General features: G+C 46.3%; 1 protein-coding gene across 1 annotated transcript; it reads left to right on the forward strand.

Annotated features, from left to right (window-relative positions):
* Positions 1–29,299: 29,299 nt before the first annotated feature.
* On the forward strand, positions 29,300–57,969 carry LOC126439768 (ankyrin-2-like). The gene is made up of 3 exons (XM_050090592.1): positions 29,300–29,862; positions 33,733–33,879; positions 57,594–57,969. The coding sequence occupies exons 1-3, from the start codon at positions 29,300–29,302 to the stop codon at positions 57,967–57,969; spliced, it is 1,086 nt and encodes a 361-aa protein (XP_049946549.1).
* The last annotated feature ends 14,120 nt before the right edge of the window (positions 57,970–72,089 follow it).

The raw sequence follows: 72,089 nt of genomic DNA on the forward strand, positions 1-72,089 counted from the left end.
ATCTAGAAATAAACTTTCCTGCAGACAAAAGGGGACAGGGCTACACAAGCTGGGCGGAACAAAGCCAAACGGGTGAATGCCAATCGCTGTTTATATGGTTGACTATGATTGCGAATGGTCAGCGTTGTTATAATTACTAGCGAAATCCATAGGCTGAGACTACCAGAGCGGAAATAAACGAGTAACAGGAATAAGAGGTAAGAAAGATTACTTATTATCATGTCGGTGTATCCATGAAATTCTGACAGGAAAGTTTTGGCCAGACCGTTACACTAGTAAGGGCCAGTCGTACAGTCCCCGGATAGCAGCCGTTAAAGCTGTATTCTGGTAGTGGCGCGGAAAACGCGTTGTACGAACACGTAATAACGCCTGACCGGAGAATAAACTTGGGATAACTAAACCGGTGATTGCGGTAGTGTTAGTGGAGTTAACCGGAGAATAATTTTTGACACTGGCAGGAATAGTTACAAAATGAGTGATAACATCGTTGTTTGTTCGGATGAGGAAGGAGAAGAAACGGGGACATTACACATATTACGGAAAAATATGACGATTCCAAATTTATATCAAGTTTCGTACTACTACTACTTTCCGATGTCATGCTTGAGAAGCTAGAGAGTGTGATTGAAATGTGTAACTGTTTCCTAACACAAAAACGTTTTGCTTGTAGGTGGCCGAATAACGAATTTGATATTGGCACTTTGTGAATTATATTATGTGGTGTTATAAAAAAAATGCCAAAACATCTTGTTTATTTGGTGTGTGTAAAAACTGCTGCAATATTATGCAGGCCTACTTCGTCTAGCAGACAGTGACAAAATACGCGTAATCAGATCGAGAAACCACACCAGTCTTGGTTACTATTTGTATTAACAGCTTTTTCAGTACTAGACAGCGATATGCCGTTTTCTCATGTAGCAAAACGTTTGACGAACTTTGATGAGGTAATAGATTCTTTCCCAGAAAAGAAAGCACGCTATGTAAAGCTGTAGCAGGAGTAGGGAGAAAAATGCTAAGATTTACGGATTGAAGAAATGTGTACTGTCTTGATTGTCTTTTGTCTTTACTGGTTTTATGTATCCTATATATAATTTTATGTCACAAAACAGAAAGTTGTTGGCTAATAAACAATAAAGAGTGCAAATTTTGTAAAGAGTTCTTGTTCTTCAGGTTACAAGAGTTTTTTTAGGAGGGGCAGGTGGGACAGCGCAGGACATTTTAATTTCCACCGTCTTGAATATAGTTTGATGGCTTCCATTACACAATATTCCACGTTTGAATTTCACAGAGCGAAACACTGTGACGAGCGATAGAAAAATGCTGTGTGAAGAGGCGTGGCATTGCACTTTGGCACACTTCTGACCAAATAACATGTCTCACATTTCCTCGAACACGTGTGTTTTATGGATCAGACCCTTCAGAAAGATGTGCGCTACAAAATGAATATATTTTTTGAAAATATGAAAAAAACACTCCTTTATTACGCCGGCTCGGAAATACCGTAGATACGGGGGCTATGCACAGAGCAGTCTTGAGTTGTGGTGGAGAGGTGGGTAGTCTCCACGTGGCTCATGTTTACGTTTTAGTGACTTTGCTGTTCGCTCTTCGTCTATTGCTCTCTCGTCAAATGAAAACAAAACGGATTTTCTCTGTGCCCGGGAGCTATCAAGTGAAATAAAATATTCACATAATTACGGAAGGTTAAAATTTGTTATTACTTTCAGACTATTTTGTTTTCACCTTTCTGACAGTCAACCATTAATCGCCTTGCAGAACAATGAAGTTACTTTTGTCGGTTTGCTAAAGAAATTTGGGTTTATTAACCTTTTTCGCAGAGAGAGTTAACTTATTTAAAACGAAGTGTTTATTTCCACATTATTAGCTAGTTTAAACTGTTCACTGAATTTCAAGTGCACATTTTCATCTTCTAGCACGTTTGTCATTGTGCCATAATAAAGAACCAAACATGAGATAATACAGTACCAGTACTCCAAAAAATTTTCATCCGAATCAGGACATGCAAATGTGCACTTTAAGCCGAATTATGCATTTCAGTATGGTACACGAAATTCCCATACTCTTGGAGTATTCTCTGATGCCTTTTTTTTCTTTTATGACATAGTAACATCTTTCAATGTTTTACACATACGAACATTCGGGCTTCCTGCGTCATCGTAGCTGCGCAAGCGCGGTGACGCCTCTTACCTGTCGCTCTCTGGCAACTGCTGAAACGATCCTATATCTAACAGGCCGTGGGAAAATAATGCGAATGATTGTTTGAAAAGCGTTACTTCATAGTAAATTTCCTTTTACGCAAGATGGTATATGTGCGAGATGTACGATGGATTTCTTAAATCACGGAGTATTTGATCTCATTTAAAAATCAACCCTTTCAGGACGACCATTCAGAATAATTTCGAGCTCAGAAGATCAGACATTTATGTCGTTACAAATTTTACTGGCCCGTTTGTCTACTGCATCTGAAAAGTGACATGCGCTAAAGAAAGAAAAAAAAGAAAAGAAAATAAACATTATATGTAAAAGTTTAACTTCTCTTGCAGTTTATTAATCTTAAAGACAGTAATAGGTGAAAGCTTTCCTTTTCTTGTAGCAACACTATGTATGTTAATATAAACCATGAACGTTCGTGTTTGTGTGTTCACGCTACTTGACGGTAATGTTCCTGTTGGCTGCCTACATCATGTCCTGTGCTCTGAATATCCACTACATCGACTGGCGAGATCACGTGACATGAGCTATGACAGGCCTTGAAAAGTGCATTGGAATCTCAATTTCAATGCTTCAGAAAGTAACATGCCGTGTTTGGTGGCATTCGAATTGATACTTTTGTAACACGAAAATATACAGTGTACGTGTTGCTGCGCATCAGCTATCTTTCCAATACGTGTTTTTTTCCCTGAATTTAGTTTCCTAAAGTGCCAGGAAATTCTACGCCGGTGTATAAAACCACAACCATTCAAAGGATTGATAAGTTTTGTAGTTTTGAGGAATAGTATGTCACTTAACACGGAAAAAGTGTATTTTCACCTGGGAGAAAGTTTATTTTTTACCGGAAAATCCGGGAATTCTTTTTCGTTGAGCACGTATACACCCTGTAATAATCTTCATCATTTGCTGACAGTCGCCATAAGAAAACTGCGTTAGTCATAACTTTTCCCTAACCTAAGGCTGTTTGCAGAAACTAATAGAGATATATACACCAATACATCACAAGTATATGTGCTAGAGGCTACATTAAACAAATATTATGGCAATTAAAACGCAACTGACCTACGTAATGAAAAGTGATGTTATTTGCTGTTGGGCTTCATTAATAAGAAAAACAATTCGTCTGTGTGTTGATAGTGTTCCACAGTAGTCTAGCCTCTGCAGGCCTCTTCATCGCCACGTAATTACTTCATCCTACATCCATTCTAATCTGCTTACCATTGGCAAGCCTCAGTCCTTCCCTACAATTAAGCCTGCATTACCAAATGGACGGTTCCTTTATGCTTCATAATGTGCTCTGTCAACCAACTCCTCTTGTAGACAACTTGTACCATAATTTCCTCTTCCTCTAATTCAGTAACTCTTCTTTAGTTACACGATCTTTGTATCTAATCTTCAGCATTCTTATTTATTATCACGTTTAGAAAGCGTCCATTGTCTTCTTGACAGAACTGTTAATCGTCCATGTTTCATTTACATAGCTGAAAGAGGCGACGCTCCACACAAATACCATTATGAAATACCACTCGGCCATTAAAATTTATTCGATGTGGACAAATGTTCTTTTTCAGAAACGCTTTCCTTGCTACTGACAGTGTGCATTTTGTATCCTCTCTACTCCTGCTTTCTCAATAACTGCTTCCTTTCAAAGTCATTGGAGTTTGGTTTCTTTACAAGCTGTAGATAATCTTGCGTCCCTGTTTTTTACCACTGATACCTCCGGAGCTTCAAAGAGTGTCTTTCAGTTAATTTTGTCAAAACCTGTCCCTAAACATGCAAATGCTATAAACACAGGTTTGCCTTTCTTCAGTCTGTCTAATTAGCTGAGTGGTAGGATCGGTATTGTCTCTCATGTTCAGACATTCTACAGGAATCTAACATTGCGTTCATATCAGTTCGTATAGCCCCTCCCCCTCTCCTCTCTATATACTCCTTCCGCCATATATCCTTCTCTTATTTGCTTAGTTCTGGGTACCCAAATGAGCTTTCGGCAGTTGCTTCTCCTTTGAGCAAAGTTTTTTTCTTATTTAATATCGGCTCCCAAGTTCTCAAAGTGCAAAATCGCTTTTGCGATTTTCGACTCTGTCAGCGTATTTTTAGACATCTCTGTTCCCCATGGTCTACTTTATTTGCTACGTTTTTATATTTTTTTGTCTATTAAATTAAACATTCGTGTTTCATCCAAAGATTTAAACTGTACCTTTTTCCGATTGACATTCTCTGCTGCATTCACCACTTATTCTCCCAATGAAGATATCTATTCGTATTGTAATCGATTCCTTTCTCTGTTTCAATCAGCCGTTGCCTGTAACATTAACGAAAAACTCTGCGCCTTAACTTATTCAGGTTCCACGTCCTTAATCTGTTTCCGTTTACTATCACTTTGCGTAGTTGTAAACTGCTGTCTGTAACCAATAAATTATCGTCTGTGTGCGTCTGTACCAGGAAATGGCTTACAGTTTAAAATCTGGTTCGAAAACTGTTCCATGGCCGGCCGCGGTTGCCAAGCGGTTCTAGGCACTTCATTCCGGAACCGCGCGACTGCTACGGTCGCAGGTTCGAATCCTGCCTAGGGCATGGAACCTCAGATGTTAAGTCCCATAGTGCTCAGAGCCATTTAAACCATTTTTTTCTGTTCCAAGTATGTATTATTCTTTCATGGTTATCGAGCAAAGTGTTTGCGATCATTACATTATGGGCTGTGCAGAATTCTATCAGATTGATTCCTCTTTCATCCCTTCCCCCTAAGTCTATATTTTCTTACTATTTTCTCTTTTTATACCTGCTACCGTATTCCAGTCTCCCACATTTTAAATTTTTGTCCCGCTTAACTGGGTAATCTCTTTTAACGTACATTGTTTCAGTCTGTTCGTTGCCTGTGGTGTGAGTGATAGCGTTATGTCTATCTTGGTAATGATATCAACGTTAATGGCAATTTGGAGACGGAGCTGAATGTTGTGGTTCTCTTCATTGGTAGTTGCAACAGCCAACACACGCTACTGTCAAGTAGTAAATGTGAGGGCAATCGTAGCATGCTTTCGATTGCGATAGTAAACGCAAATTACGAGTGTATCATTGTAGACTTCGGAACCAATTGCCGGATATCTGGTGGTGGTGCTGTTACAGCGGAACACCGAAATCTGGAGAATGTCGACTTTCACCGGTGAATGTCAACATTCACGTAGTCGCTTAGTGTATGTCCGAAATATTTGCTAAATACCCTTATTTCTGACTTAAACCGGTAAATGTTCACATTCACCATGCACTAATGTTCAACTTTCACCATGTTGGAGATTCATATTTTCTTCTCCGTAATTCAGTCGCTATAAAACGTCACAAGTGTGACGTAACTTTTTCGCCTCTTTATGAAAGGAATGACCAAGAACTTATAATACACAGTACATCCTACATAAGAAAAGAAAATAAGTTATAAAAAATTACTTAATTATATGATTCAAATCTTATTTATTGCAACCACTTGAACTGTTACGACACTTGGAATTGCACAAGAGCCGCTTGCTTTTACAACTGCATTTGTTTGTGGAACTCTTCCTTTTGCAACGACGCCTTGTATAGCCTTGTCCCCCGCTTCTAGAATTAGCTGCAGCTGCTTCGCCCAGCGACATCTCTTGAAAAGAAATCTCATCTATGGAAAGTAACTTTTGTTTACAAATTACGAACTGATTACGTGTGTAAAGCTGCATGAAGGTACCATTTTTATTTGCCAGTTTATAGAAGTGGGAGTCTTCTATTCCCACAACAACCGCTAACACATTTCGGCTATATGTACGACCACGGTCGACATCAGGGACTCGCATTCGTACATTATCAGCAATTTGAACAGGAGGAAATTGTTTTTGTGAGGTTCGTAACATCTTTGTTGCTTACAGTAGATTTTCTCTCGCGGCCTCTCTTTTTGTAGAGATCAACTCGTGTTTTTCAGACAGAATTTGATGTGAAGTTGTAGGTTGTAGGTCCTTTTCAATATTTTTTCTTTGGAATGTGGTTTTCGGTATGACCACAGCTCAATTTTTTTTATATAAGCATTAACAGCTTCTTCAAGCTATCTTTCTGTTTCAGAAGTATTGGCAATTTCTTAGAGTTCTTCAGTTTCAATATTTGCTATGTGTTCGCCAGGCAAAAAAGACGACGCTATACCTCTTCTTGTTTTAACGCCAAACCTTCATAAGGACTTTGGTGTATTCCTTCGTGGTATGTAGTGTTCTTAGCAAATTGAACAAAGGATAAACCATCTGACCATTTATTTGTGTCGTTACCGTTCATCTATGCAGTTAGCATATTCTGTATATTCTGAATGGCACTTTCAACTGAGTCTTGTGTTTGACTGTGACGAGGCTTTCCATGACCAATTTTAACATCTTTCCACATAGCGCATATTTCTGATATGACTTGATTACTAAACTCTCTACCATTATGACTGCAATATTGCTGGTGCACCAAATGTTAAAAATATTCAAAGAACGTGATGCGCTACTTCTTCAGCTCCTTTATTTTTCAAAGGTCGTAGCTGGACAAACAATTATAAATTCTCAACTATCGATATTTTATGAGACAGTTAACAAATTAGGAAAACATAATTTAATTACTCAGTGCAAAAATGAAAAGCTAAATACTCCTTATTTGTACGGTGTCCGTTGTTCTATACCAAAGATGTGTGTCGTAGGAACATGAATAACAATCATTTTCACAACATCGCGCACAGCATACAAATGCTGCATCTCTTACTGTACCATTACAATATGAACCCAACAGAACTGACCTGGAGACGAGTGAAGTTATTTGGCCCGAGAAATGAAAACTGTTAAGCTCCCAGACGTACTGGAACTAACGCACGCAGCTTTTTCACCGGATCGGCCCGCGCAGAGCCAGCGTGAAATTGTGCCGACTTTGAACTGTAATACCTCGGGCAATCGTTTTCGTAAAGAAATAAAATTTGGCCGGCTATCTTGTACAACTTTATGCGTTCTCCTAAGAAACATATTCAGCCAGAAAATTGTACGTAAATCGGGCAAAAAATTAGGCACCCGAAAAAATTTGTTTGGCTTCTTGCATCTCCTGAACTAATGCTATGACGAACGTGAAACTTGGCATGTAGGAACATAACAATAAAAGGTTCTTAAATACAAAGTTACATTTCCAAAGCACTTTCCAGTACTGAATGAATTAAGCACAGAATTGAAGATATCGTAAAAACTTCAAAAATGCGGTATTTTCATTCCGATTTTGCGAAAAAAAACTGTGCTCCATAGAACATACCAAGCTGTACAACTGGAATGAAAGTTGGGCGCGAAAATCAGGCCCGAAAACAATGTAAACTTCGGCTTAGCATGTCTAGTAGTGTGAACGCATGATGAAAATGAAATTTAGAGTGCAATAGATTGACTGCACAACGATAAGGAATAAAAATTTTAATTCCCATACTATTTTCCAATAATCCACAAATTAGTCGAAAGTACGTTGATTTTCATGAGAAGATGAAAGCAGGGTGTATTAGACACTCCTTTTTCAAATACCGTTTTCTATTAATGATTCAAAGCCATTCTCATTCAAACAACAAATTTTAAGCCCCCCATCCTCCCCAGAACAAAGAGTTTAATTTTCAGTATTGACCGACAACAGAGGCAAAGTAGCAAGAAAAATCGCACTGAGAAAAGAGTTTTGACTTTGGCGTGTTGTTTCTCGTTGATCGAAGCTGTTTAAATCAGTTATGGAAAACATGTTTTGTACAAGTCGACCGAGTGTGATATACATTTGTACTGTTAAGGATGGAAGAACATGTGTCCATGTTACGTGTTAATAATTTAAATGTACCGTATGCAGATTAATGTAGGGTTTTGTTATACTGGCGCAATGTACTCGGCGTAATTACATTTCCCACAGTACAGATATTGCGCCATCTCAATCACTAAGTCCGTTCATTTGCCAGTAAACTGCTACATATGAAGAAGTCAAGCTTCGTTTAAATAATTTTACACCTGTTGCATCTACAGGGCTTAGGCGAAGTAAAAATAGGTTTATATTTTTTACATTTTTGCCTTTTTTTAAATGATTCATTCAGAAGTGTGAATAAATTTTCTGGGATTTAGTTCCCAATGATGAGTAATGCTTCTTTGTATGATTAGTCTCAAACCAGAGTGCAACGCGTAATGGAGCGTCGCAAGTTTTGCGTCGGTATCCACTTTCCGGCGCACTTACTGTTTCGTGCAAACCACGCTTCTGCGCGTTAGCGTACTTTCCTGCGAATGTTCACTCACAACAGCCGGGAAATGTCTCCGTGCGAACCGCAGAAGATTCTCGTCATCGCAGTACCTTCCCCTACCAGCTTTCCTCCGTTCTGTAGCATATTTTTCTACAATCTCCCTTACGAGAGAAAGGTGAAACTCTGCGGGTGCCAGTTTTCCCCCCGTCGCCACCGGTGGAGAGCATGAACATTTAGAATGCACAAATCCAGAATGTGAAAAAATACTTCTTACACCATTTCAGTCTTACGCGCTGACCCCACTGTGCTCAGTTACATGTCACAACGGTCAACTGCCCCCCTGCGGGTCCGGGGATTAGAATAGGCCCGCGGTATTCCTGCCTGTCGTAAGAGGCGACTAAAAGGAGTCTCAAATGTTTTGGCCTTAATGTGATGGTCCCCCTTGGGGTTTGACCTCCATTTTTCAAAATTCTACAGAAGTACGAGCCTTTTGGGGAAGGACACCTTACATGGTGTACCACTGGTCCTAAGTGCACTAAGACCTTGGCACTCAGCATTGCACCGGCGTTGTCACCATACCCATTATTCCTTAAATTGGGCCTAAACGCCTGATGGGTTGTCCACGTTACGCCCATAGTGCCTCTCCATCTGCACCAGCGATCATGATGGACTTTCCATGGCACCAGAAATCCAGCACTGTAGCCAGCCCGTTGTGGTGGGGTCGTCATGTACCCTCTAGGTTGTAGCCCCCAGACAACACAGGGATCGTACTGCCGATACCTGAGCTGCACCCTCCCCACGTTGGCCAAGGAGTAGATGCCCGTCTCCTTGGGGCATCAGGACTCCCGGCAATGGTCATCCTGCCAGGTGGCCCTTGCTGTGGCTGGGTGGCGCCCGTGGGGAGAGCCCCTGGTCGGAGTGGGTGGTATCGGGGCGGACGTTTCGCACATGAAACGTCAACATGTATCAGGTCGCTCTGCGGCCGAGTCTTCCAAAAGAAAAGGTACCGTTTCTAGTTCTGGTTCTCCTGCCCTTTCCCCCTTGGCCACTCCATGGGAGGAGGGACAGGCCCGCCGGCTTGGGGCGAAGTACTTCCCCCGCTATTTGGTCTGTTCTCGAACAGATGGGGGGACGTTCGCCACCTCCAAGCCCATGTTCTTTGTTCAACACATTGAGGACGTCTTCGGGGAAATCGAGGCTCTCAGCAAGATGAGATCGGGGTCCGTTCTTATCAAGACCACCTCTGCCACACAATCGGCGGCACTCCAGGCGTGCGACCGCCTAGGGGACATCCCAGTCTCCATTGTCCCACATCTGGCACTCAATAGGACGCAGGGGGTCATTTTTCATCGTGACCTCCTGCTACAATCTGATGAGGAGCTCAGGGCCAACCTGGAGCGCCGCGGCGTGCATTTCGTCCGGCGAGTCCAGCGCGGCCCCAAGGACCGTCGCATCGACACCGGGGCCTTTATCCTCGCCTTCGAGGGGGACGTTCTCCCGGAGAAGGTAAAGGTGATGTGCTACCGGTGCGACGTTCGACCTTACGTCCCGCCTCCTATGCGCTGTTTTAGGTGTTTGCGCTTTGGGCACATGTCGTCCTGGTGTGAGGCTGAGCCCCTTTGCGGCGACTGTGGACGTCCTCTTCGTGAGGAACATACTTGCACCCCACCACCTCGGTGCCCTAATTGTCCTGGCGTCCACTCGCCTAGGTCCCCGGACTGCCCCGCCTATCAGAAGGAGAAAAAGATACAGGAACTCAGAACTTTGGATCGGCTCTCTTATTCTGAGGCCAGGAAGAAGTATGACCGCCTGCATCCCGTGTCACTGGCCACTTCGTTTGCCTCAGTTGTGTCCACTCCTTCCGCTGTATCCTCACCTCTATCCTGTCCCCCCTCCGCCTCCTCTGCCCGTCAGGGGGCTCTGCCTCCGCCTCCCAAATCCCTCCCTTCCAAATCCTCCTCCCCCGTGGCCCCCACCCCCCCTGCCCCAGGGGCCACCCTTCCTCCTCCTCCTCCCCCTCCCCCCACGCCACCTGAGAAGCGATCCTCTTCTCAGGCGTCCATCGGGGAAACGTTCTGGACCCCAGCTTCCGAGGTCCGGCGTTCCAAAACGGACCCCGCGCGTGAGGACCTTCTTCGGGTCCAGCCCACCATCCCTGTGCCTCCTCGGCCTTCTAAGAAGGCCTCCAAGAAGAAATCTCTATCCCCCTCTCCACCCCGGCGCGTTTCATCTGACGCTTCATCCGTGAGTCGCTGCTCCCGGCCGTCCTCAGTTTCGCCGGGACGCTCTGCTGCCAGGCGTTCCGCCGGCCTTTTGTCGGCAAATGATGCGGCCCCTCCTACACAATCAGGGACAGCGGCCGCAGCTGGCGACGAGTCGATGGAACCGGATCCGCCTGCCGTCAGTTGTAGCGTTGTTGCCTCGCAACCTGGCCCTCCGCGGCCATCGAGGTGACCAGCTCTTCCCCGTCTCGTTCCCCCAACTTTTTGACTAGCAATGGCGTTGTTTCATTGGAACATAAGGGGTATTCGATCTAATCGGGAGGAATTACAACTGCTCCTCTGCCTGCACTGTCCGCTCGTCCTTGGTCTCCAGGAAACCAAGTTGCGCCCGACTGACCGTATTGCCTTTTCCCACTATACCTCGGAGCGGTATTACCTCGCCCCTGTGGACGGTATCCCAGCTCATGGTGGGGTCATGTTGCTCGTTCGGGACGATGTATATTACCATCCCATCCCATTGACCACCCCACTCCAAGCAATAGCTATCCGCATTACTCTTTCTGCTTTTACTTTTTCCGTTTGTACCGTCTACACTCCACCGTCATCTGCTGTTAGTCGGGCTGACATGATGCACCTGATCGATCAGCTTCCCCCGCCGTTCTTATTGTTTGGCGACTTCAATGCCCATCATCCCCTTTGGGGCTCTCCTGCATCCTGTCAAAGAGGCTCACTCTTGGCGGATGTCTTCAACCATCTCAATCTTGTCTGCCTCAATACCGGCGCCCCGACTTTCCTCTCGGACTCTACTCATACCTACTCCCACTTGGACCTCTCGATCTGTTCTACCACTCTTGCCCGTCGGTTCGAGTGGTATGTCCTTTCTGACACCTATTCGAGCGACCACTTCCCCTGTGTCGTTCGTCTCCTGCACCACACCCCATCCCCACGTCCTTCGCGCTGGAACATACTGAAAGCTGACTGGGGACTTTACTCCTCCCTGGCGACCTTTCCGGACCGCGATTTTTCCAGTTGTGACAGTCAGGTCGAATACCTCACGGCTGTTATTATCAATGCTGCCGAACGTTCCATACCTCGTACTACTTCTTCTTCACGTCGCGTTTCCGTCCCCTGGTGGAACGAGGCTTGTAGGGACGCTATCCGTGCTCGACGACGTGCTTTACGCACCTTTCGCCGCCATCCTACGTTGGCGAATTGTATTGAATACAAACGACTCCGAGCGCAATGCCATAGAGTCATCAAAGACAGCAAAAAAGCTTGCTGGGCCTCTTTCACGAGCTCCTTTACCAGTTTTACTCCCTCTTCCGTTGTTTGGGGTAGCCTGCGCCGGCTGTCTGGCATTAAGGCCCACTCCTCAGTACCTGGCCTGACCTCAGGTAATGAGGTCCTTGTTCATCCTGTGGCTGTCTCCAACGCCTTTGGCCGCTTTTTCGCGGAGGTTTCAAGCTCCGCCCATTACCATCCTGCCTTCCTTCCCAGGAAAGAGGCAGACGAGGCTCGGCGACCTTCCTTCCACTCGCTGAATCTGGAGACTTACAATGCCCCCTTTACTATGCGGGAACTCGAACGTGCGCTTGCACTGTCCCGGTCCTCTGCTCCGGGGCCAGATGCCATTCACGTTCAGATGCTGGCACACCTTTCTCCGGCGGGCAAAAGCTTCCTTCTTCGTACCTACAATCGCGTCTGGACCGAAGGTCAGGTCCCCATGTGTTGGCGTGACGCCGTTGTTGTTCCTATACCCAAACCCGGGAAGGATAGACACCTTCCTTCTAGTTACCGCCCCATTTCTCTTACAAGCTGTGTCTGTAAGGTGATGGAGCGCATGGTTAATGCTCGGTTAGTTTGGATTCTTGAATCTCGACGACTACTTACTAATGTCCAATGCGGCTTTCGTCGCCGCCGCTCCGCTGTTGACCACCTTGTGACCTTGTCGACATTCATCATGAACAACTTTTTGCGAAGGCGCCAAACGGTAGCCGTGTTCTTCGACTTGGAGAAGGCTTATGATACCTGTTGGAGAGGAGGTATCCTCCGCACTATGCACAAGTGGGGCCTACGCGGTCGTCTGCCCCTTTTTATTGATTCCTTTTTAACGGATCGAAAGTTTAGGGTACGTGTGGGTTCTGTATTGTCCGACGTCTTCCTCCAGGAGAACGGAGTGCCTCAGGGCTCCGTTTTGAGCGTAGCCCTTTTTGCCATCGCGATCAATCCCATTATGGATTGCATTCCACCTAATGTCTCAGGCTCTCTCTTTGTCGATGACTTCGCGATCTACTGCAGTGCCCAGAGAACATGCCTCCTGGAGCGCTGCCTCCAGCGTTGTCTAGACAGCCTCTACTCATGGAGCGTGGCAAATGGCTTCCGGTTCTCTGAAGAGAAGACGGTTTGTATCAACTTTTGGAGATATAAAGCGTTCCTTCCGCCATCCTTACATCTCGGTCCCGTTGTTCTCCCATTCGTGGACACAACTCAGTTTCTAGGGCTCACGTTGGACCGGAAACTGTGTTGGTCTCCACATGTCTCTTATTTGGCGGCCCGTTGTACACGTTCCCTTAATGTCCTCAGAGTTCTTAGCGGTTCATCTTGGGGAGCGGATCGCACTGTCCTGCTTCGCTTGTATCGGTCCATAGTCCGATCGAAGCTGGATTATGGGAGCTTCGTCTACTCGTCCGCTCGGCCATCCGTCTTATGCCGGCTCAACTCCATCCACCATCGGGGGATACGTCTTGCGACCGGAGCCTTCTACACTAGTCCTGTCGAGAGTCTTTATGCTGAAGCTGCCGAGTTACCGTTGACCTACCGGCGCGACATACTGCTGTGTCGGTATGCCTGCCGGCTGTTGTCTATGCCCGACCACACCTCTTACAAGTCCTTCTTCGCTGATTCTCTCGACCGTCAGTACGGGTTATATGTGTCTGCCCTGCTGCCCCCCGGAGTCCGCTTCCGTCGCCTGCTTCGACAATTGGATCTTGCCCTCCCTACCACCTTCAGAGAGGGTGAGAGCCCGACACCACCTTGGCTCCAGGCTCCGGTTCGTATTTATCTCGACCTCAGCGCACTCCCGAAGGAGGGTACTCCGGCTGCAGTGTATTGCTCACGGTTTGTCGAACTTCGTGCTCGACTTGCTGGTCACACCTTTATTTACACCGATGGCTCCAAAACTGACGATGGTGTCGGCTGTGCCTTTGTCGTCGGGACCGCCACCTTTAAATACCGGCTCCTTGACCAATGTTCCAGCTTTACGGCCGAGCTTTTTGCTCTCCATCAGGCCATTCAGTATGCCCGCCGCCACCGCCATTCATCGTATGTCCTCTGCACTGACTCACTCAGTGCTCTTCAGAGCCTTGGGGCTCCCTATCCGGTCCATCCCTTGATTCAACGAATACAGCAGTCCCTCCATTGTTTCGCTGATAATGGCGGTTCTGTCAGCTTTCTGTGGGTCCCCGGACATGTGGGAGTGCCTGGGAATGAGGCTGCGGATGCTGCAGCCAAGGCTGCAGTCCTCCAGCCTCGGCCAGCCTCCCATTGTGTCCCGTCATCTGACGTTTGTGGGGATGTATGTAAGAGGCTTGTGTCCTTGTGGTGGGATGCTTGGTCATCCCTCCAAGGAAACAAGCTCCGGGCAGTAAAACCGCTCCCAACTGCTTGGACAACTTCCTCCCGACCATCTCGGCGCGAGGAGGTCCTTCTGACCAGGTTGCGGATTGGGCATTGCCGGTTTAGCCACCGCTACCTGCTCTCTGGTGACCCAGCCCCGAAGTGCCCTTGTGGTCAGGCATTAACGGTGCGCCATGTTTTATTGTCGTGTCCCCGTTTTAGTCAATTTCGTGTTGTCCTGTCCCTACCATCTACCTTACCGGATGTTTTAGCTGATGACGCTCGAGCAGCTGCTCGTCTTCTGCGTTTTATAACTTTAACTGGCTTGACCAAAGACATTTAACCTTTTACTTATTTCATCTGCATCTTTGTCAGGTCCTTTTGATGTCCCCCCATCCCCTTGAGTTTTAGCAGGTTCCTTGTGCTCTAACACCAGTGACTGGGCGCTAATGACCTCAGCAGTTGAGCGCCCTTAAACCCTACCAAAAAAAAAAAAAAAAAAACCAACGGTCAACTGCACCCATACTCGAATTGTTCTCTACAATACACTGCGGTTTCTCTATCTTTTCGTCAGTATTTGTCAGTCTTCTGTGTTTCAACCATTCGTGTTGTGCGACTTGTGGTCAACACGTACCCGTCTTACGTATCGCACCACTTGACAGCAAGGACCTTGTCAGTGGACCTAAACTCAGTTTCTCCTCGTTTTAATTTCGTCTGCAGTTTTGGCACGTTACGCCTGTTCTCACGAACAGTGCCACACGCGGCTGTTCCATGATGATGTGAAGCCAGAGGAACAGGCCCGGCTGCAGTACCAGCCAGTCACTGACATACAGAATATGACCCTGTTACAGATATGGTCCCATAAGAGTTGCGACTTCGTAGCAAATTGTAGAACTGAATTTCTGTTGGTGCGTCTGTATACACAATAAAATTTAAAATACGCCCACTGTGACAGTTACACAGTCCGAATGTCTTTATTCCGAATCTACTTCGCTTGGTTGGAATAACTTGCTTAGAAGATAATCGTCATTCGAACAGCAAGAGACTTTCATCTATACAAATCTTGTGATGTGGGCGACATGAATTACGAAATGTCTTACGAACTTTGCCAACACTATCCCTAATTTTAAATAGACTGTCGCTTCCAGTACTCGCAGAGTTATCACTGAAGTGTAAGATTCTCAGAAGTAGACAAAAACGGTCTCGGGACATAATTTCGCTGAAAACTGGTGAGTTCAAAAGTGTATCTCTGGACCAATAAGCAGTTAATTTTAACTTAACTTGCGCCACCAAAAGGCAAACAGCAACAAAACGATACATTTCCATTTTGACAGTCGAGAATTCACAAAAAAAATTGTTCAAATGGCTCTGAGCACTATGGGACGGTCACGCGGTTCCAGACTGAAGCGCCTAGAAGCGCACGGCCACAACGGCCGGCCCAGGAGAATTCAGATTCTCTGGTGTAAACGTAAAAACGAATTTGTTTCGTCTGCAATAAATTGAAAGTTCTTGAGACATAAATATCACAAAAAATGAAAGAATGTTTGGGTCAGTATCTGGTATTTGTGTCCTGAACTTGTCATCGAAGTAATGTTTTAATGGCTGGAAATCGGTTTCTTTCCAGTCAAATGTGTCACGTAAGTGCGCATTTTTCTGAACCTTTCACTGTCGCTTTCTGATTCCTCGGATTCAGAGGAATTGCTGTAATTCTCGCTCTCCCCTCTGACGTAAATGGCTGAGGACTACAGCTTAGAGATTCTGTTGAAGACGCAACGTCAGATAATTCACACTCACTGTCGCTCTTAGTGCGCATACCCAGGATTTCTTTATCTGTGCAACCACGGCGACGTGGCATGTCTCACGTAGAAAACAAGAAAACAGACGAAATTACAGGAATGTAAGTCGGATTCTGCAGAGAGCGAACACAGCAACATGCACTCTCGAACTACAGTCAGACCACAGAACAGCTACGAGAAGAACAGGGCGGTAAGACAGCTGTGCGTGTACGCATGTCCGTAGCGCCCAGGAAGCTGTGAATCGGCGCGCCTCAACTCTGCCGGTGGCGCGGGCCGCGTCAGCACTGCCCGTGGCGCCGCAGGGAAGAGGCGAGGCCGCGCGTGTCCAGGGGAGGCGTGAAGAGTTAACGAGGCTGCCGCCGATGCACACCGTCTCCACACTGACCGAAGTTTGTAACGCGGAATGTAATCACTGAACGCAATTGACGACGTTTACCCCCTCATGTGGAAATTAAAATGGGATTTTTAATGGTTTGTTCACAGTTACTCTTCCCCATGTCCTCACAAATGTTTCAACGTTGTTTCATTGCCCTGCCATGGTTCACTTTTCATGGGAACTCTCTCGTGCGGTAGTTTAGCGGTTCCCAGAACTCCTGAAGATAAACGTTCACTGTGGATATCCTATCACAGACACAGTCCCTTTGACTGTTCAGAGACGTCACCGAACCCACCCAGAAATGTAAACAACGATGCATGGGCAGCGTCTATTAGACGGAGTGGATCCGACAGCGAATCAGTTCCAGCCATTCCACCTGGAAGGAGGTACACGGCTCGTGTTGTATGTAGTTTCCCTTTGTGCTGGAAGGGCTCTCCACAGGGGAAGTGTCCAGGCGTCTCGGAGTGAACCAAAGCGACGTTGTTCGGACATAGAGAGAGAGAGAGAGAGAGAGAGAGAGAGAGAGAGAGAGAGAGAGAGACACAGGAACTGGCTATGACATGCCTCGCTCAGGCCGCAGTGGATGACCGCTGCCTACGGATTATGCGTCGGAATGACTCTGACAGCAACGCCACCATGTTGAATAATGCTTTTCGTGCAGCCACAGGACGTAGTGTTACGACTCAAACTGTGCGCAATAGGCTGCATGACGCGCAACTTCACTCCCGACGTCCATGCCGAGGTCTATCTTGGCAACCACGAGACCGTGCAGCGTGGAACATATGGGCCCGACAACATGCCGAATGGACCACTCAGCATTGGCATCACCTTCTCTTCACCGATGAGTGTCGCATATGTCTTCAAATGGCTCTGAGCACTATGCGACTTAACTTCTGAGGTCATCAGTCGCCTAGAACTTAGAACTAATTAAACCTAACTAACCTAGGGACATCACACACATCCATGCCCGAGGCAGGATTCGAACCTGCGACCGTAGCGGTCACGCGGTTCCAGACTGAAGCGCCTTTAACCGCACGGCCACACCGGCCGGCGCATATGCCTTTAACCAGACAATTGCCCGAGACGTGTTTGGAGTCAACCCGGTCAGTCTGAACGCCTTAGGCACACTGTCCAGCGAGTGCAGCAAGGTGGAGGTTCGCTGCTGTTACGGGGTGGCATTATGTGGTGGGCCGACCGACGTACGCCGCGGGTGGTCCCGGAAGGCACCGTAACTGCTGTAAGACACCTGAATTCCATCCTCCGACCGATAGTGCAACCATATCGGTAGCATATTGGCGAGGCATTCGTCTTGATGGACGGCAATTCGCGCCCCCATCGTGCAGATATTGTGAATGACTTCCATCAGGATAACGACATCGCTCGACTAGTGGCGAGCACGTTCTCCAGTCATGAACCCTACCAAACTTGCCTGGGACAGATTTAAAGGGGCTGTTTATGGACGACATGACCCCCTAACCACTCCGACGGAGCTAAGCCGAATCGCCATAGAGGAGTGGGACAATCTGGGCCAACAGTGCCTTGATGAACTTGTGGATAGTACGCCACGACGAATACAGGCATGCATCAATGCAAGAGGACGTGCTACTGGGTATTAGAGGTATTAAAATTTGGACCACCACCTCTGAAGGTCTCGCTGTGTGGTGGTACAACACGCAATGTGTGGCTTTCATGAGCAATAAAAAGGGCGGACATGAGGTTCATGTTGCTGTCTACTCCATTTTTCTGTACAGGTTCCGGAACTCGCGGAACCCAGGTGAGACAAGACTACTTTTGGTGCGTGTGTGTGTGTGTGTGTGTGTGTGTGTGTGTGTGTGTGTGTGTGTGTGTGTGTGTGTGTGTGTGCACACTTTAAATAACTGACATCGGCAGTTGAAAAAAGATTATTTCGTGAGATTAACGATTCTTCCCTTCGGCTTTGATTGAAGTTAGAATTTTGCCTCGTGTAGGTTTTTCAGAGGCATTTATTATACAGAGAAACTTACGAGACAAAAAGTCTGTGGCAAAAAAGTCAGTAGAATGGGAAAGCAGTCGAAGTAGCAAATTTTTACATTTTATTTACTAGATGACCAATTACGGACCGAGACCCATTTTCAAATCATAGCATTTACGAACATGTCAAAAATGCTCGTAGTACATTTTTGAAACGTTCGGAAATCCCATTTCCGATTATGTTAAGACGATTTCAAAATTGGTCTCGGCTCGAAACTGGTCATCAAATGAATAAAAAGTAAAAATTTGCAACTTGCGCTGTTTTTTTTATGCTAGTGATAGTAGCTGTTGCCCTAAGGTACTGCAACATGCTGGAAGTTCGCAAAAGAAAATGTGTTTGTAAGGTGCAGTAGCTGCTGTTAATTTTTTCCAGAGGAAATGTTTCTCACATGTATAACACTCCAGAATGATTGCAGCTTGCCGTACTTCAGACATTTGGTGGGTGATTTGGTAAATGTAATAGATACCTCTTGACTAGCTTTTTCCACTCAACTGGTTAGTCATTCGACGGCTCTTCACTGATAAGGGATCTGACTTTGAGCCACGAACAGGTTTTAAGCAGTCCTTTAAGGACTGCATGGTTTTCGGAGGTTGGTGGTTTGAGTGGGGAAGCAGAGCCACTTTGCCGGAGGACAGGAGAATCTCGCGCGTGTCTTTTTCGGCAGGAAGGCCGTCCTGGTTTTTAGACGGGCGACGTGTCTCATATGTTACCTACAATGCAATAGTGTTGCACAATCGCAGTTCCCCGACTAAGTGCATAATGAAACTCATCGTATGTGTCAGTATGGGCACTGACTCTGTTGTGAGTAATTCTGCCCATTGATCACTTTCCGATGTCTGCATACAGGAAAAAAAAAACCAAATGACGAAAACTGACGTTTGATAGACACACAGCCGTCCATTTATGTAGCCTCACACTTGCATTTGTGTGCGCTGGTGACGTGATGACGTTCAGAGGGAGCACATGGTCGTAATAAGGACTGAAAAAGCCACACACTATGTATTTCTTCCAGTATTTAACGACCGTTAAGTTCTAAATGTTCCTTTCAGCTCTGCAGGAAGTTTCAGTACAGTAATGCAAAGTCTATAGTTCCCGCAGATGGATGATGTATTGCTCATAATTACGGACTCGTTATGTATTACCCGAGTTGTTTACGTGTGAGGTCAGCAAGGCCCTTGTATTTACTGGATAAACCAATCGGTTACAGTCTTTTAAAAGGTAGTGTGATTCTTCCTCCTCCCAAACTGAGTCTCACTTACCTACACCCTTGAAATGACTGAAGTGCATGGCAGTGGGTACATCCATCGTATCACTTACTAGGAGTTTCTCATGGTCCATTCACGTCCAGGGGTGTGTGAAGAATCATTAAAGTGCCTCTGTGTGTGTGTGTGCGGTAATCAGTCTAAACTTGTCTTCGTGATCTGTGCGAGAGCCATACGAATGGAGTTAAAGATGTATTCGCACAGTCGGGATTTGACGTTGGCTCTACAGACTTTATAAATGTGATTTTATGGAATATTGTCTCCTCCAGAAATCACCTGCACTCAGTGCAGTCCTTAGCTCTTAGAAAAGCATGCAGAATGGCAATTTTTTTGGGCTGATGTAACAATTGCGGCATTCCAATAAACCTTGAAAACAAAAGTCAGTGAAATCACTCACCCAGACTCAGTATAGAAACATTCCTATAATGCATATCATGTCTCGTAATCTGCACGAAACACGCCGCGCAATGTTGGTGTACGAAATAAAATGTTCACATGCGAATATCTCCTAAAATAAATCACTCACAAATCTCAAGCTTTCACAAAATATTCAGTACTGTAGTCGCTCTGTGTCAACGTCAAGAGAAGCAATAAAACGCGCAAATTTCTTTATTTTGGAATAAATTTGATCAGCGCGATTTAACACAGGCGTTTACCGGAAGATGGCTCCCGAACGACTTCATCGGCTCCTAGATCGGAGGCACAATGCCATATTCGTACGCACGGGATATGCTTAATTCCTATGGGCTAATATGTCAAACAGCCAATCAGATCATTTCGAGCACTTGTGTACTTCAGGTATTTTTAATAACAGCCAGTCAGATTACTGCAGGTAATTTAGACGAGAAATCGCGTAATTCCGAAACAAAATAAAATTTAATGAAGACAAAATTAGATTCCATTCCGCAACATAAATTACTTACAAGTTTAATACTCAACTCCCCTTCTGGATGCCTTTTACAAAACCAAACTAAGTCGGGCATACGCCACAAATTCCACTATTGTACAAGAAACGTTCTCACACATACATTTACTTAATTTCCATAAAATTTCAACGTATCTCCTCAGACCCTGCGAAACACGTGCGTAGCCGAAACACGTGCGTAGCCGAAACACGTTCAGATAATAATTTTCCAAAGTACTTTTTATTTAGTCAGAAATCTGTGGTAATGAAACTAAAGAAAATTCCGGACAATTAGATTTTATGGACCTGTACTTCTGGTTGTAGTTGCAATTGATACTATAGATGAATCCATCAGTCGTCCCTTAGGTAAAAATTTATATCTCCGAAAGTACTGAAGTTATTCACATGAAATCCGCTGGGCCAGCGTGAGAACCAAAATTCTGCTCTCCTCCCAGCTCCGTGGTAAGCTACGCTTTCGATGTAAGATGACAATTCGTAATAATTAGCTACATTGCAAACCCAGAGAGTGATTGAAAAAGTTTTCATATTTTCATATAGCTGACATGGCCAGTTTAATCTGGTAGTTCCATTAAACTGATAGTGAATAAACAGTTGATCAGCCACTCACGTCTTGCTGCATCAGTGACCTGCCAGTCATCCGTGTAGTGCTTGCCGTGGAGTGCATCCTTCGTTGGACCAAACAGACGGAAGTCGGAAGGTGCGAGATGCGGGTTGTTCAGCTCTGAGTGATCCACCGGTCACCCTGAATGAGAGCACGTCCCCACATCGCAGCAGTCACAGCCGTCTGCAGCTGACCGACACGCGGAGGTCGGCCAGATGTGCACAACCTTGCTGAGACGATGACGCTGCTAGGCCAGGCGTTGATCACCAGTAAGCTCTTGACGCTGACACACCTCGCACTTCGACTCACGGTGCTTCTGTTCACTGTTAAATCTCCTCAGACATTCTGCAAGCGGATATGAAGATCTCCGATGCTGTGGTTTTCATCCGAAAGAAACTCAGTGACAGCTCCCTGCTTGGGTCGCACCTCCTTTACGGACGCCATTTTGGAGGCTACATATGGTGCTGTCAGCTGATGGAATTCCATGAAGCTGTAGGGGCTGAAGGAGAAATGTTCCACGATGTCTCACAAAATTTCGCATTTTTCCAACTGAAATTGGCCCAGAAAAAAGTGTAGCGTTGCAGATCGAACGCCCCCGTAATTTTATAAGTAGCTCAGTTGGACGATGATTGTGCTTACGTATTTTAATCTGGGTCCTTGATCTTGATGTGGCTAGATTCTTCACAATGCCTGTCTTCCCCTCAGCATCTGGTAGCAAGAAATGCGTGTGTTTGAGAATAGCTCCTCCTTAGATTTCTCCCTGAGGTCACTGGAAATTTAATATCGTTCTCGGCCGAAAACACTAACATCTTACTGCTATCTGAGCAGCACAGTGAAGTCGCTACCACAGCCAGGACAGACACACAGCCAAACCAGTTACAGAAGTACTGGCTTGCACGTCAACTAGTTCCGAAAATGACGAAGAGATTAAGGAAATGCTTTTTGAGAGAGGAGAAATTGCTCAGATCGTTAAGCGAGATGAAAACTTGTGATGCGGCACTGGAAATCGATAGTCTGAATACGAAGTGGAAGAAAAGTTGGAGGAAAAAGAATTGAATTAAGGGAATGAAAGGGGAAGCTGCCTGGCAGAATTTTGCACAGAGCACAATTTAACCACTGCTAACAGTTGGTTTGAATCATGAGAGATAATTGTGTACATGTTAGGAGTCAGAATGCACCTCACTATTTGATACATACTATATAGTCCTAATATTTACTATTATTTGGCAAATAAAAATGTGCTCGGATCGAACCTTGTTCTCTCATAACGACTCTGGAAGTTGCTAATGTCCATTCCCATCAGCTGGAAAATTATTTCCTGAACCAGAGATTACGAGTTGCAATTTTCATTTTAATCAACAACGTGGAAAGAAGTCCCCTCTTAAGAAAAACTAAGAAAGAAATTGTTACCTAACAATCTATCCGGAGTACGATATATTGTCTTAGAAATATTGGACCATGGTTGGCTGTCTATTCAGAAAATACTGTCTGAAAAACTAGTTTCGTCGATTATTTGACTATTTCTAGACCAGTTGGTTGATAAAGACCAGATGCCATCAGACATGTGGAATTACAGTGGAAGGCCCCATCACATCAAAAACGCCTCTCAGGGGTGGAAGAAATTGATAATATATCAAAAGCTCAGCCAAATGTTTAGTCATTAATAAACCAAGAGGGCGTAGTTCTTTCGCTGATTAATTTCTAATTCGGATGGAAAAAGAATAAAGAAGTCTGCAATTCATACTGATGAGGCAACAGTAAAGATTCCAAATTGATGGCACCGTGAAATCGTTTCTGACTTGTGTGACCCACACACGGAAATTACACTGAAGAAGAAAACATGACCACCATTGGAAATTATGTGATATTGAAAAGTAGTTTAATGCAAGTCATAGTCATTGGAAAGCTTGTACACAACTTTAATGATGGAGGAAATGAGACCACTTCCTCACGGTTTTTCTGGGAAACGACACACCGACAAGTAAATACCTGTTGCAATTTGTGGAACATTCGGTAATGAAGACCGGTAGGGCTACCTAAAAGGTCATGCCTCTTCTAGGGCACCATCACGGCACTCCTATTGAGACTCAATGAAGAAAAACCTGTGTGGGTGGACAGCAAACAGAAAACCGGTGCAGAAGACACAAATGACAAGCAGCCACATCCACTCATTCGCCCTTCGTCTGCAGACCTGCTGCAGACCACTGCACGGTGTGTGGTCGAACCACTGTCCTCCCGAATGTGAGTCCAGAGTGCCTCACCGCCGCGCCCTGCATATCTACATCTGCATCTGTACTCAGCAAGCCACCTGACGGTGTGTGGTGGAGGGTACCTTGAGTACCTCTATCGGTTCTCCCTTCTATTCCAGTCTCGTATTGTTCGTGGAAAGGAGGATTGTCTGTATGCTTCTGTGTGGGCTCTAGTCTCTCTGATTTTATCCTCACGGTCTCTTCGCGAGATATACGTAGGAGGGAGCAATATACTGCTTGACTTTTCGGTGAAGGTATGTTCTCGAAACTTTAACAAAAGCCCGTACCGAGCTACTGAGCGTCTCTCCTGCAGAGTCTTCCACTGGAGTTTATCTATCATCTCCATAACACTTTTGCGATTACTAAATGATCCTGTAACGAAGCGCGCTGCTCTCCGTTGGATCTTCTCTATCTCTTCTATCAACCTTATCTGGTACGGATCCCACACTGCTGAGCAGTATTCAAGCAGTGGGCGGACAAGCGTACTGTAACCTTTGTTTTCGGATTGCATTTCCTTAGGATTGTTCCAATGAATGGCATCTGCTTTACCGACGATCAACTATATGATCATTCCATTTTAAATCACTCCTAATGCGTACTCCCAGATAATTTATGGAATTAACTGCTTCCAGTTGCTGACCTGCTATTTTGTAGCTAAATGATAAGGGATCTATCTTTCTATGTATTCGCAGCACATTACACTTGCCTACATTGAGATTAAATTGCCATTCCCTGCACCATGCGTCAATTCGCTGCAGATCCTCCTGCATTTCAGTACAATTTTCCATTGTTACAACCTCTCGATACACCACAGCATCATCTGCAAAAAGCCTCAGTGAACTTCCGATGTCATCCACCAGGTCATTTATGTACATTGTCAATAGCAACGGTCCTATGACACTTCCCTGGCTTACCTGAAATCACTCTTACTTCGGAAGACTTCTCTCCATTGAGAATGACATGCTGCGTTCTGTTATCTAGGAACTCCTCAATCCAATCACACAATTGGTCTGATAGTCCATATGCTCTTACTTTGTTCATTAAACGACTGTGGGGAACTGTATCGAACGCCTTGCGGAAGTCAAGAAACACGGCATCTACCTGTGAACCCGTGTCTATGGCCATCTGAGTCTCGTGGACGAATAGCACGAGCTGCGTTTCACACGACCGTCTTTTTCGAAACCCGTGCCAATTCCTACAGAGTAGATTTCTAGTTTCCAGACAAGTCATTATACTCGAACAGAATAAATGTTTCAAAATTCTACAACTGATCGGCGTTAGAGATACAGGTCTATAGTTCTGCACATCTGTTAGACGTCCCTTCTTGGAAAACGGGGATGACCTGTGCCCTTTTCCAATCCTTTGGAACGCTACGCTCTTCTAGAGACCTACGGTACAGAGCTGCAGGAAGGGGGGCAAGTTCCTTCGCGTACTCTGTGTAAAATCGAACTGGTATCCCATCATGTCCAGCAGCCTTTCCTCTTTTGAGCGATTTTGTTTCTCTATCCCTCTGTCGTCTATTTCAATATCTACCATTTTGTCATCTGTACGACAATCTAGAGAAGGAACTACAGTGCAGTCTTCCTCTGTGAAACAGCTTTGGAAAAGTCAGTATTTCGGCCTTTAGTCTGTCATCCTCTGTTTCAGTACCATTTTGGTCACAGAGTGTCTGGATATTTTGTTTTGATCCGCCTACCGCTTTGACATAGGACCAAAATTTCTTAGGATTTTCTGCCAAGTCAGTACATAGAACTTTACTTTGGAATTGATTGAACGCCTCTCGCATAGCCCTCCTCACACTACATTTCGCTTCGCGTAATTTTTGTTTGTCCGCAAGGCTCTTTGGCTATGTTTATGTTTGCTGTGAAGCTCCCTTTGCTTCCGCAGTTTTCTAACTCGGTTGTTGTACCACGGTGGCTCTTTCCCATCTCTTACGATCTTGCTTGGCACATACTCATCTAACGCATATTGTACGATGGTTTTGAACTTTGTCCACTGATCTTCGACACTATCTGTACGTGAGACAAAACTTTTGTGTTGATCCGTCAGGTACTATGTAATCTGCTTTTTGTCACTTTTGCTAAACAGAAAAATCTTCCTACCTTTTTTAATTTTTCTATTTACGGCTGAAATCATCGATGCCGTAACCGCTTTATGATGGCCGATTCCCTGTTCTTCGTTAACTGTTTCAAATAGTTCGGGTCTGTTTGTCACCAGGTGGTCTAATGTTATCGCCACGAGTCAGTTCTCTGTTAACTGCTCAAGGTAGTTTTCAGATAAAGCACTTAAAAAATTTCACTGGATTCTTTGTCCCTGCCACCCGTTATCAACGTTTCAGTCTCCCAGTCTATATCCGGCAAATTAAAATCTCCACACAGAACTATAACATTGTGGGGAAATCTACTAGAAATATTTTCCAAATTATCCTTCAGGTGCTCAGCCACAACAGCTGCTGAGCCAGGGGGCCTATAGAGACATCCAATTACTATGTCTGAGCATAATTTAACCGTGACCTACACCCAAATCATTTCACATTCCGGATCTCCGTCAATTTCCTTCGATACTATAGCACTTCTTATCACTATAAACACGCCTCCCCCCTTGACTGTCCAGCCTGTCTCTGCGGTAGACATTCCAATCAAAGTTTAGGATTTAATTACTGTTTACGTCTAGTTTCAGCCAACTTTGTCTCTAGTACTATATGGGCGTTATGACCGTTTATTAATGAGAACAGTTCTGGGACCTCTCTATAGACGCTCTTGCAGTTTACTATTAGCACATTAATATTGTTATTCCCTGTTGCATTTTGCCTACTCCTACCTTGCTGCGTCTCAGGAGGCATCCTGTCAGGCCTAGGGAGGGAATTCTCTAACCTAAAAAACCCCCATGTGCACTCCACACATAGTCCGCTACCCTTGTAGCCGCTTCACGTGTAGTGCACGCCTGACCTATTCAGGGGGCCCTACGTTTCTCCACCCGATAGCGGAGGTCGAGAAATTTGCACCCCAAATCTCCGCAGAATCGTCTGAGCCTCTGGTTTAAGCCTTCCACTCGGCTCCAAACCAGAGGACCGCGATCGGTTCTGGGAACGATACTACAAATAGTTAGCTCTGATTCTACCCCGCGAGCGAGGCTTTCTGCCTTCACCAATTCCGCCAACCGCCTGTACGAACTGAGGATGACCTCTGAACCCAGACGGCAGGAGTCATTGGTGCCGACATGAGCAACAATTTGCAATCGGGTGCACCCAGTGCTCTCTATCGCCGCAGGCAGGGCCTCCTCCACATCTCGGATGAGACCCCCCGGCAAGCAGAGTGAACACTGGCCTTCTTCCCCGACCTTTCTGCTATCCTAAGGGGCTCCATCACCCGCCTAACGTTGGAGCTCCCAATAACTAATAAACCCCTCCCCCCGTGTGCCTGCTCGGACCTTGCTGAAGGAGCAGCCACATGTCCACTCACAGGCAGATCGGGCGTTGCCACACGGCCAGCCTCCACATTGACCCTCCGCCTCGTGCGCCGCGAACGCCGCTGAACCCGCCGCTCCCCTTGGGGAGAGGGTGGCCCAACCGCGCCCTGTACCCGCGAAGATGTCTCGACAGCAGGGACAGTGGGTGACGCATGTGTAACACCTGGGGTGTACCTTGCTACGCACCAGACTCCCCACTGCCGCTACACTCAGAGGCAGCAGCCTGAAGACGGCTGACCACGGCCATCAACACGCTCAGCTGTTCGCGAACAGTGGCCAGCTCCTCCTGCAGGCCACTACTTGCATTTCACACACGTTTCTCTGCCGGTTACATGGCGCAGACACGTACAAAGATTGTGTCTCCAAAATATGCTGAAGGTGATCGGGACCATGGCTCTCTGTCTTCTAATAATTCAGACGCGATCCCGCTCAGTATCTTGGCAAGTTTGTGATTACCTAGAAAACCGTTTGAGTGAAAGAATCTGCGAAAGCTCAGTCTAAACTACAGTCGCATTACGAGTGTCACAATAAAGTAGAACACTACACCACTGATCTCCGGATACATTAAAGATTTATAAGACAATGACGTCTGTTTCTTAGACGAGGAACATGTCGATGCTCGAAGACTGTATGGAAATGTGAACGGCTTTACAGCTTTTACCACTTAGTTTATTGACATGCAACACCACTTGGGTGTAGGAAAATACAGTAACAACACCTTTAAACAACAGTAAAAAGTCGTTCATTATGCGATTACAACGCCAGTGTCCAAATTTTTGAGCCTATAACATTGAGTGCATACTTTGTATGGGGAGGCGAAAAAACCACAAAGCGACATAGAACGGAAACAAATGTACAACTAACTAACGAGGGATGGGAAAGGAAGACGTGGGTTCGTCGGGTGGCTTCCAGAAGCCTGCAGTGTACGTGTTCGCCAGCGACCCTGCGTTGACGTCCGGCGCTACGCTCTGTTCAGCACTGCCTCGGCGTCTCGATCCACGTTGGGCGAGCGCGACAGAAGCCTTCGGACGAATTCTTAGGCGCTCTCCCGGCACCGTAACGATCCGGAAGACGTCTTGCGCTGGTGGAATGGAGATTCTGATTCGGCACGTTTCGAAAAAAGTGGACGCCGTTCTCGCAAAACCCACTTGTCTGAATTTCGGAAACCAGTTTACACTGTAGGGTGTGGAACTATTTCACTGACTCCGTCGTTTGCCCCCCTCATACGACCAGGAGAGTCAAGAGTGATGTCTGAGCTGTGATGGAGCTTACTTTGGTTTAGTCATGACGTATCTGTCATCTAGTAAGTACCCGAACGTTCTGTGGGGCAAAGATGCTATACAAACACGTCCACGCCAAAAGGAGATGCAAATTTATATTTGTGCGAAAGTTCCACAACACACGTTCTGGAAATGGAGGCAACGAGTTTCATTCCTAAACTGCTCAACCTGGAAATACCTGGGTACACCATAGCTCGCAACAATCGGATAAAATGGCGACATGATTTATGATTGTATTATGCAGCATTCTTTACCACGGAGGTGTGCGCTGCATCTTTTTCTGAAGAAAGAAGACGCAGGTATCAATCTGTTCAAAGGAGAGTTAAACATACCAATGAATTTAGATTAGTGGTTCAAAACGGCTCAAATGGCTCTGACCTCTATGGAACTTAACATCGGAGGTCATCAGTCCAATAGAACCTAGAACTACTTAAACCTAACTAACCTAAGGACATCACACACACCCATGCCCAAGGCAGGATTTGAACCTGTGACCGTAGCAGGCGCGCGGTTCCGGATTGAAGCGGCTAGAACCACTCGGCCACGGTGGCCGGTCAAGTTTAATCGTGCCTACCCTGAGACATTCACCGAGGAAACTGATTTCTGCATTACATGTACATTGCTTTTGATCAGGTTTCACGGATCTGAAGAACTTGAGATAAGGAGGGAGAAAATTTTTCCTAGTTAGAGGTGCCACCAACTTGGATTTAAATATAAGTCGTGTAACTTTATGGCTGAAACAAGTTTGTTGCTTTGCTAATTTTTTTGCTATGACATAAATAAACCATCTTTTGACTGAGAACGATAACATTTTTAGAAGGTGAAAGCAGTCTATCATAGCACCGCAGTGATAGTTATAAACGTTAGGTGATCGCGAAGCAGTACGGACCCTTGTCATTTGAAGGAAACTGGTGACGTTGCAATTGATTCAGTGTGGACAACACTTTCACAGCTGCTGTTTCATACAGGTATGCATGCGCCTCATACAAGTGTTGAGGGTGCAGTGTGAGGGCTGCTCAGTGGCACTGTTTCAGGACCACCCACCATGTCGGCAGTTACGGAGGTTCAGAACACAACAACCGAGGCCCTGGCCACCCTGCTAGACGGGGGTGACGGCGCCCTGGTGACGCTGGTGGCGGGCGAGACGAGGGTGGCGGCTCACAGGGCCGTGTTGGCAGCCGCGAGCCCCGTGTTCGCAGCGATGTTCGCGCACGACATGCTGGAGGCCAGCTGCGGCCAGGTGAGCATCGACGACGTGGAGGGCCCGGTGCTGAAGCTCCTGGTGGCCTACACGTATACCCTGCAGGCCCCCCAGCTGCCCGACACGGCCCCCCAGCTGCTCTCGGCGGCCGACAAATACGGCTTGTCGGCCCTGAAGGCTGCCTGCGAGCGGCAGCTGATCTCGCAGTTGGCCGTCGAGACCGCAGCGGCGACGGCCGTCACGGCAGTGAGGCACTCGTGCCCGGACGCCACCAGGACTGCCGTCGCCTTCATAAAGGACCACCTGCAGGTGATGGCCACGCGGGGCTGGGCGGACGCTGTGCTCGAGTACCCGCAACAAGTCATTGAAGTCACCCGTCTGCTCGGTGAGCCACCAGCAGAAGCCAGGTAAGCACGATTCCCTTTTTGGCAGTGCTAGTGTGAATCAGACGTCGTCCTTGCTTTGTTCGTCATGGGTTTCTTTGCTGCCTACGTTGCGTAACACCTTAACTTAATCTAATTACTGATCATCATTCACGATGCTAAGTCTCTCGCTGTTTTCACTTCTACTGCTTCTATCAATTTCGCCTTTCTCTGATTTACTCTGATTCCATATTCCGTACTCATTAGACTGTTCATTCCATTCAGAAAACCCTGTAATTCTTCTTCACTGTCACTGAGAGAATCAGTCATCAGCAAATCTTATATCATTTCACCCTGGATTTTAATTCCACTCTTCAATCTTAACATTATTTCCGTCATCGCTTCTTCCATGTATAGACTGAACAGTAGGGGCGAACGATTACATCCCCGTCCGACACCCTTTTTAATCCGAGTACTTCAATCTTGGTCTTTCACTCTTATTTTACCTTCTTGCCTCTTGTACATATTGCAAATTACTTGACTTCTCCTATAGCGTACATGTATTTTTGTCTGAATTTCTAACATCTTGCACCACTTGATATTGCTGAACACTTTCTCCAGGACCACAAATCCTATGAACGTCATGGAACTTCAATTTTCTTTTCCATTCTCCTGTGTATTGTCCTTCTTGGCAACTGGGATGCTTGAGCTGTTAAGCTGATTGTGCGATAATTCTCACACTTCTCTGCTCTTGCAGGTTTCCAAATCGTGCAGATGATATTTCTGTCAGATTGTATATTGCCAAACTTATACATTCTACACACCAGTGAGAATAGACCTTTTGCACCTCCCCCAATGATACTAGAACTTCTGATTGAATGTTGTCTATACCTTATGCCTTCTTTGATCTTAAATTTTCCAAACCGCTTTTAAAATCTGATCCTAATCACCAATATTTTCCATACCGACTCCTGCTTGTTCTTCTGTCACGCCATCGGACAAGTTGTTCCAATCAGAGGCCTTCAGTGTACTCTTTCCAACTATCTGATCTCGCCTCTGTATTTAACACTGGAATTCCCATTGTGCTCTTAATGTTACCACGCTTGCTTCTAATTCTGTGGAAGATTGCTTCGACTTTTCTATATGCTGCGTCAGTCGTCCCAAGAATCACTTCTTCTTTGATTTCTTCACATTTTTCGTACCATTTCGCCTTAGCTTCTCTGCACTTCCTATTCATTTCATTCCTAAGTGACATATTTCTCTATTACTGAATTTTCCTGAATATTTTTGAACTTATATCTTCGATTGATCAACTGAAGGATTTCTTATGTTTTCCATGGTTTCTTCGCAGTTAACTTCTTTGTACCTACGTTTTTCTTTCCAACTTCCGTTACTGTCGTTGTTAAAGATATCCATTCCTCTTCAACTGAACTACCTATTGAGCTGCTTATTATTGCAGTATCTGTAGCCTCAGAGAACATAAATCTCATCTCTTCTTTCCTTAGTACTACTGTATTCCACTTCTTTGTACATCGATTGCTCCTGACGAGTCTCGTAAAATTGAGCCTACTCTTAATCACTGCTAAATTGTTATGACTCTATATCTACTCCTGGGTATGCTTTACAGTCCAGTATCTGATTTCAAAATGTTTGCCTGACATTAATATGGTGTGACTTTAAACCTCCCATATTTCGGTCCTTTTCCAAGTATACCTCCTCGTCTAGTGATTTTTGAACAGACTATACCAGCTATTACTACGATAAATTTACTGTACAACTTAACTAGCCTTTGTTCTCCCCTATTCCTATTATCAAGTACATATTCTCGTGTAACCCTTTCTTCTACTCCTTCCCCTACGATTGCATTTCAGTCCCTCCATGACTATTACATAGTACTGAATTACCTGTTCAATATCCTCACTTTTTCTCTCTCTCCACCTTCAACTTGCGACGTCATCATGTATACCTGAACTATGCATGTTGTTGGTTTGCTTTTGATGCTCATGAGAACACATCTATACTCACTTTCTGCCCTGCCTTTCTATTGATACTGAATCCTACTGCTGTTGCTACTACTCTATTCTCATGTGACCAGAAATTCGTTTCTTATTTTCTGGCTCCCAACCACATTCGAACTCCTAACTTTCCAGCTCCCGAATCATAGAATGTTATCCTTTCGTTGGTTACTCAACCTTTTTCTCGTGGTCACCTCCCTCTTGGGCCACCTCGCCTGGAGTTTGAATGGGGACTAGTCTTTTGTCAATGGAGAGACCGTTATCACATACCATATGTCATGTTGATGCACGTTATGTATCTTAATGCAGTGGTTTACATTGCCTTCTGTATCCTCACGTTGTTGATCATTGCCAATTCTTCCTCATTTAGGAGCAGTTTCAGACCTCAAGGGAAAGAGAGTGCCCTGAACCTCTGTCGGCCCCTCCGCCCTCTTTTGAAAGGCTGTTGGCTGAAAGAGGGTGACACCTGATGCTGGAAGTCTTCAGACACCAATGTTGATGATTCTTATTCAAAATTCAAGTGATGGTGAGGTTCAAACCTGGGACTGAGGATTTTCCTGATTACTGAAAAAGACGCTACCCCTAAGTGACTGGCCCCAAAGAGCCGGGTATGTCTCCCTGAGATATCCAGTAAAGCAGGAGCTATGAGCACTGGGGCTACTCATGCACACTGGGGGCAAACAAGAAGAGAATACTCCAGCCAGCACAGTAACATTGTCACACTCGATGCAGTGCCTTACAATCACATTTCCTTCTCGTCTCTGTTCAGCTATCGCCCTCAATATTTTCCGTGCATTCCCTTTAACGAAACAGACAGGAAATCTCTGCCCCCCTGTCTTTTTTGAAGTTCCTTGTGGCGTTACCAGAGGTCGTCCAGGGAATCCTATCAGGTTTCCTGCTACGGGCATACAGCAGATTATATGCGCTGTTCATCTACAGGTGTAAGACATATCTCCCACAATGTCAGTATTGATGTGACGTTTTCATCCAGCTATCATTTGTTGCCTCTCTGTCTCGGATACATATGCTCCATACAAGTCTATTTTGTTTCTTTTTAATTTAAAAAAAAGATCCATATTCAATAGACTACAGGTTACTTCGCAAGTTGTAAACGTTGTCCATCAGATAAAATTGCATACACTGCGTAATCCATTTTTTCTTTTAATGGTGGCCTCTACTGCAAACTGCTCAACACGAAAATTGTTGTTTATGAAACACATCACCACTGCTGTCTTTTCAAGGAATCGAATTGTGGAGACATTACATGCATATATACAGTTCTATTTGCTTTACTGAAATGCAAATTTTGAATATACTCTCGATAACTTTTATAGCATAGCTCTTGTAATTCTTGTCCATCTTCTTCATTCCCTCGGGCTTCACATCAGAGCGCCTGCATATCCATGACCGTATAGTTTCAACAGTAAGTTGATACACCAACTTATCAGTTTGTTTCTCTATCGCTGGATCTCTCTCTCTCTCTCTCTCTCTCTCTCTCTCTCTCTCTCTCTTCCTCCAGCGATATAATTCAGCATCCATATATCAGTTTTCAAATTACCTCACAACCAAAAGTAGCAGCCAGATGACTTTAACTGCTTCTAAATTGTGTCTGATAGTTGTTCTGTCAGGGCAGCAAAATTGTTGGCCCTTATGTTTGGGATTTGGTTTGTGCTTCATTGTGAACAATTTGTTGTTTTGCATCTTAAGCTATGCCATTGAGGTATATAGCAGAAGTAGTGCAGAAAAAGACCAGTTAATTGGTGGTACAGTCACCTTAAGTGACAGGCTGGTGTTGTTGGCACTGAGTGTTCTGTTACCCCAGTGGACAGTCCCTCAGCTGTAACGCCTGCAGTGAGCCCCTGTGTGAACACGCCCACCCACACAGTGTTTCTCTGTGCAGCTCGCCGACCGCCACAGGGGGCGGGCCCACCCCCAACTCTGACCGTCAACCCCACAGCGGCCACAGCCGGACTCCTGCTGCAGCTGCGCCTCCCACGTCTGCCCGACACACCCCTCCACCTGATGACGCAGCCGTCTGTCGCTTCCGGTGAGTTGTGTTACCACACGTGCCCAAGTCTTACCCTCAGAGTACTGCTTATTTTGGCATTAACCAGCCGATATAGTAAATAAAATAAAAAACAGATTCCTTCAGTTTTTGGATAGAGGTTACAGTTGCCATTAAACATTACTTATTTCTCACTTTTTTGGCTATGATATTTTGAAGATTGAGCACATGTGCAGAAGATTTCTCGTTCTCTGTATTTGCCGTGAGAATTAAGTTCAGTTCAGAGTCACTGAACTTTAGTTACGTAGGAAGTGTCACATACAAATCATACCCATTTCCAAATATTCTTTATATACTGATGTGTTGAATCTAGATTTTGTTTTTAGTGATGATTGTGTGTCTTACAAATTGATTCTGAATTAAATGGGTAAGCAAACGGGATGTTTCACACAATTCCACTCTACAAAACTTACGTGAATGGTTGTAGATACAAGTTATTGAAGACACTCAGGAAGAAATGACGAAAGAAAGGTAAACAGAAATAAAAGTAATAATTACAAAGTTATTATTTAGTACCGGTATGAGGATACAGCTTGTTTTGGGTTTGTCTTAAAATGTAATTCGAATATTCCTTAAATGGTTCCCTAGTGAGTTACATCCGTAGTGACTATTGGAAATCTGTGCCGCACTGGAACAGGAACCCAGATTTGCTGCTTATTGCAGGCAGTCTCCTTGACCAGTCGGCTGCCTGAGCACACCTCCACTTCTGACTCAGTGTCTCATCGACACTTGCACTAGAGTTTATCCCGGGGGACTTGTGGGAAGAGTAGCAAAAGGGAAATCGAATCGGTGGATGTTACCTTACTGCAGAGGATGTACATGAGAACCTCTGGCGGTAGTGTTTGCAAACCATGGGTAAAAAACATGATCCACAATGGTAATTCCATCTACGCCAGCAAACGCATCAGCTGGTCTAATGGTTGAGGTATCTGCTCTCGAGAAGTGAGAAATGCAGTGGGTGTGGCTGAGTGGAGATGCGTACAGCACTGTATGGCTCGTCACTCGTAAACAAACTCCTGTATTCGATGGATGATGGAGGTCACCAGGTGTGATGAGTAGTGGATTTGATTCACAGAGGAGAAGTTTTGCATAATTCCATGGTATAGTTAACTTCTAGTTTCAGAAATGAGCAACTGACGTGGGCAAAGATAGTTGGTCGTACTGAAAAATATATTGACATCTCACAGTGAACTGATACATTTGCAAGATGACTTCATAGCCTGTGGATTTCAGTATCAAGTATGGACCATTTTATACTTCAGTTTTATATATGCCCAACAGCAGTTTCCTCAATGATGGTGCCACTAAACCGGAGTTACTAAATACCGTTTTCCTTAATTCCTTCACGAAAAATTATGTATATTAGGTGTTGTGAAACAATTCAAATCACTTAAGAAAGGCAAGTCTTCTCGTCTAGATGGAATACGAATCAGGTTCCTTTCAGAGTATGCAGACACAATAGTGCCTTTCTTAGCAATCATATACAACCGTTCACTTGGCGAAAGGTCTGTTCCTAAAGACTGGAAAGTAGCACAGGTCACACCAGTACTCAAGAAAGGAAATAGGAGTAATCTATTGAATTACAGAGACATATTACTGACCTCAATTTGCTGTAGGATTTTGGAGCATATACTGTATTCGAACATTATGACTCACCTCGAAGAAAATGACTTACTGATAGATAACCAACATGGATTCAGAAACTATCGTTTGTGTGAAACACAGCTAACTCTTTATTCCCATGAAGTAATGAGTGCTGTCGACAAGGTTTTAAGATCGATTCCATATTCCTAGATTTCCAGAAGGGTTTTGATACCATTCCTAACAAGAGACTATTACATGGTGTATACGGCCCGGAAGATCCCGGAAAGACCCAGGAATTTTTTCATCCGCAAGAAAACTGGGGAAAACGGGAATTTTCTAGAATCCCGGGAGTTTTTCATTGATGTAGTTTTCAGTTAATTTTTTGTCATTTTGACTGTTAGTAACCGATACTCTAACTAAGGACATTACTGTATCCCGCTGCTGGAGAATAATACTGCAGCAACAAAATATGAATGAGGGAATGCTTTATATATAAACGAAACAGTGCTCATACAAGTGTCTGCCAATAGCAAAATGTGTGAAAGGCTGTAGGAAGACAATGCAGTGCTTCGTCACAACAAATTACCTCTGATGAGCGTTAAGTCACAACTGTTTACATTAGATTCATTTAAGCAGTTACGAGCGGAACCACGCGCATGCGCAGTTGAGTCGCTTCTGAGTAGTACCTTCTCCCGCTTCTGGAAACAAATGTCGCTGTTGGTTCTGCACGCAGCAAACCAGAGTATCTGAACCGGGCTCCAATTTCTGTGGCGAGGGGGGGGGGGAATTCATATTGTTTAGGAAAAATAACCTTGTTTCACAAAGCACCTAGCATCTAGCGCACATTGGTCTTTCGATTATTCAAAAGAGTTTGAAGCTCATCGCTGTTGATTTGTGAACATTTTGGATCACATTCTAAGTTGATTTCTGAATGAATCGTAAGTTGATTTTTGAATCCGTGCATAGTGTACGTGACGTACCTGCCAGGGGAATCTTCGTCGCATCTGGAAATAAACTTTCCTGCAGACAAAGGGGACGGGGCTTCACGAGCTGAGTGGAATAAAGCCGCACGGGTGAATGTAGTGTGTGTGTGTGTGTGTGTGTGTGTGTGTGTGTGTGTGTGTGTGTGACTGACTGGTATGCAGATGATGAGCGAATAGCTACGTCCATAGATTCAGACTACCAGAGTGCTAATGAACGACCGACAGGAATAACAGATACGAAATATTAACGTATTATCCAGATACGAAATATTAATGTATTATCTTGTCGCTGTATCAAAGAAAATGAAAGTTTGACAGAAAGTTTTTGACCAGGTCACAACACTAGAGGGCAAGTTGTACATTTCCTGGTTAGCAGCCGCTTAAGTTCCATTCTGGGAGTAGCGCGGAAAACGCGTTGTACGAACACGTAATAACGCCTAACCGGAGAATAATCGCTGGATAATTACTAAACTGGTGATTCTGGCAGAGTTAGTAGAGTTAACTGGAGAATTGAGCTTTGACAATGATACGAATAGCTACAGAATTAGGGATGAGAAGCTTTTGTTAGAACGAGGAAGGAGAAGAAACGGGGTGGTTCCAAATTTATACAAAAATTTCGCACTACTACTTTTCTACTTTTCGATCTCATGCTTAAGAAACTGGAGCTTATGAATGAAACATGAAACTATTTCCTTACACAAAGCCTTTTGCTTGTAGTAGGCCAAACAGGCATTTCATATTGGTACTTGGCGAGTTATATTCTGCCGTATTATAAAAATGACCGTTATTACCAAAACAATCTCGCTTGTTTGGTGTGTGTTACAGCTGCTGCAATATTAGAAGGGCCTATTTCCTTTCGTCCTGCAAACAGTGACAATAGACGTAATGAGATCGAGAAACCACACCAGTCTTTGGTACTATTTGTATTAAAAGCTTTTTGAGTATTAGACAACGACATTTCGATTTTTCATGTAGCAAAACATTTGACGAATTTTGATGAGGCAACAGATTCTTTCGCAGAAAGGAAAGCACGGCGTGTAAAGCTAGAGCAAGATTAGTGAGAAAAGAACGCAAGGATTGAAGAAATATGTACTGTCTTGCTTGTCTCATGTCTTACCTGGTTTTGTGTATCCTATATTTCATTTTGTCACCCAGAACAGAAAGTTATTAGCTATTAGGCAGTAAAGAATCCAAATTTTCTGAAGAGTTCTTCTTCCGGTTACAAATAATACCATCCAGTATTAATTGCAAGGTTATTTTGTTTAAAATCAAAGGACATTTTAATTTCCGCTGTCCTGAATGTAGTTCGATGGCATCCGTTACAAAATACACATTTGAGTCCCACAGTGCGAAGTGCAGTGATGTGCAGTGCAGTAAGAGAACGCTGTGTGAAGAGGCGTGGCACTGCACTTCAGCACACTTAAGACCAAATAACATGTCGTATATTTTCTCGAACACGTATGTTTTTGTTTCAAATTTTTCAGAATGATGTGTTTTACAAGATGCCCTAGGGTACTTTCGAAAATTCGATTTTTTTAGTGTTGACCGGTTCGCAAATATAGTAGATCCGAGGCCGATGCGCAGAGAAGTCTGATTTATAGTGGGCAGTCTCCACATGGCCTGTGTTAACGTTCAGTGATTTTGCTTTTTCTCCTTCCGTTTACTCTCGCGTCAAATGAAAGCAAAACGGATATCTTTGGCCGGGAGGTATCAAGTGAATTAAAATACATTCACATAATTACCGAAGGCTGATATACGTTATTAGTTTCAGACTTTACTTTATTTCCAAGTTTCTGACAGTCAAGCACTAATCGCCTTGCAGAACAATAAGTTATTTTTGTCTGTTTGCTAAAGAAATTTGGCTTTTATTAACCTTTTCTGCAGAGGCATCCAATGTATTTGAAACGAAATTTTTAATTCCACGGTACTGGCTAGTTTCAGCTGGTCGCTGCATTTCAAGTGCAAGTTTTCATCTTCTAGCACGTATGGCATTATTCCATAATAATGAACGAAACATGAGATAATGCAGCACTGGTACTCCAAGAAAATTTACATCTGAATCTGGACATACGAATGTGCGCTTTAAGTAGCAGTTTAAATGTGCACATTTTAGTACGGTTCACGAAATTCTGATCTCTTGGAGTACCCTGGGACGTCTTACTGCTTTTACAACGTAATGTAAGATCTTTCAATGTTTTACACGTACGTACATACGGGCTTCCTACGTCATGTTAGCTGCGCAAGCGCGGGGCGCCTCTTACCTGGCACTCTCCGGCAGCTGCTGGAACGAACCTGTTTCCAGCAGATCGTGGAAAAATATTGCTAATGCTGGTTTGACAAGCGTTACTTTCAAAGTAAATATCCTTTAACGTAAGTTGGACTATGCGCGAGGATGTACCGTGAAATTCTTAAATCACAGTGTGTTTCACTCCATTTAAAAATCAACTCTTTGATGACAAGCCATTTACCAGAATTTCGAACCCTGGAGATCAGACATTTCTGTCATTATTAAAAATTTTAGTGCCACATTTGTGATGTATCTGAAAGTGTAACACGCGCAAAAAATCGACATCATTTCGAAAGATAGGCTTCTCTTGCAGCTTATTAACCTTAGTGACCAATATTATATGTGGAAGCTTTGCTTTTCTTGTAGCAACACTATGTATATTAATGTAAGCCATTAACTCGTGTGTTACCGCTGCTTAGCAGGGATGTTGCTATTGGCTGACTACATCACGCGTCCTATGCTCTGAGTACTCGCTGTCATGAGCTGGCGAGATCACGTGACATGAGCTGTGACTGGCTTACAAAAGCGCATCGCAATCTCGATTTCAGTGATTCGGAAAGTAACATGCGGTGTTTGGTGGAATTTCAATGTGAGCTGTCGTAATACGAAAATACGCAACGTACATGTTGCTGCACGTCAAAGATATTTCCAAAACGTGTCTTTTTCCCTGAGTTTCGTTTTCTAAAGTGCCAGGAAATTCTATGCCCATGTCCAAAACCATAACCATTCAAAGAATTGATAAGTTTTGCACTTCCGAGGGATAATATACCGTCACTTAAGACGGAAAAAGTGTTTTCATGTGGGAGAGCGTATTTTTAAGCGGGAAATCCGGGAATTTTTCCTTGTCCACGTATACATCCAGTATTAATCAAATTTGATACGTATGAAGTATCGTCTCTGTTGTGTGACTGGATTCTTGATTTCCTCGCAGAGATGTCACAGTTCATACTGATAGACGGCAAATCATCGAGTAGAATAGAAGTCATATACGGCGTTCCGCAAGGTAGTGTCATAGGCCCTCTGCCGTTCCTGATTTACATAAAGGGTCTAGGTGATAAATTGAGCTGCCCGATGCTGTAATTTCCAGTAAAATCATCAGACGATCAATTCCAATTACAAAATGTTCTAGAGAGAATTTCTTTATGATGCGAGAAGTGGCAGTTGGCACCAAACAAAGAAAAGTGCGAGGTCATCGACGTGGGTACTAAGAGGAATCTGCTTAATTTTGGATATACGATAAATTGCAGAAATTTAAGGGCTGTCAATTCGACTAAATACCTAGGAATTACAATTATGAGCAACTTAAATTGGAATGACCACATAGATAATATTGTGGGAAAGACGAAACAAAGACTGCGCTTTGTTGGCAGAAACTTGGAAGATGCGACAAACCTACCAAAGAGAGCCTACATTACACTTGTACGTCCTCTGCTGGAATATTGCTGGGCGGTGTGGGATCCTTACCAGGTACGATTGGCGGAGGACAGCGAAAAAGTGCAAAGAAGGGCAGTTCGTTTCGTGTTATGGCGCAATATGGGTGAGTGTCACTGACATGATTCGCGAGTTGGTGTGGCAGTCACTGAAACAAAGGCGGTTTTCTTTGCGACGAGATCTGTTTACGAAATTTCAATTGCCAGGCAACAAACATAAATTTTTCAATTTTCGTGCATACAAATCATGTGGGTAATAATGCGTAATTTGGCACAGGAAGTACATAGCTACAAGTAAAAAAAATTTAAAAACGCTAAATATAAGATGACACACACCTACATGTATTACATGCACACTGAAAACATCATTGATAGTGTCGAATTGTATACTTAGTGTCCAGGATGATAGTAATAATTATGCGGCACATGCTGATATCAAAATCAGTATGCTCCGTAGAGAATGTGAAACAAAGCAGAAAAAAATAGAACACCAGGATGAGATGCAAGACTTGGAAAGGTAAGAAGTGGGGAAATGTTTAGGATGCAAACACAACAGGTTATGTTACAACGAAAAAAGTGAGAAACTTACTGTTAGAGAAGGAAGCAATGGACTTACAGCACACACAATAACAAACTAGGACAATGAAAAACAAAGAATAAAGTTGTTGGGGATGAATTGGTAGCTTTCAGAGAAGGTAGAAAAAGATCAAATAGGTAAATAACAGGGCCAAATAGAAATCTTTGGTTAATGCAGGAGATACTGAGTTCAACTGTTAAAAGAAGAAACTATAAAAATTCAGCAAATAAAGTAGGCAAAAGGAAATATGAATGTTTAACAAATTATTGACGAGAAGTCGAAAATGGCTAAGGAGGACTGTGTAGAAATTGTGTGTGTGTGTGTGTGTGTGTGTGTGTGTGTGTGTGTGTGTGGTGTTCTCAGAGCTACTGACAGTTTTGGGAGAGTAAGGCATGGCAAAACTCTCCCATATGGTATGACACAAATCTCCCATCTAGTGTGCAAGATGTATGAGGGAGGCGAAATACCCTCACATTTCAAAAATATGAGATTTCAGTTCCAAAGAAAGCAGTTGGTGACAGGTGTGAGCACTAATGAGATACCAGTTAAGTCATTGGGTTGCAAAGTATGAACATCAGCTCCTTGCAGAATAATGGAAAAACTCGTAGAAGCTGATGTCGGGGAATATCAGTTTGGGTTTTGTTGATGTCTAGGAATATGAGGCAATACTGACCCTACGATTTCCGTTGGAAGATACACTACTGACCATTAAAATTGCTACACCAAGAAGAAAATGCCCCTGCGGGTCCGGGGATTAGAATAGGCCCGCGGTATTCCTGCCTGTCGTAAGAGGCGACTAAAAGGAGTCCATCCCCCTCACGGGGGTAGTTAGCGCCTGCGTCCGGAGACGGACGGTTCCACGACCTATAATCGTGGTCTTTTTGGTTTTTCACTTCTCGTTTTTTCCTTCCTTTTGTTGGTTCCTTTCCTTGCTCTTCTCGACCTCACTGTCTTCCTTACTCTTTCCCTTGACTTCTCCTTGCCTTCTCATTGCCTTTTTCTCCTTGCCTTCTCATTGCCTTTTTCTCCTTGCCTTCTCATTGCCTTTTTCTCCTTGCCTTCTCATTGCCTTTTTCTCCTTGCCTTCTCATTGCCTTTTTCTCCTTGCCTTCTCATTGCCTTTTTCTCCTTGCCTTCTCATTGCCTTTTTCTCCTTGCCCTCTCATTGCCTTTTTCTCCTTGCCCTCTCATTGCCTTTTTCTCCTTGCCCTCTCATTGCCTTTTTCTCCTTGCCTTCTCATTGCCTTCTTCTCCTTGCCTTCTCATTGCCTTCTTCTCCTTGCCTTCTCATTACCTTCTTCTCCTTGCCTTCTCATTACCTTCTTCTCCTTGCCTTCTCTGGTCTCCGCCTCGGCGTTTGAGACAGTCTGTCCTCTTTCTCCCTCTCTCTCTTCTTTTTCCTCTTCTTCCTTCCTCCCTGTGCGTGCCTGAAGGCCGACCCACGCGTTCGCACGCGTAGCCGGTGACGGGGTAACGCGTAATTCCCCGCCCTGGGTAGACATGTAAGGCACGCGCGTACCCCCTGGTAAAGGCCAGGCCCGGGGAGGGGTGATTGCCTGAGCTGATACCTTCTGACCATGCCGATTGGTCCCTCCGTCTGTTTCTCGGGAGGTGTGACCTGAGGTGTAAACATTCACCTAAGGCGGGAGTGCCCTCTGAGAGGGTCCCCACAAGGAAGGAGCGCGCCATCGGAGACGCTGGCAATCATGGGGGATTCCTCCGCAATGGATTCTACTCCATCTCTTTCGACTTCGACTCAAAAACGGAAACGTGACCAGCCAACAGTGACAAAAGTACTACCGCCTGCCCCACAGTTCCTCGTAGTTTCTCGATCTGAGGACGGAAAGGATTTTTCCTCTGTCAACCCTTTCGTTATTCAGAAGGGTGTAGATGCCATAGCCGGATCTGTCAAATCTTGTACCAGGTTGCGAAACGGCACCTTATTACAAGAAACTGAGAGTGCCTTTCAGGCACAAAAACTGCTTCGGGCCACCCTCCTGTACACGTTCCCTGTCCGGGTGGAGGCCCACCGAACTTTGAACTCGTCTCGTGGTGTAGTCTATACTAGCTCCCTCGACGGATTGACTGATGAGGAGCTTCAATCATTCCTCGCTGAGCAGGGCGTGACGGCTGTCCATAAGGTCATGAAAAAGGTCAACAATGACCTTGTACCGACCCGGACAATTTTCTTGACCTTCGATAGTGTTAAGCTGCCATCGCGCATCAAGGCGGGCTACGAGGTTATTTCTGTTCGCCCCTATGTCCCGACACCTACGCGCTGCTACCAGTGTCAGCGTTTCAATCACACTAGACAGTCTTGTTCCAATGCGGCTAAATGTGTCACTTGTGGCAGGGATGCCCATGAGGGTGACTGTCCACCTCCGTCTCCTCGTTGTGTGAACTGTCAGGGTGCCCATGCCGCATCCTCCCGCGACTGTCCTGTCTATAAGGAAGAACGCTGTATCCAAGAAATTCGGGTCAAAGAGAAAGTGTCCACCTCGGCTGCTCGCAAGCTATTGGCTAGTAGGAAGCCCACGCTGCTCCCAGCGGGGAAATACAGTACTGTCCTCGCCTCTCCTCGGACTACCCGGAAGGTAGCAACCCAGACATGCGATCTGACCTTCAGCACCACGGTCGTCCATTCGGCCAGTGCTAAGATCGCGCGGTCGACGTCTCCTCTTCCTCCCATCACCCCACAGACACGAGCACCTTCCTCAGCTTCTGCTAAGACGAAGACATCGAAGTCAGATGCACGGGCCTTCAAGAAGGAACCATCCCGTGCAGACTTCCTCCGTACCTCGACCTCCCAGCCTTCGACCGGTACTTCCACTACACGTCCTTCCAAAAAGGCGCATAGGAAGCACAGTTCTCCTTCTCCGCCACGGCGCGTTCCTTCTCCTGCGCCACCCAGCGGTTGCCGCCCCAGGCCGTCATCTGTTTCGCCTGGCCGCACCGCTGGTAGCCGTACATCTGGCCGTTCACTGGCGGAGGAAGCTCCCCCTCCCGGCCATCCTCCCGAGATGGCCGATGACCCTATAGACCACATGGACGATGACTGTCCGCCTACTGATAGCGGCGGCAGTGCTCGCTCGAAGCCAGGCCCTAAGCGGCCTTCGAGGTGACCACTTCTCTCATCTTCCTTTTCTTACGATGGCACTTATTCACTGGAATATTCGCAGCATTCGCTCCAACCGAGAGGACTTGAAGTTGCTGCTCCGCTTGCACCGTCCGCTCGTCGTAGCCCTCCAGGAAACGAAGCTACGCCCATGCGATCAAATTGCCTTGGCACACCACACCTCTGTGCGTTTTGACCTACCCCCTGTGGTAGGTATCCCAGCTCATGGAGGGGTTATGTTGCTGGTCCGGGATGATATTTACTACGATCCCATCACGTTGCACACCGGCCTGCAGGCAGTTGCCATCTGCATTACTCTCCCCACTTTTACGTTTTCCTTTTGTACCGTTTACACTCCATCGTCATCTGCCGTTACCAGGGCAGACGTGATGCAACTTATTGCTCAGCTACCTGCACCATTTTTGTTAACTGGAGACTTCAATGCCCACCATCCCCTTTGGGGCTCTCCAGCATCCTGCCCGAGGGGCTCCCTGTTAGCAGACCTTTTCAACCAGCTCGATCTTGTCTGCCTCAATACTGGCGCCCCTACTTTTCTTTCGGACACATCTCACACCTATTCCCATTTAGACCTCTCTATATGTACTCCCCAACTTGCACGCCGGTTTGAGTGGTATGCACTTTCTGATACATATTCGAGCGACCACTTCCCGTGTGTTATCCATCTCCTGCAGCATACCCCCTCTCCGTGCTCCTCTAGTTGGACCATCTCCAAGGCAGACTGGGGGCTCTTCTCTTCCAGGGCGACCTTTCAGGATAAAACCTTCACAAGCTGCGATCGTCAGGTCGCACACCTCACGGACGTCATTCTCGCTGCTGCTGAATATTCCATCCCTCACCCTACTTCTTCTCCACGTCGCGTACCGGTCCACTGGTGGACTGCAGCATGTAGAGACGCTTTACGTGCTCGTCGACGTGCTTTACGCACCTTTAAACGCCACCCTACAGTGGCGAATTGTATCAATTATAAACGATTACGTGCTCAGTGTCGTCGTGTTATTAAAGAAAGCAAGAAAGCCATCTGGGCTGCTTTCACAAGCACCTTCAACAGTTTTACTCCTTCTGTTGTCTGGGGTAGCCTGCGCCGGCTATCTGGCACTAAGGTCCACTCACCAGTTTCTGGCTTGACGGTCGCAAATGACGTCCTTGTTGCCCCTGAGGATGTCTCCAATGCCTTCGGCCGCTTTTTCGCCGAGGTTTCGAGCTCCGCTCATTACCACCCAGCCTTCCTCCCCCGCAAACAGGCAGAGGAGGCTAGGCCACCTAGCCATTCACCATGCGGGAACTCGAAAACGCACTTGGCCGATCACGGTCCTCCGCTCCAGGGCCTGATTCTATTCATATTCAGATGCTGAAGAACCTTTCTCCTGCAGGTAAAGGTTTTCTTCTTCGTACTTACAATCGCATCTGGATTGAGGGACATGTTCCCGCATGCTGACGCGACTCTATTGTTGTCCCGATTCCTAAGCCGGGGAAGGACAAGCACTTGCCTTACAGTTATCGACCCATCTCGCTTACCAGCTGTGTCTGTAAAGTGATGGAGCGAATGGTTAACTCTCGATTGGTTTGGCTGCTCGAGTCTCGACGCCTACTTACCAATGTACAATGTGGATTTCGTAGGCGCCGCTCTGCTGTCGACCATCTGGTTACCTTGTCAACCTTCATTATGAATAACTTCTTGCGGAAGCGCCCGACCGCGGCTGTGTTCTTTGATTTGGAGAAGGCTTACGACACCTGTTGGAGGGCGGGCATTCTCCGCACCATGCATACATGGGGCCTTCGCGGTAGCCTCCCTCTTTTTATTCGTTCCTTTTTAATGGATCGACAGTTCAGGGTACGTGTGGGTTCTGTCCTGTCAGACACCTTTCACCAGGAGAATGGGGTGCCACAGGGCTCAGTTTTGAGCGTCGCTCTCTTCGCCATAGCGATCAATCCGATAATGGATTGCCTCCCAGCTGATGTATCAGGCTCCCTTTTCGTAGACGATTTTACCATCTATTGCAGCGCGCAGCGTACGTGTTTCCTGGAGCGCTGTCTTCAGCGTTCTCTTGACCGTCTTTACTCCTGGAGTGTCGCCAATGGCTTCCGTTTTTCTGCCGAGAAGACGGTCTGTAAAACTTCTGGCGCTACAAAGAGTTTCTCCCACCGTCCTTACGACTCGGTCCCGTTGCTCTCCCATTCGTGGAGACAACAAAATTTTTAGGTCTTACATTTGACAGGAAACTTAGTTGGTCTCCACATGTCATATTTGGCTGCCCGTTGTACCCGTTCTCTAAATGTCCTCCGTGTTCTCAGTGGTATGTCGTGGGGAGCGAATCGAACCGTCCTGCTTCGTCTATATCGGTCGATCGTCCGCTCCAAGCTGGATTATGGGAGCTTCGTATACTCCTCTGCACGGCCATCCATCTTACACCGCCTCAACTCCATACAACATCGGGGTTTACGACTTGCGATCGGAGCGTTTTATATTAGTCCCGTCGAGAGTCTTCATGCTAACGCTGGTGAGTTGCCACTCACCTACCGGCGCGATATACTGCTTTGTCGGTATGCCTGTCGGCAACTGGCAATGCCCGACCACCCGTCTTATCGTTCCTTTTTTGATGACTCTCTCGATAGTCAATACGGGTTGTATGTCTCTGCCCTGCTACCCCCTGGAGTTCGCTTTCGTCGCCTCCTTCAACACCTTAATTTTTCACTCCCTGCAACCTTTCGAGTGGGCGAGAGCCACACGCCACCTTGGCTTAAGGCTCAGGTTCGCGTCCACCTTGATCTCTGCTCGCTCCCGAAGGAGGTTACCCCCGGTTCAGTCTACCACTCCCGTTTTATCGAACTTCGTTCGAAGTTCATTAATATGACCTTCATTTATACAGATGGCTCTAAGACCAATGACGGGGTCGGGTGTTCTTTTCTTGTTGGGGCACAAAGTTTCAAATACCGGCTCCATGGCCTTTGTTCGGTCTTCACAGCTGAGCTCTTTGCCCTCTACCAGGCTGTCCTTTACATCTGCCGCCACCGACATTCTGCGTATGTCATATGCTCCGATTCCCTGAGCGCTATCCAGAGCCTCAGTGATCCGTAGCCGGTTCACCCTTTCGTGCACCGGATCCCACGCTCTCTTCAGCAGCTGGTGGACGTCGGTTCTCCGGTTAGCTTTATGTGGGTTCCTGCCCATGTCGGTATCCCTGGGAACGAAGCTGCAGATGCCGTTGCCAAGGCTGCGGTCCTCCAGCCTCGGACAGCATCTTGTTGTGTCCCTTCGTCAGATTGTAGCAGGGTAATTTGTCGGCGCATTTTATCGCAGTGGCATGCCGATTGGGCTGCACTTACGGACAACAAACCTCGGGCCCTGAAACCTCTTCCCGTGGCTTGGACGTCCTCCTCACGCCCTTCTCGGTGGGAGGAGGTCGTTTTGGCCCGGTTACGAATTGGCCACTGCCGGTTCAGCCATCGCCATCTGCTGACGGCTGCGCCGGCGCCGTTCTGCCCATGTGGGCAATTGCTGACGGTCTGCCACATTTTAATGGTCTGTCCGGATTTTAACATCCTGCGTCTTGATCTTGGCCTGCCATGTACTGTAGAAGCCATTTTAGTGGATGACCCCCGAGCAGCTGCTTGCGTTCTTCATTTTATCAATTTGACAACCCTCTCAAAGGACATTTGATTCTGCTGTTTTCCTTTTTTAATCCTATGCCTGTCAGTCTGTCTTTTATCGTGTTTTCCGTTTCGTTGCTGTTTTAAACTTGTGACTCGCGGTGCATTCCTCACGTAGTCTGGGCGCTAATGACCGTTGAAGTTGTGCGCCCTAAAACCACAAAAAAAAAAAAGCCGTCCGCCGACATATCATTCAATATCTCGAGAACGGTGATAGCTATCGTTCTGCTCTCAGCTTTAAAAGCAATTTCGATATGTTGACTAAATTTCATACGCAATAATGTATTACCTAAAATGAACTGTACGCAAAGTCCACGCAATGCGTTTTTACCTCTGCGCATTCATGAAAATTTCCTGTAAAGATTTACGTAAATGCGATACAGCAAGTAACCACGACGAATATCGAAAAGAAATTCGGCCCTTTATCGAGAGAAGATATCAGGCTGTAACATGCCGAAGAATCAAATTTTTCTACCGAATAGTTTCCTTGGAATAGGATGATAAGTATTTCATAGCTGCCGCCGCGTCCGCGCCAGCGGTTCGGCGAAAGTTCTTGTGGCCCGGGGGTTGCGTACCTGACGTCACGCTCAGCGCGGTCTGTGATTGGCGGCGCGCACCTGGGGCGCGTCACGCGGCAGCGGAAGCGGTTCGACATGGTCAAACCGCGACGCATAGCCCGCCGCGCCGTGCCGCTGACGCCGTTTCCATGGCAACCACGCCGCTGACGCGCGGTTTTGACGCGCGGCAGCCCTAGTGGGAACCGGCCTTAAATGAAACTGCGGAGGGAGGTTCCAGTCGCACTACTCAGCCTGGACCTGTCATCCACACACCACCCGCCGCCCCCGCGGAAGTACAGCGAGACGCAAGCGCAGCTCCCCACAGAAGTATCGCAGAACTGCGCGGACGAGGTGGCGGCAGATGGGGAAACGGCAGAAACTCGTTCAGCTTCCAGAGGCGCACCTGTCAGTCTCCGGTAACGAACGGTTACCTCACCCAGACCCAAGTGGCGGGAGGCGGATGCGTCTGTCACACTTGTCAATAGGTTTTGTTCTGAGTGTATTCGATGAAAGAGTCGAATTTATGAAACATGGTACATTACGAACCCGTGTCAAACTTAGAGGATTGCAGCTTTAAACATCCAGAATTATGTAGCTTGAAACACTTCATATACGTGGCAGACACTGATGTTATTCTACATCAGGGACTAACGGCCGCTGCGCTACACGATCTCTTGGGGTATGTCGCTGTAATTAATGCTGGAACTGGAACTGAATTGGAGACAGCGGTACTCTCAACAGAGTATGCTACGTTGAACAACTCACAAATAATAGAAACAATCTACATCTACATCTGTACTCCGCAAGCCACCTAACGGTGTGTGGCGGAGGGTACCTTGAGTACCTCTATCGGTTCTCCCTTCTATTCCAGTCTCGTATTGTTCGTGGAAAGAAGGATTGTCGGTATGCCTCTGTGTGGGCTCTAACCTCTCTGATTTTATCCTCATGGTCTCTTTACGAGACGTACGAGGGAGCAATATACTGTTTGACTCCTCGGTGAAGGTGTGTTCTCGAAACTCCGACAAAAGTCCGTACTGAACTACTGAGCGTCTCTTGCAGAGTCTTCCACTGGAGTTTATCTATCATCTCTGTAACGCTTTCGCGATTACTAAATGATCCTGTAACGAAGCGTGCTGCTCTCCATTGAATCTTCTCTCTCTTCTATGAACCCTATCTGGTACGGATCCCACACTGCTGACCAGTATTCGAGCAGTGGGCGAACAATCGTACTGTAACCTACTTCCTTTGTTTTCGGATTGCGTTTCCTTAGGATTCTTCCAATGAATCTGTCTGGCATCTGCTTTACCGACGATCAACTTTATATGATCTTTCCATTTTAAATCACTCCTAATGCGTACTCCCAGATAATTTACGGAATTAACTGCCTCCAGTTCCTGAGCTGCTATATTGTAGCTAAATAATATGGGATCTTTCTTTCTGTGTATTAGCAGCACATTACACTAGTCTACATTGAGATTCAATTGGCATTCCCTACACCATGCGTCAATTCGCTGCAGATCCTCCTGCATTTCAGTACAATTTTCCATCATTCCAACCTCTCGATATACCACAGCATCATCCGCAAAAAGCCTGAGTGAACTTCAGATGTCATCCACAAGGTCATTTATGTATATTGTGAACAGCAACTGTCCTACGACACTCCCCTGCGGCAAACCTGAAATCACTCTTACTTCGAAAGACTTCTCTCCATTCAGAATGACATGCTGTGTTCTGTTATCTAGGAACTCTTCAATCCAGTCACACAATTGGTCTGATAGTCCATATGCTCTTACTTTGTTCATTAAAAGACTGTGGTGATATGTATCGAACGCCTTGCAGAAGTCAAGAAACACGGCATCTACGTGGGAACCTCTTGAGTCTCGTGGACTTCTAGTTTCCAGAAAAGTCATTATACTCGAACGTAATACGTGTTCCAAAATTCTACAACTGATCGACGTTAGGGGTATAGGTCTATAGTTCTGCACATCTGTTCGACGTCCCTTCTTGAAAACGGGGATGACCTGTGCCCTTTTCCAATCCTTTGGAACGCTACGCTCTTCTAGAGACCTACGGTACACCGCTGCAAGAAGGGGGGCAAGTTCCTTCGCTTACTCTGTAAAATCGAACTGGTATCCCATCAGGTCCAGCGGCATTTCCTCTTTTGAGCGATTTTAATTGTTCCTCTCTGCCTCTGTCGTCTATTTCGATATCTACCATTTTGTTACCTGTGCAACAATCTAGAGAAGGAACTACAGTGCAGTCTTCCTTTGTGAAACAGGTTTGGAGAAAGAGAATTAGTATTTCGGCCTTTAGTCTGTCATCCTCTGTTTCAGTACCATTTTGGTCACAGAGTGTCTGGACAATTTGTTTTGATCCATCTACCGCAGCTCAAAATTTCTTAGGATTTTCTGCCAAGTCAGTACATAGAACTTTACTTTCGAATTCACTGAACGCCTCTTGCATGGCCCTCCTCACATTACATTTCGCTTCGCGTAATTTTTGTTTGTCTGCAAGGCGTTGGCTATGTTCATGTTTGCTGTGAAGTTCCCTTTGTTTCCGCAGCAGTTTTCTAACTCGGTTGTTGTACCACGGTGGCTCTTTTCCATCTCTTACGATCTTGCTTGGCACATACTCATCTAAAGCATATTGTACGATGGTTTTGAACTTTGTCCACTGATCCTCAACACTATCTGTACTTGAGACAAAACTTTTGTGTTGAGCCGTCAGCTACTCTGTAATCTGCTTTTTGTCACTTTCGCTAAACAGAAAAATCTTCCTACCTTTTTTAATATTTCTATTTACCTCTGAAATCCTCGATGCAGTTACCAGTTTGATAGTTGAAACCCTGTTCTGCGTTAACTGTTTCAAATAGTTCGGGTCTGTTTGTCACCAGAAGGTCTAATGTGTTATCGCCAAGAGTCGGTTCTCTGTTTAACTGCTCAAGGTAGTTTTCAGATAAAGCACTTAAAAATTTTCACTGGATTCTTTGTCCCTGCCACCCGTTATGAACGTCTGAGTCTCCCAGTCTATATCGGGCAAATTAAAATCTCCGCCCAGAGCTATAGCATGGTGGGGAAGTCTACTCGAAATATTATCCAAATTATCCTTCAGGTACTCAGCCACAACTACTGCTGAGCCAGGGGGCCTATAGAGACATCCAATTACCATGTCTGAGCCTGCTTTAACCGTGACCTTCACCCAAATTATTTCAAATTTCGGATCTCCATCAATTTCCTTCGATAGTATTGCACTTCTTATCGCTATAAACACGCCTCCACCTTCACTGTCCAGCCTGTCTCTGCGGTATACATTCCAATCTAAGTTTCATTACTGTTTACATTTGGTTTCAGCCACCTTTCTGTCCCTAGTACTATGTGGGCATTGTGACCGTTTATTAATTAGAGCAGTTCCAGGACCTTTGTATAGACGCTCCTGCAGTTTACTAATAGCTTATTAATATTGTTATTCCCCATTGCGTTTTGCCTACTACTACCTTGTCGCGTCTCAAGAGGGGTCTTGTCGGCCCTAGGGAGGGAATTCTCTAACCTAAAAAACACACATGTGCACTCCACACGTACTCCGCTACCCTTGTAGCCGCTTCCTCACGCCTGACCTATTCATTGGGACCCTATATTCCTCCACCCGATAGCGGAGGTCGAGAAATTTGCACCACAGATCTCCGCAGAATCGTCTGAGCCTCTGGTTTCAGCCTTCCACTCGGCTCCAAACCAGAGGACCGCGATCGGTTCTGGGAACGACACTACAAATAGTCAGCTCTGATTCCACCCCGCGAGCGAGGCTTTCCGCCTTCAACTCCGCCAACCACCTGTATGAACTGAGGATGACCTCTGAACCCAGACGGCACGAGTCATTGGTGCCGACATGAGCTACAGTTTGCAGTCGGGTGCACCCAGTGCTCTCTATCGCCGCCGGCAGGGCCTCCTCCACATCTCGGATGAGACCCCCGGCAAGCAGACAGAGTGTACACTGGCCTTCTTCCCCGACCTTTCCACTATTTCCCTAAGGGGCTCCATCACCCGCCTAACGTTGGAGCTCCCAGTAACTAATAAACCCCTCCCCCCGTGTGCCTGCTCGGACCTTGCTGAAGGAGCGGCCACATGTCCACTCACAGGCAGAGCAGGCGATGCCACACGACCAGCCTCCACATTGACCCTCCGCCTCGTGTGCCGGGAACGCCGCTGCTCCCCTTGGGGAGAGCGTGGCCGAACCGCGCCCGGTACCCGCGAGGATGTCTCGACAGCAGGGACAGTGGGTGAAGCATGTGTAACACCTGGGGTGTACCTTGCTACGCACCAGACTCCCCACAGCCGCTACACTCCGAGGCAGCAGCCTGAAGACGGCTGACCGCGGCCATCAACACGCTCAGTTGTTCGCGAACAGTGGCCAGCTCCCCCTGCGTCCGTACACAGCAGTCACACATCCTATCCGTCCTAAGAAATCAATTTGCTGTAGAGAGTTAATCAACTTTTAACTAGACTGCTAATTCACTAAAGGCGGCTGTCTGTTGACTGAACTGTGGTTACTAGACACTTCTTGTAGAAAACAATGAAAAAAGCACTACCTGTCTAAGGACTGTATTCAAAACACTAGCACCGCTGGCACTATGGCTGACTAAAGGGACTCTTGGGATCATTTACTGCCCTGAATGGTGGTTACAAAATTAATGGTGCGCGTTCTTGCCTGGAGAGTGAAAATAATGCATGAGGTAACTTGCCATATCGAACTATGGTGGGTAGAGGCAGATAAAGTATTCAAACTGTCCGTGAATGTTGCGACATCGTAGCTGCGGCACATGTTGTCACGCTCGAATGCGCCATAATGTTGCTCGATTTCGGGAATGCTTTCGATAGGGTGAGTCACCAGTGCTTTCTTGAAACAATGACCATACTGGATTTTCTGCAATATTTTGTCAAGGTAATTGGTATAATGTTGAACAGCAGTTTCCAAATCATGATCAGTGGTCAGCTAACAAGGCAGCTCGCACTCAAGAGTTGTGTGCGCCGAGGTGGTCCTGTGTGGAGGTCCTCGTTCGCCACTGCCGCTGCGGCCCTGCTAGCCGCTCTGTAGAAACGGCTAGAGGGCTGCACGCATGCAGACACACACACACACATACCGCCAGAATGTCGTGTGTTGGGCGTACACAGGTGATGTGGATGTAGTGATCGTTGGCGACAGCGACTGGGACAAGGCACTGCAGGTCACCAGCAAATCCGAACTTGCATCAGGTTCAAAGCAAAGCAACACTAAAGCACACATCATGAATGTGGGGTGCGGAATATCCTTGCGAAACATGCGAGACCTCAGTCCAAGTTCTGGCTCTGGACTACAGGTCTAACGTAAATCGTACTGCAGTTGCAAATTCTAAGTGCTTCCCAGCGTGCCAGTTGGAGTCAAAGAATATAAGGCGAGAAGAGTTAACGACCTCAAAAGGGCACACTTTGCGCATATGTACATGGTCTCTAGAGTCAACTGCGTGGCACATGTTTTACTCATACCACGTGAAACAGCAGCAAGATTTCTGTCAGCTACGAATCATTTTCTAATTCGTGGTAATATTTTTAAGATAAAGTTTGACACGTTGACCATCTCAGGTGGAAACAGGGTTGGGGATTAAATCTCACAGACTTTGGGAGAAAGTGAGAAACTTTATTCGTGTGTTCAACACACGACATGCGGAAGAAGACACAGACGATCCTCACGCCGCACTTACCAGACGAAATTACTCCCACTGTCTCGAATCCACCGACAGATGTACGGCACATTGCCAATGGCTTTTATCATTTTGAACAATTTTGATTCCAACTCAGTTATACTCAAACCAGAGTTGGCCGTCGAACATGGTAAAAGTCGAGGACATGTGCGTGGAATTAATGAGAAGCAAAAGCGGAAACGTGACTGTACAAAATTAGCCGCACTACAGCTGGAGGGCCATTTCGACAAACATCGGCACGCCTCGCCTACCAACAAGTGTGAAAACTACTCTGTAGAGGGCAGTAAACAGGAAAGTAGCAACCAAAGTGAAACTTCATGCAGTCCACCTGGGTGGTCGGCAGCACGTGAGAGAATTACGACCTGATAGCAGGCGAGGTTTGTACGCGCTCAAGTGAAGGACATATGGCGAGTTATCATACAATTGTTTGCCACAATAACACGAACTCTACTCCCAATACCTTGCCTTCCAATTTTTTTGAATCGTAGCGACGTGCCGTGTGAATAAAGGAATGTTGTAAACTGGCTAAGAGGACAGACAACGCACCACCTGCCAGCAGAGGGAAACGAGACGGGCGGGCGCTGGGTGGGTCGCCGCACGCACGCCGGGCACAAGCGGACCACGGGGCGGCGTGTGCGTCGCTGAGGCGGAAAACTGCGAGAGGAACTTCGCAACATGTTTCAGTGCATACAGTTACGTGAAACAGTGTGCAAAGTGAATAGAAAAAGGCGTAAACGCAGACAACATCATAATGAATCGTCCTTAAGCTCTTTTGTGTTAAACGGTGTTTCTTACTGCCTTATTTATTTTTAAGCAAACAGAAATCTAATTTGAAATACGTAGGTCAGAAGCACTCTATTTTGTGTTGAAGGAATCTCGGAGGAAAAGCTGGTCCTCACGACAGAACACATGCTACTTTTTAGTACACTTTATTTTACTTCATTCTGTGTGTCAAAAATCCTTTCAACCAGAAGCGACTGCACTGATTTCTGCTGTTCTGCGTTACATTCATCGTCACCCGCTGTATCAGGAATCGCAGCACGGAGCTTCCAGCGCGTGCAGTACTCAGGGATGGCAGAAGACCAACTTTCCAAACGAGCCTCGGGAACTGAGGCATTGGGCGAGTTACAAGATGTTGAGAAATAAATCGGAAAGCAAACCATCGTGAACACAGAGCTTGGAAGGCGTCGCTCTCAGCTGAGTTAGTTTGTGTGCAAACACGGTCTTTCAGATGAAGTGCTAAAAATTAAAAAAATTAGAAATGAAAAAAATAAAATTATGCGCGAAAAAAGCGCAGCGACTCTGTGACAGGTATGGGGGAGGCGTCGTGGCCAGACCTCGGAATGGTTAAAAAATTAAATGAAAGAAAAGGGGTTAAGGACGCGAGTTTCTAGTCTGCATGTAGTGGATTCGAATACCGCAACTCGCATGAATTTTAATTCGTGGTAATAGTTGCTAGTTAAGAAAAAGTTGAAATGATTCTTGCTACATATGCTGAAGGTCTGGGTTCGTTTCTCACACTCGGCAATCATTTTTAACAAGCATAAGCAGCATCTCTCCCACCTCTGGTAGCCTGGAGGAGAGTCGCTATAGGTTGGGCCCTGACAGAGGCGGAAGTCACGCCGGGTCGAAACTCTGTCACCAGTCACCTTTCTTAAGCGATATCTTTTTAAATCATTGAGCTAATTGCTGTACAAGGCCGCAGCGTACTTGACTCTTACTGTATTCGAGCCTGAGACGTGGAAAATATTGACGATGGACTGGAATTCGAACTCAGATCTCCCTTTTCGTCACGTTTGATCACTTTCAGATGATGCATTTCCACTGCTTCATTGTCTCCACTTGTCTGCAAACTCATACAGACATTCACAAGACACACATCCCTGGGTTGGAACCCTGGCATGTCACTTTAAGTTGCAACATGAGCACAGCAAAATACATGCGAGAAATTATTCTGATTTTACGGATTCTCTGGGCTTTGTTACCAATAATGGTGGTACTGGTGTCGAGTCCCAAGTCAGATGGGCAGCTTTGCGTCCTGTCGTGTCAGTTTCAAACATGCCACTCCGAGCTACTGGTGAAAGAGAATAGTACAGTCGAGGTATCTTTGTATGTAGTCAACAACGATGTGTCCAGGGTTCGATTCCTAGTCAGTAGAAAATTTTCATCATTGAATTTAAAATCATGACATGTCCACATTTCGCTGCTCATGAACTAAATCAATATATAACGTCTATGCGTGACTAGAGGTCAGTGTCGATAGGTGTTGGTTTCGAATGCCCATAACACAAAACACTTTCGTCTCCTGGTTTCAGTTTGTCATCTCATTGCTGGTTAAAAATGACGGTTTCTGACATTTCATTCTGCTTAGTTAACCATCCGATTAAGTGCTGCGTTCGAATCTCCGGGAAACACAAAACTTTATGGCAGATCATTTCAAGTTTCAACTTGGACACTCTTTGTTACTTGACTGAAACCATACTTGAGATATTTCATCTTTACTTGCTAGATTGCATTCCCGGATAGTAGCGCAGTGAGAACTTTCGTCGTGTCATTTAAAGGAGGAGGATGCTTTATGAGGTTTCATTTATTACAATAAATTTGAATATGCAAGCGTAATGGTTGTGTAATCTCGAATAACACGTTTTCTGGTATTTGCATTATGGAATTATTAATTTGCATCTAAACTGATGGTCGCACAGAGCAGTTCTCTCTTGTGGCCTCATGCAGTGAACATTTTGTACAGGCAAAGACTGTACCGAAAACAGAGCAGAGGAACAATGTTACGAGGACTGATTACAAATCAGGCGAAACACAATTCAGATCGTTCCGTAAAGTTTCTGGCGTGCAGCCGCATAAATTCAGCCTCTTCTCCTAATATTTCGGCCGAACACCGTCCCGCCATCTCCAGAGTGAGCCGAGGTGACTGACGCTGCCGCTCTTGGTCCGTCCTTTAAAACCCGAGGACCGAACCACTGAATTCATGCGGCTGCACGCCAGAAACTTTATGGAACAGTCCTTACGCCGCAAAAACATTAAGATGGACAACTGAGGTCGTTCAGATGATTTTGAGCATGATAGCACATGTTAAATACATGTGCATATGCTGTGAGGCCATAAAATCTCACACACACACACACACACACACACACACACACACACACACACAGTTTTTTTTATGGGGGTGGTGTTGGCGAGTTGGTGTTTGTCTCACATGTTTTGAATAAATTGTTGTCTATGTGTCAGAAAGTTTCAGTGTTTGGTGAGGCTGAATGAAGAAAACTGCCGGTAACTGCAGTGAATTTTTGTGCACACCTGGAAAGTGTCTGAAAACCAGGAGACGGGGTTCTTCTTGTGTGTGACATCCGGCAGTGAAGCTGCAGACAGAGACCAGTATCAGCTGCAAGAAGCCTGTTCTGTAGTGGAGGTGAGTGACTGGTTAGGTGTAGCGTCCCGAGAGCGAAGGAACTGACTTGCAGCAATGAGTGACAAAATGTGGTAATGAAATTCTTTCAGAGGTTGTATTACGCTATTTGTAATGGACGATGAATGAAGATTTTCTTATGAGGGCGATAGAACAGATGTACTGTAATTTAATACATACACACAATTGCGCACTGTTTTGTACTGTGGGAGGGGGAATACGGTAGATTTGTTTCAGGACAGATTTGTATTCGCAACAGTTGTTTCCTCGTGTGGCTGTTTTCCCCATTGTGTGCTGTGTGTTTGCAGCAGAGAGTGGCAGTTTGTGTGTTTTTTGCAGGAGCCTCTCTGCAGAGGAGAGGGCTAGGAGGCTGATCCAGGTGGCTGAGCAGGGGGCAGTGGGGGAGCTGAGTGCGCTGATTGCCGCAGGGGCCGACGTGGGGGCGAGGGGCTGGCGTGGGTGGACCGCCCTGCACTGGGCAGCGTACAGGGGAGACGTCGAGGCGGCGAGGCTGCTGGTGGGGGCGGCGGTCGACACCAGGGACAGCAGGGGGTGTACGCCGCTGCACTGTGCGGCAGCCTATGGCCGCGCAGAAGTGGCGGCTGCGCTGCTCGACGCGGGGGCCGACAGGGGAGCCACAACTGGTGATGGGCGGACAGCGCTGGACATCGCCAGGCAGTACAACAGGAGGCGGCTGGTGGAGATGCTGTCATGAGGCAGACAGTCCAGCGAACTCTGGGCAAAAAAACAGGAGAACTGAAAGAGTTTGTAGGAGAGCAATATTCATAATTTTTTAAATAAAGATCCAAAAAATTCAATCCTGTTGTGACTCACTAATTTCAGACCTCTTCAAGCAACATACAGCACACAAATACTCTAAGGAACGTTGTACCAAAAGCCAGACAACGCCAGATAACAGCAAAATAATTCAGGTAACAACGGACAATCCTTCTCTCAAGAAAAATGTATCGAGTACACTTCCAGACTAAACTTGGCAAAAGTCAACAGTTCACTGTGAACAAACACAACTGCTCTATAATATCTGATCGCCGAAAAGTATGTCACACCAGTCTGCAAGGTGCTGCATCAGACTACTCTAATTTGCAACATACCGAGATTAACGCTATATGAGTTCTATCACCAGAATTTTCGCTCCTGATGTCAGACTCAATTGCCGGACGCGGTGGTCTCGCGGTTCTAGGCGCGCAGTCCAGAACTGCGCGGCCGCTACGGTCGCAGGTTCGAATCCTGCCTCGGGCATGGATGTGTGTGATGTCCTTAGGTTAGTTAGGTTTAAGTAGTTCTAAGTTCTAGGGGACTGATGACCACAGCTGTTAAGTCCCATAGCGCTCAGAGCCATTTGAACCATTTGAATCAGACTCAATTTACTTCTCCATATTCAGCAAACATTCTACTCTACCGTACCTGTTGTGTTTAATAACAACGAGATCGTAGTAGCAGTATGCACACTACATAATGCGACTATCATCTGGAACCATACAGTCAGTCTACATTTAACTAAACACAATCAGACCACAACAACACACGCATACAAAATATGAAGGAAATCCTCTCTATCTGGTACTGTTGTCTCTACTTGACGTAAAAGATTGCAACAAGCAAAGTAATTCTAGTTGTATTCGAGACAGAACACCGAGGCCCGAGTTTCAGCACACGATTGCAATTTCGCAACGACGCAAACGAGTCTCCTCACTCATCGGTCACAACGGCACAGCTGAGACGGTAACGCAAGTCGTGCAACTACAGGTAATAAAATTACACTTACCTACACTCATACATCGAGTAACTAAGTGTAGTGGAGAGTGTACGCCTGTCAACTCAGTTGCTGTCACCTCACTTCATTCCCTGCGGCCGCAGCTGACGCAGCTCGCCGCTCCCCACCAGTCCGTGGCTCCTGCCACAACTGTCAGCGGCCTCTCTGCTTGTGAGGCGCCAGCAGGCAAACGGCAGAACAGTCCGTGAGGCTGTCACTCAAACTTCACTCACAAAGAGTACCGACAAGGCGCAGAAGAAATGCTCAGACACAACATTGCCTTCATGAATCTTTTCAACAGTAAAATTTCTTCTCCGAGACCTTTGTTGTTCACGTCTACACTGTAGCAAGATTCGTCGTTTCCCACAAGTTCTTGGACCGGAGAATCGTGTTCGCTTACGTAGTTCCACGGGAAACGGAATGTGTCTGTGTTGCGTGTGGCTGCACACGGTACAGTCAAGTTCCCTACAGCTGTGTAATAACGTGGCAAACATTTAGCTGAAAACTGTTCCTCGAGCTATGGTTTAAATCGTCCCCTGCTGCTTCATCAACAAAGCGTTTTCTTCTGCCCTGCCGTTTCTCTCTGTCATCAGTCATTACATTCAGTTCAGGTGATATTCCAATATTTTCTGCTACTTCGCAACTTCCTGCATAAATAGTATCGCAACATTTCTCAGCTGATTTAATTCTTCTGCGAGACTCTTATTACTACTACTTGAAACATATGTTTCTCCGGTTTGAAGTACAACTTTACGTGTGTTTATTACAAGTAATAATTTCAAACACTTCTGAATACTCATTAGTTTAATGTGTTGCTCCAAGTTATTAGCAAGTTCAACCGTCCATTGTAATCCTGGCAAATTCTCGGCAAATGGATGCATGGCACCTACCCACACAGACCCTCTCGTTGCCGATATTTACTTTTAAAACTTTCCGTAGCTGCCACTTTCATTTTAACCCCCCAGGGGGTTCACAACTCTTTTGTGGACACATGCGTAGCGAGCACGGGACCCTGAGATAATGTGGCCCTCCTTCCTTTCCGGGCTGCATACCTTCCCTTTCCTCATCCTTCCCCCTCCCCCAACTTGACCCCCCCTCACCTCTGGCTCTTTCCTTCCCTTTCTCCCCCTCTGGTAGTATGGTTTGTGCCTACGTCCGGAGATGGACGCTTTTAAGTTACAAATTCCTTGCTTTCTATACTTGCAAGTCTTCGTCCTTCCTCTGTCCTTCTCTTTTCCTTCCCGCTTCTCTCTGCACTTTTCTCCGCTGCGGCGTTTGAGACCCCTCTTCTTTCCTTTCCCTTTCTCTTTTTTCCTCCCTGTGCGTGTCTGAAGGCCGACCCACGCACTTCCATGCGTAGCTGGTGACAGGGTAACGCGTAATTCCCCGCCCCGGGTAGACAGGTAGGACAGGTACGTACCACCTGGTAACGGCCAGGCCCGGGGAGGGGTGATTACCTGAGCTGATACCTTCCGAAAGTGCCGATTGGTCCCTCCGTCCGTTTGTTGAGAGGTGTGACCTGAGGTGTGAACAATCACCTAAGGCGGGAGTGCCCTCAGTGAGGGCCCCCACAAGGGAGGAGCGCGCCATCGGAGACGCTGGTAATCATGGGGGATTCTTCCGCAATGGTTTCCTCACCTTCCACTATGTCTGCTCACAAACGTAAGTTCACTGAGTCTCAGCCATAAACAGTTCTTCCATTGTTGTCACAGTTCCTTGTTGTTTCTCGGTCTGACGAAGGTCACGACTTCTCCACGGTCAACCCTTTCATTATTCAGAAAGGTGTCGACGCAATTGCAGGTCCTGTAAAGTCTTGTTCCAGATTACGGAATGGCACCCTGTTGTTAGAAACAGTCAGTGCCCTCCAGGCACAAAAATTGCTGCGTACTTCTCTGCTCCACACCTTCCCTGTCCGGGTGGAACCGCACCGTACCTTAAATTCCTCGTGTGGAGTCGTTTATACACGCTCCCTCGATGGATTGTCTGACGAAGAAATTCAGCACTACCTGTCTGACCAGGGCGTAATGGCTTTTCAGAGAGTTCTGAAAAGGGTTGACACGAACATCATTCCAACCCGCACTGTCTTCTTGACATTTGACAAAGTTCAACTCCCATCGAAAATCAAAGCGGGCTATGAGATAATTTCCGTTCGCCCTTATGTCCCAAACCCTACGCGTTGCTATCGGTGTCAGCGGTTCAATCACACCAGCCAGTCCTGTTCCAATCTGGCCAAATGTGTTACGTGTGGCAAGGATGCCCATGAGGGTGCTTGTCCACCTCCATCCCCTCGCTGCATCAACTGTATGGGTGACCACGCTGCTTCCTCTCGAGATTGCCCCATTTTTAAGGACGAAAAGCTCATCCAGGAAATAAGAATGAAGGAAAAGGTGTCAACCTTTGCTGCTCGAAAATTATTCGCCAGTCGCCAGCTTACCGTGCCTCAGGCAGGAAAATACAGCACTGTCCTTGCTTCTCCTCGGCCAACAAAGGAGGCGGCCACGCAGACTTGCGAACTCACCTTTAGTGCCACGGTTGTCAGATCGGCTAGCGCAAAGATCGCCCGTTCAATCTCACCACTCTCGCCTGCCCACTCTATGGCTCACCATTCATCGGCTTCTGCCAAATCTCGAGCCCAAAAGTCAGACACCAAGCCTTCCAAAAAAGAGCATACTCGTGAAGAGTTTTTACGTACCGCAACTTCCCAACCATCAGTTCCTCCTTCATCTAAACATCATACTTCTAAGAAGGCTACAAAGAAACCCAGTTCCTCTCCTTCTCCAAGGCGTGTCCCATCTGCAGCACCACCTGGCGGAAATCGCCCTCGGCCGTCTTCTGTGTCGCCGAGGCGCACTGCTGGTGGCCGGTCAACCGGCTGGTGGCAGGAGCTGCTCCTGACCAACCTATGGATCAGGATCTTCTGCCTTCGGCTGACTGCCATTCCATGCTGTCAGTCGCTAGCTCCGAGCAGTCTTTGAGTTGACAGCAACTTTGGTCACTTCCTCCATTTTCTGTTCACCCCATGTCCATTATCCAATGGAATATCCGCGGCATTCGAGCCAATAGGGATGAATTGTCGATCCTCTTACGATCCTACTCGCCGGTCATCTTCTGTCTTCAGGAAACAAAGCTGCGTCCCCATGACAGCTTTGTTCTCCCTCATTTTCAGTCCATCCGATATGATCTCCCCTCTGTTGAAGGCTCTGCAGCCCATGGAGGACTCATGATTCTTCTCCATGATACTCTCCATTATCACCAAATCCCCTTAAACACTTCCTTCCAAGCTGTCGCCGTCCGTCTTTCCCTTTCCGGATACACGTTCTCTCTTTGTACTGTATACATTGCATCGTCCACACTAATGGCACGAGCTGATCTCCTTCATCTTCTTGGTCAGCTTCCACCCCCCTATTTGCTGTTTGGGGACTTCAATGCCCACCACCTGCTTTGGGGATCTCCACATCCTTGTCCACGTGGCTCCATATTGCTAGACGTCTTCCACCAAGCGGATCTAGTTTGCCTCAACACTGGGGTCCCCACATTTTTGTCTGCCTCCACGACAAATTTATCTCATTTGGACCTTGCGGTCGGTACTGTTCCGCTAGCTCGGCGCTTCGAATGGTTCGCCCTTGATGATACACTCTCGAGTGACCACCTTCCATGTGTCCTTAGACTGCAGCCTCAACTGCCATATATGCGCCCGCGACGCTGGAAGTTTGCCCAAGCCGATTGGACACTTTTTTCGTCTCTAGCGACATTCGATGACCGTCGCTTTCCCAGCGTCGACGATGAGGTCACACATATTACCGACGTTATTCTTACAGCTGTGGAACGTTGAATACCACGCACCTCCGAATTGCCCCGGCGTCTCCCAGTTCCTTGGTGGAACGAGGCATGCAGTGACGCACTACGTGAGCGGCGACGTGCTCTTCGCATTTTCCGTCACGATCCTACTTTGGCCAACTGTATCCGCTATAAGCAGCTCCGTGCGCGATGCTGTCGCGTCATCCGCGATAGCAAGAAGGCAAGCTGGAAATTCTTTATTAGCTCATTTAACACCTTCACTCCCTCTTCGGAATTTTGGAGTCGGCTTCGACAGTTCTCAGGAGCGCCTAGTTTCTCCCCGGTCTCTGGGCTCACTGTTGCGCACGATACATTAGTGGACCCCGTCGCAATTTCTAACTCATTGGGTCAGCACTTTGCTGAGATTTCGAGCTCTTCAAATTACCCGCCAGCGTTCCTCCCGAAGAAACGTGCAGCGGAAACGCGACCTCCTGCTTTCTCCTCTCCAAATCGCGAAAGCTACAATACTGTTTTCTCCATGCGGGAACTCCAACATGCCCTGTCTTCTTCTCGCTCCTCCGCCCTAGGACCGGATGGTATCCACGTCCAAATGTTGCTGCATTTATCAACCCATAGTCTGCGTTACCTCCTTCGCCTTTATAATCGAATTTGGACAGACAGTACTTTTCCCCGACGATGGCGGGAGGCTGTCGTCGTTCCTGTTCCGAAACCTGGAAAGGACTAACATCTCCCCTCTAGCTATCGCCCCATTTCTCTCATGAGTAGTGTCAGTAAGGTTTTGGAGCGTATGGTGAATTACCGTTTAGCTTGGTGGCTGGAATCCCGCAGTCTTTTAACACCTGCCCAATGCGGATTCCGAAAGCATCGTTCTGCAGTTTACCATCTAGTTGCTCTCTCCACTTATATCATGAATAATTTTCTCCGGAAAGCCAAACGGTAGCAATATTTTTTGATCTGGAGAGAGCATACAAAACCTGTTGGAGGACAGGCATCCTCCGCACACTGTTCTCTTGGGGCTTTCGAGGCCGGCTGCCCCTTTTTCTTTTCGAATTTATGGCAGAGTGCACATTTCGGGTGCGGGTGAACACTACTCTCTCCCGTACTTTCTCCCAAGAAAACGGGGTACCCCAGGGCTCCGTGCTGAGTGTTGTACTGTTTGCCATTGCCATCAATCCCATTATGGATTGTCTCCTTCCTGATGTCTCGGGCTCCCTCTTTGTGGACGATTTTGCGATCTACTACAGCTCTCAACGGACCAGCCTTCTTGAACGACGTTTTCAAGGATGTCTCGATCGCCTCCACTCTTGGAGCATCGCAACCGGCTTCCGTTTTTCTCCCAGTAAGACCGTTTGTGTTAATTTTTGGCGACATAAGGAGTTTCTTCCACCCTCCTTACATCTAGGACCTGACAACCTTCCGTTTTCAGACGTCGCTAAATTCTTGGGTCTTATGTTTGACAGAAAACTATGCTGGTCCTCCCACATTTCGTATCTTTCGGCTCGCTGTCTGCAATCCCTCAACACCCTCCGTGTCCTGAATGGTACCTCCTGGGGAGCGGACCGAGTGGTCCTTCTCCGCCTCTATCGCGCCTTAGTGCGCTCGAAATTGGACTATGGAAGCATAGTCTACTCCTCTGCTCGGCCGTCTATTCTTCGGCGTCTCGACTCTATCCACCACCGTGGATTACGTTTAGTGTCTGGAGGTTTTTACACCAGCCCTGTGGAAAGCCTTTATGCTGAGACTGCTGAACCTCCGCTGTCCAATCGGCGAGCAGTCCTTCTGAGCCGCTATGCCAGCCATCTGTCTTCCATGCCTGCTAATCCAGCCCATGACATATTTTTCGACGCCTCCTTTGATGTAGGGTATGCAGGCCGCCCCTCCTCCCTACTACCACCGGGAGTCCGCTTCCGTCAACTGCTCCTTTCTCTTTCCTTCCGCTTTCCTAAAACCTTCTTGACAACTTGGGGTACAGCACCGCCTTGGCTCCGTCCCCGGATCTGCCTGCTCCGTGACCTTTGTCAATTTCCCAAGGATGGTACTCCTTCACTTGTTTATCGTCGGGCATTTACTGCTCTATGTGCACAAATGACGGAAGCCACATTTATTTACACCGATGGCTCGAAAACATCGTTAGGTGTAGGGAGTGCCTATGTTGTTGGCGACACCCCAAATCACTTTCGGCTTCCCGACCAGTGTTCGGTCTATACTGCGGAGCTTTACGCTGTTCTCCGGGCTGTCCACTACATCCGCCGCCATCAGCGGATACAGTACGTTATCTGCTCCGATTCTCTCAGATCTCTCCTCAGTCTCCAAGCTCTTTATCCTGTGCACCCTCTGGTCCACCGGATTCAGGACTGTCTGCGCTTGCTCCACCTGGGGGGCGTCTCGGTGGCGTTCCTATGGCTCCCGGGACACGTTGGTATCTGCGGAAATGAGGCGGCCGACATTGCAGCCAAGGCTGCAGTCTCTCTTCTTCGGCCAGCTATTCCATCGATTCCCGTCGCCGATCTACGGAGCGTTTTATGTCGTCGTGTTGTTCATTTATGGCACGAGCACTGGTTGACACTTCCCCAAAATAAATTTCGGGACGTGAAAACTCTTCCTTGTGCTTGGACCTCTTCCTCCCGACCGCGTCGTGAGGATAAGGCACTGTCTTTTTAGCCATAGACATCTTTTAAGCGGCGATCCTCCCCCACTCTGTCCCCACTGCTCTCAGTTGTGGACGGTAAGACACTTTTTAATTGAGTGCCCCTATTTTACTCCGTTACGCGCCCGTCTACAGCTGTCGCCTGATATATCGTCAATTTTAGCAGATGACACGCGATCGGCCGATCGCGTTCTAGAGTTCATTCGTGCTAGTGAAATGACGTCAGTCATTTGAAGTTTTTTGGGACAACCAACCCCCTTCTGTAGTGAATTTTTAAGCCTTCCTTCTGCTTTTAGTTTCTCCAATTCTATGACTTTCGTTCCCATTGCTGCTAGTTTCCGTTTTCTTACTGTTTCCTAAGTCACAGACCGGGCGCTAATGACCTTAGCAGTTTTGCGCCCTAAAACCATAACAAAAAAAAACTGACTTTCATTTTAAATGAGTTTCTTAGAAACACCAGTTGACTGGAGACAGAGGAGAAACGTCATGGGGAAGTATCGCAGTTAACTCGAGTGCTTCTTTTTGCTACATCTTCCCCACATGTAGCACGTGTAAGCTGACGTTTCGTTGCTCTGTGTGCAACTATGACTTCCATATCGGACACAATCTTACACACCGCCGCGATATTAAACGCTCTTTGTGGAGGTAACAGAGAGCCATGTCATGCATCTCGCCGAAAGTTCGGCACGGCCTGACGCCCTCCACCTTGTGTTGTCTGCTACTGCGGCTCACTGGAACGCCACAGCACGCTACAGCAGAGGGGAAACAGCCCAGAACTCCGTCTGCATTCTTCCCATCACCAAACACAACGGCATTCACCGCATACATCTGGCGATGAAACTAAAGTGATATCTTTTGAAACGAGTTCGTATTTATTTAAACTCGTCGTTTAAAGTGCCTGTCTGGTATCTGAGAAATTGTTGAAATTTGATACCGAAATGCGTAAATCTCAATACAGTGCAGCAGAACTGTATAAAAATGTATGTGAAGGACACGCTACACGATGCGAAATCCCCTGTAGCCAGGTCATCAAACAATTTGCCTGCGAGAGAGCTGGCCGTTTTGAATGTAATTAATATACGCAACTTGTCTACAAAACTAATGACTCAGATTAAAATGTTGGCCCTGGATTCTGTTAATCCTTATCTTTAGACATGGAAACAATGACTGTACCAGAACTGCTGCCGGCCGAAGTGGCCGTGCGGTTAACGGCGCTGCAGTCTGGAACCGCAAGACCGCTACAGTCGCAGTTTCGAATCCTGCCTCGTGCATGGATGTTTGTGATGTCCTTACGTTAGTTAGGTTTAATTAGTTCTAAGTTCGAGGGCACTAATGACCTCAGCAGTTGAGTCCCCTAGTGCTCAGAGCCGTTTGAACCAGAACTGCGTTTGTATTTATAACGCATCTGAGTTTGTGTCAAACTGCTTAGAAATTGACAAATAACACCTTTCTGCAACAATTTACCGATCAGAAACGTCTAAAATGATACGATATCTTCACAGATGCATTCTGGTGTGTGGCGGAGGATACTCTGAGTACCACAGGTGTTTCAGCCTTTTCCTGTTGCAGTCGCGAATGTGTTGTAGTCTCATCAAAAAGTTTGAAATCGACTGATAAACTTCACGTCCACAAGAGTAAACAGCTTTCATAAGTTTTAGCTCAAAGTATCAGTTCCACTTACGATTAGCAGAAGTACCGAGCGCATCCTTCACATACTTCCGTTCAAAATTTAATTTTTGTACAGTTCTGTTGAACTGTATTGAGATTATGAAATTGCATTGTCCTCCTTTTCCAAAAAGCTCCATCACAACTGTAGTGGACAAGGTTCATTCTCACGCTAGGCTTACTGTAACTGAGGAACCAATCGAAAACGGAGCCGAAATTCTGCCGTTTGTATTGACATGCTTCCCATGTATCAATGATTCGGAACGGAAGACTCTAGAATATTCGGTAAGTGAAAGGCCGTACCAGGTTAGTCCTCAGGGACGGTGCAAGAAATATCTTTGGAGTACTCGTCTGTTAAGAGCTCTGTCTGGTTTTTCGTCCTTTGGCGACAGACCGACGTTGGGCGGCCACTGCTCCCAGAATCCACTCAACTCGTGACGTGTTTATTACAACCGATCCAGCGCCGTCACGCATGCTGCACGCTATAATCTGGAGAACTTGGCCTTGAATTGTTCTCACTGTCTCAACATGGTATTAGTTAACTACAGGAGCGTCTACGGAAAGTTCTCAGAACTAATCTCGATAAGTAGTAACAATGTCCACACAGCAGTAGGGATGGAAAGCTGGGTGAAACGCGAAGTCAGTAGCAACGAGATTCTAAACTCCGGTCGAAACGTAGGTCTTAAAGAGAGTTCGATCGCTGGTGTTCAAAGCAGCGAAAAGTAGGATTACATTAGAGAGATCAGTGGAGATCCCGAATGTAAAATAATTTGTCAAGCCAAGCATTAAAGTTGGATCAAACGTGGTAATGGGACGCTATAGACTCAGCAGCAACAGTGGCGGAACAGTTTGAGCGGAAGCTGGAGAATATTTCGCGTGAATTTGCTGGCCATGTTACAGTTTTAGGTGGAAACTTTATGCTGCCATGTACACAGGGAGACTCAGGTGGCGAAAACTGGTGGTAGGGCCAGAAAATCATAATAAATTAATCCAAGTGCTTTACCCAAAAACTAACTCGAGCCATTAATCTGAGAACCGACTGGTGAAGATAACGCCTTAGGCCTGCCGGTAACAAAGAGACTCGAACTTTTCGAATCTGTTGGGGTAGAACAGGGAATCAGTGATCCCAAGACCGTTAGAGAGTCACTGAAGACGACTGTAAACAGGAATACAAAGAAAGGTGGGAAGGTCGTTCCGCTCAGCAAGAGCGACAAGAAACAGGCCTCAGACTACATGAGCAGTCAGCACCAAAATTTCCTCTGCAGTACTAAAAGCGTGGGTATCAATGGAAGGAGTTGAAGAGCATCGTACAGTATGCTGTAGGATCACAGCGATGAGTATAAGGCACTGATTTCCATACAAGTGCGCCTCGGCGCACGCCAGAACAGGAGAGAACAGTACAGAAATGACAGAGATCCGAATGTCATCAATGGAACTCGAGCCAAAGAAAGAGTTCTTTGTGGGAAGCGATCCACACCTGTAACCTGTTAGATTGCTGTCTACGCAACGATAACCTGCGTAAACATTTGGTCTGGTGGTTTAGGCACTTTACATCACTTTTATCCACGTACAAGTAGCTTCAGGGGGCGACGTTTACGCCGTGGAGAAAGTCGTAGGTGGGGGCGCGACGCGGAATGTGGGCAGCGAATGCGGCCGAGGGCCGCGCATGCGCAGAAGCAGCGGGCGGGGCCGGAGCAGGCGGTAGGGGTGCTGCGAGCAGGGAGAGGGAGGGAGAGAGAGAGAGAGAGAGAGAGAGAGAGAGAGAGAGAGAGAGAGAGAGAGAGACTAAAGCGGGATTATCACTTAGCATATAAAATTTGGAGCACTGTTTAGCGATACGAGCTCCAGTTCTACTCAACAGCTTAAAATTCAGCCATTGTCGGAGACACCAGCGTTCGGCTGGCAGTTAATGTCACAATATTACAAAGATATTTTCTTCTGCTCTACCAGTAATTTCGCAGTTGTATCTCAGCACTTCACATCTACCTAATTGCCGTATACGGTGTACTAACACTAAACACTACTTTGATAACAGTTGTTTCACTTATGAGACAAAACGTTGCACTATAAAATTTCTGCTGCAAACTTCAGCCATACGCAGTGTCATAACAATAACAAACTACACAGTTAGAAGTATGTGAAATACGGACATTTTTCCATTACTCAACGTATGTCGGTACAAAATCCCCCACCGTGTCCTCCAGATTCGCCCATGCGCAGAGCAAGCTGAGTTACAGTGGGGGGATCATTCTCCACGTGACAGCTGAGTTACAGTGGGGGGGGGTCATTCTCCACATGACAGCTGATTTACAATGGGGGGGGGGTCATTCTCCACGTGACCCGTGTGTATGTTTCGTGACATTGCCGGTCTCTCTTCCTTTACAGCTCCTACGTCAAATGAAAACGAAACACATTTCTGTGTCTGGCAGCCATCAAGTGAATTAATATACATTCTCATAATAATGGAAGATTAAAATAAGTTAGTAGTTTCAATTTTCCGATTTTGCATTATTTCCACCTTATTAGCAATCAACCATTAATGTCTTCATGAAGCTATTTCTGTCAGTTCTGGGGAGAAATTTGCATCTATTAATTTTTTCCGTTGAGGCAGTTAGTTTATTTGAAACGAAGTCTTTCGTTCCGCACTATTGGCGATAACAGGTATGAAGCTGACTAAGCAGGCAAATTTGGTCAGTAGTTTTGAAGTAAATGTGTTGTTTCAAATACACACATCAAATAAAGTTTTGCATCAACCCGCTTCCCAGATTTCCTGAAGACAGATGTTGGCTGTGGATATTGTATCACAGACACGGTCCCTATGATTGTTCAGAGATGTCACTAAAACGTCCCAAAAGACGTAAACAACCATGCACGAGCAGCGCCAATTAGATGGAGTGGGTCCAACAGCTGATCAGTTCCAGTCGTTCCACCAGGAAGGAGGTACACGGCTCCTGTCGTCTGTAGTTCAACCATGCCTAGACGGTCAATATTGCGGTTCTATAGCTTCCGCATTGCCACTTTGTGCCAGGAAGGGCTCTCAACAAGGAAAGTGTCCAGGCGTCTCGGAGTGAACCAAAGCGATGTTGTTCTGACATGGAGGAGATACAGAGAGACAGCAACTGTCGATGACATGCCTCGCTCAGGTCGCGCAAGGGCTACTACTGCAGTGGATGACCGCCATCTATGAATTTTGGCTTTGAGGAAACCTGGCAGCAACGCCACCATGTTGAATAGTGCTTTTCGTACAGCCACAGGACGTTGTGTTACGACTCAAACTGTGCGCAATTGGCTGCATGGTGCACAACTTCACTCCCGACGTCCATGGCGATGTCCATCTTTGCAACCACGACACCATGCAGCGCGGTACAGATGGGCCCAGCAACATGCCGAATGGACCGCTCAGGATTGGCATCACGTTCTCTTCACCGATGAGTGTCGCATATGCCTTCAACTGGACAATCGTCTGAGAGGTGTTTGGAGGCAACCCGGTCAGGCTGAAAGCCTTAGACACACTGTGTAGCGAGTGCAGCAAGGTGGAGGTTCCCTGCTGTTTTGGGGTGGCATTATGTGGGGCCGACGTACGCCACTGGTTGTCACGGAAGACGCCGTAACGGAGGTACGAAACGTGAATGCCGTCCTCCGACCGACAGTGCAACAATATCGGCGGCATATTGGCGAGGCATGGACGACAATTCGCGCCCCCATCGTGCACATCTTGTGAATGCCTTCCTTCAGCATAACGACATGACTCGACTAGAGTGGCCAGCGTGTTCTCCAGACATGAACCCTATCGGACATACCTGGCATAGATTGAAAAGGTTGTTTATGGACGACGTGACCCACCAACCACTCTGAGGGTTCTACGCCGAATCGCCGTTGAGGAGTGCGACAATCTTGACCGACAGTGCCTTGATGAACTTGTGGAAAGTATGCCACGATGAATACAGGGAGGCATCAATGCAAGAGGACGTGCTGCTGGGTATTTGAGTCAGCGGTGTGTACAGCAATCTGGACCACCGCCTCTGAAGGTCTCGCTGTATGGTGGCACAACATGCGTATATCTGGTTTTCGTGAGCAGTAGAAAGGGCGGAAATGTACAGTTTCCAGAACTCTCGCAACCGAGGTGATGCTTTTAATATATAGAACGTAATAGTAAAAATGTTAACCAGATGTAATTACTTACCGAATGAAAGAAGGAGGTACTGATTTGTGTGCGCTTAAAAGCATTCTTTCGTACAGAGCATCTTCATTTTGCAAATAAAACACAGTTGCTGACAGGAAAAATAGTGGCAGCCAGAATAAATTCATAAATGTGCTGAAAAACAACAGGAGAACAATGCTATTAGTGCAGTTCATAAGGGAATCTGTAGACAGAATTGGAGATAGCAGAATGTAATGTTAAAAATGTAGCCAGATGTTATTACTTACCAAAGTAAAGAAGGACGTAATAATTTCTCTACATTTGAAAGCCAGCTTTGCAAATAAAATGCAGTCGATGGCAGAGTAAGTGGCGGCACCCATAAGATGCTCATTAACCTGCTGATAAAAAGAAGGTGAACAAACCCATTACTACATTTCATATAGGAATCTGTAGACAGCATTCGAGGTTCCAGGATGTAATATTAAAATCGTTAATAAGATGTAATCGCTTACCAAATGAAAGACGGAAGTACTTATTTGCCCATATGTCAACACCAGTTTTCCAGTAGCTTATCTCTATTTGGAGTTAAAGCCCAGCAGGTGGCAGAGTAAATGGTGGCAGCCTGCCGAGAAAGAGCAGGAGAACAAACCTGTCACTGAACAGGTCTACTGGGAGTCTGTTATTTGCACTTCTGGATTTTGTACATACTACGTGTGTCTCAGACGCTAAGAGACACTTCTGAATCGCTTATCATTATTCGCCCGCAGTCTTCACTCAGAGCAACTGTGTCGCTGGAAGGTGAGCTCGTTT

The sequence above is a fragment of the Schistocerca serialis genome, unplaced genomic scaffold, assembly GCF_023864345.2.
Source record: "Schistocerca serialis cubense isolate TAMUIC-IGC-003099 unplaced genomic scaffold, iqSchSeri2.2 HiC_scaffold_1343, whole genome shotgun sequence".
Lineage (NCBI taxonomy): Eukaryota > Metazoa > Arthropoda > Insecta > Orthoptera > Acrididae > Schistocerca > Schistocerca serialis.

What these genes read in the sequence shown, in the direction of transcription:
- LOC126439768 (XM_050090592.1), top strand. Translation starts at nt 29,300, where the DNA reads ATGTCGGCAGTTACGGAGGTTCAGAACACAACAACCGAGGCCCTGGCC. An exon ending in GAGCCACCAGCAGAAGCCAG is followed by an intron (nt 29,863 to 33,732) that starts GTAAGCACGATT and finishes TTCTCTGTGCAG; the next exon opens with CTCGCCGACCGCCACAGGGG. An exon ending in GCAGCCGTCTGTCGCTTCCG is followed by an intron (nt 33,880 to 57,593) that starts GTGAGTTGTGTT and finishes TGTTTTTTGCAG; the next exon opens with GAGCCTCTCTGCAGAGGAGA.